This window comes from Protopterus annectens, chromosome 4.part1 (genome assembly GCF_019279795.1).
Source record: "Protopterus annectens isolate FY-2018-M chromosome 4.part1, PAN1.0, whole genome shotgun sequence".
Classification (NCBI taxonomy): Eukaryota; Metazoa; Chordata; order Ceratodontiformes; family Protopteridae; genus Protopterus; species Protopterus annectens.
In genome coordinates, this window is record NC_056734.1 from 613,135,226 (window position 1) to 613,207,314 (window position 72,089).

Genomic DNA, 72,089 nt, shown 5'->3' on the forward strand with positions numbered 1-72,089 from the left:
TCTACACTAAATTGAAGGCAAGAGGCAACATGTTCATTGAATATTTCCAGACTGGTTAATGAATCCTTTCTACTTATCTTCTCTACAATTATTTGTACACATATAGGCTTCTGTTCTATAAATAACATATTCCACTTCTCATTTAGTAGTTTTATATCTTATTAGCATTTTTTCTAATGGTAAAATGTCTCACTTATTTGTTGTTCACATTTTGTATATGTGTTTTCATCCCATCTGAAATGCAGCCTTCTTAGAAATGTCATCATTGATTTAGCAGTGGTTTGTGTGTGTGTGTGTGTGTGTGTGTGTGTGTGTGTGTGTGTGTGTGTGTGTGTGTGTGTGTGTGTGTGAGAGAGATTAAATACACCCAGAGGTAATTGTCTCCCTTACACTTTATTGACTTTATACAGGGCTTCATTACTTTTGCAATTTTCTCACTTCCTTTTCCATCCATTTTATCTGTGCTTCAATAGCTATCTGCAAATGTGAAATATTTCACTCTTTTGTTTCACAAATATCTTAAATTAACCTGATTTGAACTGTGGGCAATTACCACTGATGATATGTTAGCAAGGTATTTCTTGCAAAAAGTTATCACTTACTCCAACAAGATCACTATTGGTGATTTTGAGCAAATAACCGTCAAGATTAGATGCACTGAGTCTGAAAATTCATCATAAAGCGAAAAAAAGGTAAGTTTGGCAGTGTGCAGATGGTCATTGTAAATACTGAAAGGTTACTAGCAGAAGTTCAATCTTGGCAATTTGACCCTCACTGTGGCCTTAAGCTAGGATTTCAGTTTTTTTTTTTTTTTTATTATCAGTCCATCATAGAAAATTCTGACCAAAGAACTTTACTTTTGCTGTGGCCATATGTCTTTCATATATCACATCTAGCACTTTGAAATGTAACTTGACATGGATTTCTATTTTGAAGTTATGAAACAAGACTTGTTTATCCATATGCAGGCACTTTCTTAGAAAGACACCAGGCCATCCATGTCTAAATATTTTATACATGTGTGACAGTACTGCATGATTCCTGTTTTTTGCGTAGTAAGATTTGTCAGTGATAGTTGCACAGTAGTCATGATGTATTATTGTTACCAAACAGACACTGTTAAAAGTTGTATGGCAATGTTTTACATAGAGGATTATAATTGGGTCACCAATCGTAACCTGTTGGGTTTACTTTAGAAGCTCAAAATGCTGAAATATCGAATTTCAGAATTTAGAGCCCATAAAGTGGAAACCTAAAAAGCACGAAAACAAAGAAGCGTGAAATTCAAAATCTCACATAGCGGAGATGTTGAATTAGCGCTTCTGGTGTTTCACTGTGGTTATGGATTCAGGTAACTGTTTATGTTTTAGGGGTTTTGGGTAGGGACTATAGTGTGTGTTAGTGTGTTTTGTTACTGTGATGTGTGTGCATGAGGAGAATGTAGCTTGTATGGTGTTGTTTTGTGTTTTTGTATGTAGTGCAACCTTGGAGTTAGAATATGTAAGTAGAGGGGTGTGGGGGGCACAGCCCCCCACATGGGGGTGCAGGGGCATCTTCTCACCTGCTTTTATGTAGGACAGAGGTTGCGTTTATGTGTGGGGAGGAAGGAGTGTGTTTGTGTATAGCAGAAGCCGATATGTGAGATTTTGAATTTCGCGCTTCTGAGTTTTCATGCTTTTCAGGCTTCAACTTTATGGTTTTGAAATTCTGAAATTCGATATTTCAGCATTTTGAGCTTCTAAAGTGAATCCAACCTGTTTATTATGTGTTCAACACATGGATGCCAATAAATTCACCTTGACAGTGAAACTTGAGAGGTGAATCTTGGCATCCATTTCAAAAACACATAATTTAAGGGTATGATTGATGACATGATAATTCTTTGTTGTGCATGGAGCTTTATCTTCTCCATGTACTTCTAGTTACAGGAAAAAAATCTTTATGCCTTTTCCTGGCTTTCAAATCCATAAAACACTGAGTGAGCACTGTCAGTGAGGTAGTGTAATGCAGGTCATTACATTTGCAGTTACCTTTCATACTTCCTGACTGTCTAGATTTTTGCTGGACATTCAGATTATTGCTTCATATTTTTGGTCTGCTTCTCATAAAATATATGTTTTCAGACCAACCACAGAAGACTGAAGTCAATAAATAATGGCATTTGAGTTTCATAGACTGTATCCTTCAAAAAAAATGGATGCTAACACACATCCTGTTATTGTAAACTAAGTTTTGTTGGAGGAAGTTGGGGACACATTTCCAGTAAGGATGGTGGGCAGAAACAAATCTTTTGTTCTGTCACTGTCATTCGTTGGACATTACTGTCAGACTTTATTGCTTGCTACTAGACTTGACCTTAATGACATTAGCAGGGGGTGCTTAACAATTGTTAACATCAAGTAATGTGCCACTCTGGAGCTTAACTGGTTTGTCTTTTTTCTGAATATCGGAGCATAATCACAGTGCTCCATGCAGTACAATATTATCACAAAAGAATAAATCATTACTCATAATATGAACCAAATAACTATTTACGGCATTGATAAAGAGCTAATAATGTCAAACATAATAATAAATATAAGAGTAAACCTAATGAATTAAATTAATACACAAGATAAGCAAACAGCATAATGTGTCGATCTGCCTTTTCTGTATTACCTTCATCAGTATATCAGATACAATGTTACAAATAGCAGATGCAATGTTACAAAAACTTTGTAATAAAACATGTCTGTGCAAATATTCAGGAGATATGGAGCTCTTGTAGACATTAAAAAAAAAAAAACCTGCTAAAATTGCAGATCTGCTGAGCTGCTTGAGAGAAAGGCTTCTGTGCCAATATGAAAATGTAGCTTAGCATTGCAAATTGAAGAATTTAATGTTTTGGCATTATGTATGTTAAACACAGATAGATGGACTAATTGATGTATTTATATTGAACCCAAATGAACTAATTCATGTATTTCTCATTTACATCTCGGTGACTTCTCCATTTAAAGAATGGCTATTTATCATTTGCTTTGTAACATGAATAATGAAATGAGTAATTTGTTTTAAAGAAACCTGAAGCACTACCCAGGCTGCAGTAGAAAGCTTTAGGGAGTAACAAAACATGTTTATTTCTAAAAGATTGAAATTACTTTTTATGTTCTTGAGTCATTTGTTTTGTTCATTGACAGCATAGTCTGACTACAGCTTACAGCCATTACTTTTTGGCTCCATTAAAAATATCTGTCTCTGTTATATTACATTTGAGATCAGACTTACAATGCAGTAGGAATGCCTGCACAGTGGTCTAGTATATCAGAAAATATATTCATTTTCTGTAATTATGCGGCTATGTTTTTAAAACTAAAATTTAGTACCATGCAGAAAAATAAAAGAATGTGCACAAATCAAACAGAGTTCATATTGTTCAAGTTTACTTCCTACTAAAGGTTTAACTGGAAAGTGCAATAAGGAATTTTTTTTGGGGGGGAGTGGGACTCTTCATAACATACATCTTAACCTTCAAATATTTATTTATGCAATATGATTTGGCATTTCATTAGTTATAATAAATTCACCGATGATTATTTTGTAGACAGTAGTCACTAGCAGTCAATAAACATGTTCATTAAATATGTTTATAAATGTGTTTTATTTAGAGTTGGTTTGGGGTTCTGAGCCACAATAAGCTTGTTTTAGTCATGACCCAGACATAAGGCAAAATCAAAACTACAAGCACGTATTGTGCTTTCATTTGATAACCTAACATTCCTCACTATTGTGATAAGTGAATATTTGTATGCCAGTATGCCATGCCACAGGTATAGTCGCACCATTACTTAAGCATATGATTATCACTAGTCGCACCATTACTTAAGCATGTGATTACCACTAGTCACACCATTACTTAAGCATGTGATTATCACTAGTCACACCATTACTTAAGCATGTGATTATCACTAGTCGCACCATTACTTAAGCATGTGATTATCACTAGTCACACTATTACTTAAGCATGTGATTATCACTAGTCACACCATTACTTAAGTATGTGATTATCACTAGAGCATGTGATTATCACTAGTCGCACCATTACTTAAGCATGTGATTATCACTAGTTGCACCATTACTTAAGCATGTGATTATCACTAGTCACACCATTACTTAAGCATGTGATTATCACTAGTCACACCATTACTTAAGCATGTGATTATCACTAGTCGCACCATTACTTAAGCATATGATTATCACTAGTCGCACCATTACTTAAGTATGTGATTATCACTAGTCGCACCATTACTTAAGATTATGACTATTATACCACTTCCAAATGTTCATTTTCCTTTTCACTTTAAAGACTGTAATATATGCCCCATTAAAAAAATCTTTGAAAATCTAATATGTAATCTCTGCCCCATTTAAAAAAAAATATTTGAAAAGCTAATCAATAGATGATTAAATACACACATAGCTATTTTCTGCTATGACACACACAGCATGGCTTTAGAAACTCATTCAGTGATCAGATTGCATTGTTATCAACAACAGACTCCATTTATTGTAACATTAGTGGTGAACTTATTGCTGAATTTGGTTTTGTAGAAATGACACATGCCTTTGAGAAAGTAAACCACTATAGGTTCATAGGTTCATAGGTAGGTACTAGGCTATCTGCTCGAGGACATTTATAAGCCTAGCCAGAGTGTGTCGGCTTTCGCCGCCCCATTGATTAATTAACTGAGCCTCTGTCAAGAAGAGCCAATGAAGTGATCCCAGGGGTGTACTTTCTGTTACCCATCCACTCTTCAAGGCTTCTCTTGAAGAGTGTTAGTGAGGGGCTCTGCCTAATGTAGTTAGGAATTTTGTTCCAAAGCATGTGAAGTCTCTGTGACAGGAATCTCTCCCTCCAGCATGTTCTATTTATTGTTGTGACGAGGTTTAGCTCACTAGAATGAGTGGCTCGCAGTGACTTGGATTTCTTTAGGTGGAGCATGTCTGTCAATTCTGAGTTAGACATGGCTTTGTAAGTCAGGCAGAGATCACCTCTGAGTAAGTGATATGCCACTGAGTACAACTGGAGTTTTTTCAGTCGGGCTGCATAGGACATATGTTTGAGGCCAGTAATCCTCTTGGTGAGGTGCTTTTTTGGTCTTTCAAGCTGTTGGAAATGTCTTTTGAGGTACATCCCTAATGGGGCATTGTACTCTATGATGGGTCTGATGAGTGATGAGTAGAGGGGCACTATAACCTCTTTATTTCTAGATGCAAACCCCTTAATAATTAGATGGGCCTCATAGAAGGATTTCCTAACTACTTTGGCAATATGATTCTCAAAGGAGAGATTACTATCTACCAGGTTCCCTGGATCTCTTATTACCTCTTCTGTATTAAGGGAGCTGCTGCCTATGTAGTAATTCGTGGGTGTTTTGTTTTTCCCAAACGGGATGACTATGCATTTTTTGGCATTTAGCTTGAGGCCATGACTTTGACACCAGGTGTCTGTCTCAGTAAGGCCTTTTTGGAGGATGTCTGTGTCAGCCAGAGAGTCAATTATGGCTCCCAGTTTGCAGTCATCAGCGAACTTGGTTAGCCATAGTCCTCCTGTGTTTGCCTGTACTTCTGAGAAATATATGCCGAACAGTAGGGGTCCCAGAACTGAGCCTTGCGGGACACCACTTGTGACTGGTTTAGAGTCAGACCTGGAGCCCACTATTCTTACCGTGTGAGTTCTGCCTGTAAGCCAGTTGGCAACCCATCTTGTGATGTAGGGGTTTATGTTCAGGCTGGTGAGTTTTTCTATAATACCCGAGTGAGGAATGGTGTCAAACGCCTTGGCAAGATCAAGGTAGGCTGTGTGAACCACCTTTCCCTCGTCTATGGCCTTGGTAACTGTCTCGAAGAAGTCAACCAGGTTTAGTAGGCATGATCTGCCCATAACAAAGCCAAATTGGGTCAGGTCAAATGTTTGGAGGTTCCCAATGTCTTTGTTAATGAGTTCCATGATGATGCGCTCCATAGCCTTGCAGACCAGGCTAGTCAGGCTTATGGGGCGATAGGTACCAGGGTCAGTTGTGACTCCTCCTTTGTGGAGCGGAATAACCATTGCTGTGCGCCATTCTATGGGCACGTAGCCTATGGAGAGGCTGAGGTTGAACAGCGTGTTTAGGTGGGGGGTTAGTTCGTTCTGTAGTTCATGCAAGACGCAGCCTGGGACACTATCTGGCCCCACTGATGCTGTGTTTTTGGCTTTTGAAAGGGCTGTTTTCATCTGTGCTTCTGTGATTTCTGGGACACTGCACTTTTCCGGTATTGTTGTGGGCCCTTTTGAAGTTGAGAGGGAGGTGAAGTTTGCACTGAATCGATCTGCCAGTATGTTAGCAATATCACTAGGTTCAGTATATTTTGTGCTATTTTGCACTATCTCAGAGCATATCTGTGAGTTGCCACTTAGATTTTTGACATAGCTAAAGAAGGCTTTGTGGTTATCTTTCGAGTCCTTGGCTATTTTTCTTTCGAAGTTAGCCTTGGATGATTTTATGAGGGACCTTAGTTTCTTACTGATACTGATCAGGTATGTCTTTCCTTCTTGGGATTTGATTTTTTTCTGAACTAGTTTCCTCCTTTTGTTGTATAACCTGTTTATGGCAGGGGTCCACCAGACTGGTTTCCTTCTCTTAGGGGAGTGAGTCTTGGTTTTGCTAGAGACGGCACGATCCATGCAGCCTTGTAGGTCCTCATAGAGTGCAAATCTGTAATATGTAGTGGAGGATGCTTCTTTCTTTGCTGTGAAGAGAAGCACAATATTTGTTTTGGTACTATTAATTTGTTGCTTAACAAGCTTCAAAAACTGAATTTTGGAAAAAATGTCTTGCACTCATTAAAAAACTACTTGCATGAGAAATCATTTCAAAAACAACTAAGTATCAGATACAAGTACACTGAACATAAGAGGTCCTCAAGGCTCACTGCTTAGTCATCTACATTCTGAATAGTTCTAAATGACATCTGCCATGATTAAATTAATTATGTTTGCTGATGATAGCATTTTCCTGTATAAAGCTCACAAGACCTATTAAATTCTATGAAAAAAACAACATAGTTTCACTTTACCAACCTTTGCAACTGGTTACACAATAACAAGCAACAAATTAATAGTACCAAAACAAATATTGTGCTTTTCTTCACAGCAAAGAAAGAAGCATCCTCCACTACATATTACAGATTTAAAAGAAAATATTATCCCAAACGTCAAGCAGTAAAAATATCCTGGGGTAACTCTGGATTCTTTACTGAACTTCACCTTGTGCAAAAACAACATTACCACTATAGTATTAATTAAAACAATGTCAGTGTTTCTCTCACCTTCTATCTCCAAGTGCAAGGATGCCTATAACCAAAAACATTCTAATGACAATGCTTGAATATTACCTTTCCGTAGTTACAATTCAGTCTGTTAAAAACACCTAAACATTTCAAGTTGGAAAAATAAAATGCTTCAATTTGCTATGCTGGAAAATTCAAACTAACATCACTTTATCGTCTATGAAAAGGCAAATTGGCTATCAATACCTAAAAGAGCCTCTGTTCTCTTCAGTTTGATCTGCTGTGTTGGAAAATTCAAACCAACATCACTTAATCTTATACGGACTTGCAGACTAGTTATCAATATGGCAGAGCCACTGTTAAAGTCACACATGTTCGAAGTTTTACATCTTTGATACTGCCCACCGTCCAAAATGTACTCTAAATCAGAGAGCAAAGGTATTCCCTTAGAAGCAGCCAATAAAGTACAATCACACTGGTCAGAGCTCCATTCAAACTAGTCACAGGAGAAAAAGCCTCATCCTGAATGGGTCCAGCCTAATAGAACTGTTACCCTCTGATATAAAAATACATAAACATGTCCAGCATTCAAAGAAGAAAAAAAAAAAAGACTCAGCAGTAGTAAGATAAATCTAAGTACAACTACTTCCATGACACTGGCAAGTCCTGCAGCTCACAATGGCAGGTATGCAAATATGCAGTAATGCTTCTGTTCATAAAAATAAACTATTCTAAATAAGTCTGCTCTCCAAATGTGCTACTTGTAGCTGCATGTGGAACATAAACTGTAAGTTTTCTACTGTAGTAAAAATTTTACTTTAACTGTTGTTTCTGTACTCCTGTATCTGGGTCATGGGTGAAAAGGATCTGCAGCCCACCTAGTGCGTCATCAAATTACATATAAACAGGTAAAACATATGGAAGCATATTAAATTGTAGCTGCATTAGTAAAAATATGTAACATGTTACATTATGTTCATTGTACAGTGCATTCTGTGTAGTAGGAATAAGCCAAAAGTTTCAACAAATTCAGGAACATGTGTTTGATATTACATGAAAAGAGTTGAGTTGGGAGTGTATGTTTTACTAGATTTTTTTTTTTAATTACTTTTTTAAATTTATTTACAGCTCGGGCAATGCAGTTAATTCTTTGGTTAAAGTATAGTACACTTGTCAGGCTTAGTATTTTCTTGCTAGGTTAATTAGGTTGTTAATTACATTTGTTGGAGTCTAGATATTATTATATTTCTTTCTTTATTTATGGTTATTCAATGGTTACTTGTACATCTTTTTTTGCAAAATTCATACTTTTTTTAATTTCATTCACTTTTATTATAGAATGTCATAATTATTTTGTCTATGTTTTGTTTAGTCCTGTTCATCAGTTCTTATGCATTTTGCAATGTTGCTTTATTCATCTTTTATTTTTTGAATTATTTTCCTTAAATCTTTTTGTTCAGATGAGAGTACTATTTTTTATTCATTTTTATTTTCTCTATTCTCCCTGAAGTTGATAACGACATACTTTATCATTAAATAATAATGTTGTCCTGGAAGATTGTGTACATCTTTTTTCACAATATTAGTGTACAAAACTTACTGTCCCATTTCTGGTCAGGAATCTCTATAAGATATCTCAGAATAACAAAACCAAAGAGAAACGCACCAAAAGGAACGTGGAATACTTCATTTAATATAATAAAAACCAGTGTAGAGTACAAAATTCATAATGTTGAGCGCTTTGATCAAAAATTTGACTTCATCAGAACAACCAGACCATTTTCATTAAACATTTAAATACTCTCTATCTAAACAAGCACTTAATCAACACATCAATAAAACAATTAACTCAAATCCTGTTTAAAAAGACAGAAATAATTCAAAACACAGTTAAAAAAGCTTTTACAAAATATTATACATTTAAAATTCATATATTGTTTGTTAATATACCACCATCCTACCATTAAACATTTCATCTGAATCAAAGTTTTACTTTTTCATTACGGACCATTTGGCATTAAAAAATATATATATATATATATATATATATATATATATATATATATATATATATATGGATAGATATAGATATAGATATATGTGCGCGTGTGTGTGTGTGTGTGTGTGTGTGTGTGTGTGTGTGTGTGTGTGTGTGTGTGTGTGTGTGTGTTTCTATATAAAATGAAATTTCCTGCTAAGAAATGCTATCTTGCAAATCATGTTCTGGTATTACAGGAAGCTACCTTTTCATACTACTCACATAAATAGTCTCACTTGTAGCATGTTGCTTATTTTAGTTGGCTGCCCTGTAGTGTAAGCAGCTAAATGTTCTAATGCTCTATTACAGAACCATTGCTGTTTTGTAAACCTAGGTGATAGTTATTGTATTCACTGAAGTACCTCACCTGTGGAAACACAGATATGCCATTGGTTCAGATGTGTGGCCTATGTGTCTGTTAGGAAACACTTTATAATCTGGAAATACTGAAATATCAAATTTCAGTATCTCAAGACTATAAAGTCGAACAGACGGAAATCGTGAACCCAGAAATATCAAATCTGAAATGTCGAACCCATGGTACAGATAGCGCGCTAGGTAAGTGTTGGGTTTTTTAGGGTTTTGGGGAGGGTTTGTGTGTTTTTGAGTGTGTTGGGGAGTTTTAGGTGTGGGTTAGGGTAGGTAGGTAAGAATGTGAGTGTGTTAGTGTTGGGAGTGGTGGTGTTTGTATGTATGTGATGTGTGTTTGTGCAGGGGGTGTGGGAATGTGTGGTGCTGGGTTGTCTGTGTTATGGAGTGTAGTGCGACTGTGGAGTTAGAATATATTAGTGGGGGGTGTGTGGTGCAGAGGTGCTTGCCCCCCTGCATATAGTAAGAGCAGGTGTGTGTGTTTGTTTAGTTGCGTGTGTATGTGTGTGTTGTGTTGATTTTTTTAGAGTGTCAGGAGGTATGGGTGTTTGTGTATGTGTGTGTTGTATAGTGTGTGCTGTGTTTTCTCGGTTTTGTGTTTCGCAGTTTTGTGGTTTCCGTGATAGGGATTTTCAGCTTCATGGTCTCGAGATACTGAAATTCGATATTTCAGTATTTTGAGATTATGAAGTGAATCTGTCTGTTAAATGAATGCCTGAAGATGTATATAGTTGACACCACATTTTGAGTTTGTCACTGCTACTGTTTCAGCCAAGGCAACTAACATTACACAAAAGCATATTCTAAAATAGCATGATGCCATATTTTTCCACTGCTATTGTATAAATAGTCATTGGTGGTAGACCACAGTTCCAAATATAGTTATGGTACAAAGATTCAGTTAATAGCATTTATTATTGTACAAACATATATTACCAGCCTTGTAAGACATGAAGAGAATCACTATAATAGTTACCATACCTAAAGATGTAGTACAGTAAAGTAAGGGATTGTCTCACTTGGTGCATGATAATCAGTCTATGCACCTTTAGGCAAATACTACAGAGTCATTTAGACTAATATTTATTGTGAAGATAGGTGAAGGCTATCAGCCTAGCTATATCGAATTTTGTAGATATTCTGTCATTTGTAAATATTAATGTAAGCCAAAGGCCTGTTCTCTTAAATGTGAAAAGACTGTATTGGATGTTGAACTGAAAAAAAATGTAAAAGCAGTGCACTCTGTTGTAAGAAAGCTGATAAGTCAAGCATTGTGAAATTCTTTGATCTAAAACTCGGAGCCGAGCTGTCTAGATGGAGGCATGCTGCCTATAGTTTTGAGGCCAGAGTTAATAGCTAGAAGTTGCATGTATAATTTCTTTTATAGCTCTGGCTTCCTGACCAGCTGCAAGATCAAAAGGGCTATTAAGCTTTGAGTTTCTGTTAGCCTGGGAACTAGAAAGAAATGATATAATCTGAAATGAATCAGTGGTATTGTGTTATCAATTTAAGGACAGAAAGAATGAGGACATTTAGCATTTGTCTTGAGAACATCCAACTCACCAGCACTGTTTTGCTTCATACGTAAGTTTATTTTAGAACTGTGTTTTCTCTTAGATATAGCTAGGAACTAGGAAGATTTGATTAGTCTTTTTTCTATTTTGATGTCAGAACTTTTCTACTGTATTATTTTAAGTATTTCTCTGTGATCTCTGAATAGCACTGTATAGTAAGAAGTATTGTCTTGTGTTTTTATTATTTATTATTAAATATTTTTAAACCTTTCAACTGTGGCTGTTTTGTGTAGAGATAATTTAAGCTGTAAGAGTACATTGCATGTATTTAGTGATACTGGCCAAGCCATTCCAATAAGCCTTGACTGTTCAGTTGCACTTACCATTTGGATAATAATATTACACAATAATAATCGGACACCCTTTGTTAAAGGCCTTTTTAGTAGCTGATAAATATTAGTGGGTGGTGACAAGCGGTACTACCGTATAGTCTGGGTAAAAGGGGCACAGCTGGAGAACCTGTGCCAGCCTTCCCTAGGAGTGTCTGTCCCTTTTACCCAGGCTATACGGTAGTACCGCTTGTCACCACCCACTAATATTTATCAGCTACTAAAAAGGCCCTTAACAAAGGGTGCCCAATTATTATTGTGTAATAGTATTATCTCCCCATTTAGAACTCATCATTGTCTAAATCCCAAACATCTAGGATGGCTAGAACTGCAAAACCAGCTAGAATTTCAACAACTCACCATCCCCCATAAGATTCTGTACCATCCTAGTAATACTCCTATTCTCAGTAGCCTCATCTCCCTACATAAATCTTACTACTCTTCGCTCAGCAAATAAATTACTGGTCACCATCCAGAAATCCCACAACAAAGCAGGTGATTGTCTTTTCTCAAATTCTGTGGGTAAGATTTGGAACAGGCTTCCCAGCAAACTTGCATCTCTGTCATCATTACCACTCTTCAAAAAGCAACTAAAAATTTTCCTAAAAACACAATGGCTATGCCCAGGTACTAACCCTGACTAACACTCCCCAGTACAACATTACTGTATACCTCTCACCCAAAAACCATAGTGTGGGATTAGTAATCATTCCCTTACTCCCTTTTAAGTCTCCTACTCCCAGGGAAATATCACTGAGTTTTTTCTTTGTACATTCATTCTGCTGTGAGCAAAAGTCTTCCATCTGTATATAGACCAACTATCTTTTTACTATGAGTGTAACATTTGTTTAAGTGTATATATACAAACTCTCTTGTTTTTTAGAGTTATATTTTAAGACAACCTGAATACTTCATTTCAATCTATACCTTCTTTCCTAACATACTTTATGTTGAATGTCATACCCTTTACCATGTAAATAGTACTGTATTGCTGTATTAAACTCTGTATTCACTAATTTCATACCCTTTACTGTGTAAATAGTCCTGTATTGCTGTGTTAAACTCTGTACTCACTTTTCTGTAAAATTAAGTTCTTTGTTGAAAATCTTCATGAATAATGTATTTAAATATTTTTTGAGTTTTTGCTGTCCTGTATTATTAGCTTAATGTGGAGCGTATCTCCCCAGGGCTCTACTGAAAATGGACATGTATCCAGTTGGACTAGCCCAGTCAACAAATGTAAAATAAATGTAAAATAAATAAATAAATAAAATAAATATAACTCTTATCTCAAAGTGTGTGTCAGCTACTTGGGCAGGGACACAAAGCACTGGTTGGACAGAGAAGGTGCTGGATGTTTAAGCTTGCCCACTAAGCTGAGATCTAGACCCTATAGCTGTGCCAGTGGGGAGTCTTATAGGGGACCTGGAGAGAAGGGGAGAAACCACCCCCAGACTGACTGTGATCTCTGTGGGCTCTTAAGGGAAATTGTACTTTACTGTGTTTGTATTAATTATCCTTTCCCAATATGGACTCCCCTCACTGCTGTTAGTGTTGAGGATTGAGGCTCCTTGATTGCTGGGCCAGTGCACAGGCGTCACATATTAATTGCTTGGCAGTGGTGGGATATCCGCACCACATAATAATTGGTTGGCAAATACTAATTGGCTTGTAGTGGTGTGGGTAGTGTGAATTACTGTAGCTTGTGTATAGTGATCACTGAAGGTGTTTGTGTACTCTAAATCAGCCATGCAGAGAATGCTCAGAGTTCAGATCATAACTGTTTTATTTATTTTGTTAGCTTAGTTAGTTAGGGAGAGCAGGCAAGCATGTCAGCAGAGGGGTAAGGAAAGTTGACAAGGAGCCAGCTGGCTGAGATGTGCCAGGCTAGGGTCTGGTGCATGGAAACCTGACTAAGGCAGACATGATTGTAGTTTTGGTCACAGCTGCATCAGAAAACAGCAACCAGGAGGATGATTAGATGTACCACACTCAAAGAATGGACAGCTCAACCTTTCTGCAGAGGACTTAAAAATCCATCTGGAGCTAAAGAAACTTGAGTCGGGGGCCATGCATTTGGAAATAGAAGCAGCTGAGAGACTGAGGCATCTAGAGAGTGAGGACAATGAGAAACTACGACATTTGCAGGCTGAGGAGAATGAGAAACTGCTACACCTGAAAGCTGAGGAAAAGGAGAGGCAGAGGCAGCATGAGAAGGAGATGCTGACTCTTCACCAGAGTCATGGAGGTAATGGGGAAGGGAGTAGCCGGACCCCAGAAGCACAAAAGGTCAGTACATTTCTTCCACAATTTACAGAGGGGGATAATTTTGATAGTTTCTTTCATATGTTTGAGAGGGTATGTAAACAGTATGATGTTGACCAAAGGCTTGGTACAGTTCCTGATCCCCTTACTCCATGTTAAAGCTGTAACTGTGTTGTCTAAACTTGCTGATTGTGAATATTTTGATTATACTGCTGTTAATAACTGTTTGTTAGAATTTTTTAAGCTAACACCTGAAACTTATAGGAAAACGTTTTGTGAGCATAGATGCAAGGCAGATGAGAGTGTGTGTGAATATGCTGCTGAATTTAGCACTTATTTTCATAGGTGGGTGAGTGGATGTCAGGTCACCACTTTTGAAGGCTGGAAGAACTTTTGGTGAGGGAAAAAGCGCTTAGTACTTTGCCTGAGGAAATGAGGATCTGGTTAGCTGATAGACAATGTGCTACTTCAGATGAGTTGGGGAAGAAGGGACACCTATACCTAGCAAGCAGGGCATCCCTGCACAGGAAAGGGACCCCCATTACTGCTCATGGGTCTAAAGGAATCCATGGTAGGCAGTACAGACTGCCCCAACAGAATCTGTCAGTAGCAGGGGAAGCCACTAGTCCAGGTATACATCCAGGACCTAGGGCTAAATGTTTTGAATGCAACCAGTGGGGCCATGTGGCATATAGATGTCCACGGAGGCAAGGTAGGGAACAAAAGGTGAGGGAGCCAGTAAGTGGGGAAGACAAAATGCCAATAGTAGGTTTTCTTGAGACAACAGGGGTACCAAACTCCCATCCTGCAGATGTCCTGATAGGGAAGGATTTGGATGAGACAGTAATCATACTTGCAGCCAGGACTGGTGAGATGGTAGAGTGACTGCAAAGGTAGATGTGAGTTGTAGTGCCCAGGCTGACAGTGAGGCACCACTGTCAGAGAATGCCAGATTTCCTGTGGAATAGGAGCTGGGAAGGGTTACAAAGATAGAGTTGAGACAGGCTCATCTCTCAGACCCTGCAAGGCCTGAAGCAGGTAGCTAGTGAGGCACCTAATTCTCAAGGGAAGGGGGATTCTGCATACTGGGTCAAAGGGTTACTGTGTAGAGAGTGGACCCCCGAGAGAGGGCTAGAAGGTGAGAGAGTACAGCAGTTGGTAGTGCCTAGAGCCTACCATCTGGCACTTCTAGCCATAGTACATGATATTCTCTTTGCAGGTCATATGGGCATAAAACATACAAAGAGATGTATTATGCAGAAATTCTGTTGACCTGGAATTTCCAGAGATGTAAGAGGGTACTACAGGACCTGTGAGCAGTGCCAAAAGATAGGCAAGGCAGGAGACAACGTGAAAGCTCTTTTGATGCCTTTGCCTGTGATTGAGGAGCCATTTCAGAGGGTAGCTATGGATATTGTAGGGCCTCTGAGTACCCCAAGTTCCACAGGGAAAAAGTATATCCTAGTGGTAGTGGATGCTACACGATACCCTGAGGCAGTGGCTCTGTCCTCCCTTGAGGTAGAAAAGGTGGCAAATGCTTTGTTGGAGATTTTCAGCAGGGTAGGTTTCCCAAAAGAAATATTGACTGACAGAGGTGCCATTTTTCATGTCAGGCCTGCTGGCTTGTCTGTGGAAGTACTGTGGGGTGAAGCACATGAAGACCACCCCCTACCATCCCCAGACTTATGGTCTTGTTGAGAGGTTAAACTCTACACTCAAGTCCATGATACAGGCATTTGCTGACCAGTTTAAGAGGGAGTGGGACAAATATTTGCCCCATCTGTTGTTGGCTTACAGAGAGGTTCCCCAGGAATCCACAGGGTTTTCACCCTTTGAGTTGTTGTATGGGCATAGGGTGAGGGGGCCTCTAGATTTAATTTGTGATGAGTGGGAAGGTGAGTGTAAATCTTACAAGGAGTCTGTTGTGGCATATGTCCTAAACCTCAGGACAAGACTCAAGGAACTCATGGGCTTGGCCCAGGAAAACCTGACAGAAGCCCAGCAGCAGAAAAAGGTCTGGTATGACAGGAATGGTCACGCTGAAGAGTATGCTGTAGGGCAGTAGGTAATTGTTTTCATTCCTGTCAGACACAACAAGCTACAAGCAGCTTGGGAGGGACCCTACAAGGTGGTAAGAAAGGTAAATGATGTTAACTACATGGTGGAACTGCTAGTCAGGAGGCAGGGGCACAAATTGTACCATGTTAACATGATGAAACCTTACCAAGATAAGGAGGCCCTTGTGCTGAGCATTTGCAGTGGATTGCAGGAGGAGTCTGAGGGAGATCTGGTGACCGATCTCCTCAGTGAGGCTCGGACTGACACCTCAGTGGAAGGGGTAGCAATGTCCCAACAGCTATCTCCTACCTAGGTTTGAGAAATCCAAGCAGTGTTACAGGCGTTTGGGAACATGTTCACTGGGAAACCATGGTGCACCCACCTGGTGCAGCACCAGGTGGATACAGGACCCCAAAGGCCTATTAGGCAGGCCCCTTATAGGGTGCTTGACAGAGTCAAATAGACTCTGAGGGAGGAGATATAGGAGATGTTGGAACTAGGGTAATTCGAGAGTCCAACAGTCCCTGGGCTTCCCCAGTGGTGCTGGTGCCAAAGAAGGATGGCAGCACCAGGTTCTGTGTGGACCACAGGAAATTAAATAGTCACACAGAGACAGATGCTTACCCCATGCCTAGGACAGATGAGACCCTAGAGCAGCTGGGTGGGGCTAAGTATCTTACAACCACTGATCTTACCAAGGGTTACTGGCAGGTGCCCTTGACTCCCAGTGCTAGAGAGAGAAGTCAGTCTTTGTAACTCCTTTTGGCCTGTATGAGTTCACAAAGATGCCCTTCCTGATGAAAAATGACCCAGCAGCGTTCCAGAGGCTGGTAGATCATATCCTAGCAGGAGCAGGAGGGTTTGCCCTTGCTTATCTAGATGATATTGCCATCTACAGCCATTCCTGGCAAGAGCATCTTCAATGTGTTAGGGAGGTGCTAGGCAGACTACAGAGGGTAGAGTTGACCATTAAGCCCAGCAAATGTCAGGTAGGTATGGCAGAGGTCTCCTAATTGGCACATAGAGTGGGGAGTGGTATGATCAGGCCAGAACCTGCCAAAGTGGAAGCCATTCTAGCATGGCCTGCACCTGTTACCAAAAAGCAGGTGAGGACATTCTTAGGGACAGCAGGGTACTACAGAAAGTTCATCCCCAGTTATAATACCATAGCTGCTCCCCTCACAGACCTGACAAGGAAGAACAGGCTGGATAAGGTAGTGTGGACCCCAGCATGTGAGCAAGCATTCCTGGAGCTTAAAGAAGCTTTGGGAGGATCAGGATTGTATTGCTCAGGCTGTGGATTGCATTGCATTACTGAAACTAAGTGGAAATTTCTTACGATTTCAAGAGCAGGATAAGTTATTTCTTACACTTATTTCACTGAACTGCACTTCTGAAATGCTTATAATTGTGCTATACAGTTGATCTACGACATTTTGCACTGTTTTAAAGCTTTTTTATTGTTTCACTGCATTTATGTACTGTTTTATACAGTTTTAACTTTATTTTTCATTGCTAGATACTGTTGCATTATTCTAATTGTATGTTTACTGATTTACTTAACTGTAAACTGCTTTTTCATACTGAGAGTTGTATTTTCTGTTTGTGAGTGCTCTATCTGAGCTTTTCTGTGCATTTTTGATTTTTTGAGGTTTCAGTGTTCTACAGCTAGGAACTGTAATAGTGTGCATTACTATAATTGTCTGTTTACAGTTAAAAGCATTCTCTAGAGTCTGCTTTTGCTCCTTGATCTGTTTAAAACGTTCATTTAGTGGCTAAAGCTAGGAACTGTAATTTTTCCACCCACCCTCCCTAGTGTTGTGGTGTTCTTATACTTGGTGGCTTTGCAGTTGCCAACCCATACTGTATATTTGATCTGTGACACTCCTCCCAGTCTAGTGTCATTAGTTCATTCAATCTAATAGAGAACATTTGTGAAGGCCAACCCACTCAGATTCCTAACGTTGAATTAACTTCTGTTCCAGCTTTCTCCATTTCCACTTTTATTGAAAAAAAAAATATTCTAAGCTTGCTTCCCCCCTTTCCTGTGGCAGATCTTGTCCAGATACGGATTTGCTGTGTTCAGGACTGTTTGTGAGCTCCTGAGCCCACCCTCCCACTTAACTAGGGTTAAATTATTCCTGGCGCCATAAAGTCTGTTCTTCAAATTTTCCCTTGCAACTAGCTAGCTTTTAAATTTTAGCACTCAAATCTGTTTGTTTGAGCTCAGCACTTGTTCAGAACTCATTGTAAACACTAAATAAGTTACAAATTCCTACAACACTCAACTTTCCTCACTTGTCTAGAGGAAAACAGTTTTTAGTACTTAATAAATAAGCACCTATTCAGGCATGTCTAAAGGTCAACTCCTGGTGTTTTCTCCTGTCTACCTGATGAATCTGGGCATCTTGGGACAATGCAGCAATTGCCTCAAGTACACAGACAACCCTCTTCTCCTACTACCCAACACTATGACCTGTGAGAGATGCACTTATATAGCCAAACTGGAAGCAAAGCTCTCTTCACCGAAGACTGGACTAGACAGTCAAGAGGAGAAGGTAAACACTTGCACCGCACCACACTCATCACATAGTCCCTCAAAACTTACACCACCAAAACACACACACAGAAGCACAAAACACACACCTACATTCGGGGAGGCTCTCAGTAATAACCTGCCCAAACAACAGAGACCTCCAAAGCAGAAATGCAAGCAATCTCCACTCCCCAACACAACCCAAATGACACATAGCCCACATACTCAGTGTGCCCCTCAACTACAGCTCATAAGGCATAATGTACCCAACACTCTAGTCATAGGTGACTCTATAGTCAGGCACATTGATGTTCCACCCACCAGGCAAAACAAGGAAAAAGTTACTGTCAGCTGCCTGTCAGGTGCCAGGATCCACCACATAACGCACGCACTCAGGTCACTCTGCAACAAGTACAAATATGACTCTGTCATTGTCCATGTTGGTGTGAATGACCTGAGACGTACCTCCCTGGACTACATGAAAAGAGACATGGAGGAGCTCTCCGATCTTGTAGCCCAGGTAGGTATGACCCTAGCCCTGAGTAGCATCCTGCCATCACCCAGAATGATACCACAGTACAAGGACAAAATGATTGACTTTAATAATTGGCTAAGCTTCTGGTGTCATTCTAAGGGAATCCACTATCTGTCTGCCTGGGATGACATGATCGACAGACCATGCTGTTTTGCCAGAGATTGCCTGCACCTGTCGCCCTAGGGATTCTGGATACTGGCAAAGGCTCTTGTACCCCTATAGTGCCTTTTTTAGGAAAGGTTCAAATGACAAATTCACCACCAGAACAGGTACAAGCAAGCAAAATCTGAGGGTAATTCTACTCAATGCTAGAAGTCTAAACCTCAAAATGCACTCACTCGAGGCACTCCTTAAAATGGAGAACATTGACATCTGTGCAGTGACAGAGACCTGGTTCAAAGCTGCAGAGAGCACCCCTGCATTACCAGGCTATAATTCATACCACACCTTTCAGCCACTAAACCCGGACCGAAGCACTAAAGGTGGAGGCATGTTCATATTCATTAAGGATATCCACACCTCCAAGCTAGTTGCTCAGCATAATGCATCCGAGATTATCCAAGTTCAACTAACTCTGGACAAAACCGCAATCCAGATTATAGCTTGCTACAGACCCCCCACCATGCCTGAGGATTCCCACTCCTCTTTTCTTGATACACTGGAAAATATTAAGGTACAACCCAACACTTTAATAATGGGTGATTTCAACTACCCTACCATTAACTGGGAAAACTACTCATGTACCAACTCTTTTGCTCAACGTTTTCTGGAAATCATCAATTCCAATGCATTGGATCAACTTATCCACACCCCCACCAGGGGCAGCAATATCCTAGACCTGGTCATCACCAACATGGGTGACCGGTGTTCCACACCAGAGGTCAGCTCCTTGTTGGTCAGATCTGAGCACAAGCTAATCACCCTAGACATCCACATCCCGCTCCCACCCCCCATTAGGTAAACAACTGTAAAAAATTTCTCTAAAGCCAACTTCACGCTTTTTAAGACAGAAGTGGCAAACTTCATGACACCCATGCAGATGGACAATAGAGGTACGACTGCTGAATCCTACACAAATGCACTTTATAAGCACTTACACAAGTGCATGGATCATGCTATCCGTAACAGAACCAAGATGCTATCCTCCAAAAAAAAGGTAGCCAATCTGGTGGTCTTCTGCCATAAACAAACTCTATAACTGAAGAAAGAAACTGTTTCAAAAAAGAGTAAAATCCCACGATTGGAGGAACTCCCTGGTCAGCCTCAGTAAGAAGCTGAGATCCCTCATAAAATCCTCCAAAGCTAGTTATGAAAACAAAATCGCCACTGATTCTAAAGACAACCACAAAGCATTCTATAGCTATGTCAAGAATCTCAATGGCAACACTCAGATCTGCTCTACGTTGCAGCACAATGACACTAAATATACAGAACCAACTCATATTGCCAACATCCTGGCAGATAGGTTCAGTGCTAACTTTACCCCCCTCTCACCCCCTAAAGGGCCCATATTTATACAGGAAGAATGCAAACTTCCTGTAATCATGGCTGCACAGGTAAAAACCTCACTCTCCAAAGTCAAGAACACAGCAGCCATGGGACCTGACAACATCCCAGGCTGCCTTCTACACGAACTACAGAATGAACTGGCACCCCACCTAAGTACCATGTTCAATCATAGCCTCACCTCAGGCTTTGTGCCCATTGAATGGCGCACCGCAATGGTTAGCCCACTCCACAAAGGGGGGGCCACAACAGACCCTGGGAACTACCCCCCCATTAGCCTGACGAGCCTGGTCTGCAAGGCCATGGAACATACCATCATGGAACTCATAAACAAAGACATTGGAGATCTCCAAACTCTGGACCCCACACAGTTTGGGTTTGTAAAAGGCAGATCATGTCTCCTAAACCTGATAGACTTCTTTGAAGTAGTCACCAAAGCCATAGATGAGGTAAGGTAGTTCACACAGCCTATCTAGATCTCACCAAGGCATTCAACACCATTCCCCACTCTGGAATTAAAGATAAACTCACTAAACTAGGTATAAATCCCTATGTCACAAGATGGGTTGCCAACTGGATTACTGACAGAACCCACACTGTGAAAGTAGCAGACTCCAAATCAGACTTCAGACCAGTGACAAGTGGAGTATCACAGGGTTCAGTCCTGGGTCCTCTCCTGTTTGGTATCTACTTCTCTGAAGTACAGGCTAACACAGAAGGTCTTTGGCTAACTAAATTTGCAGATGACTGCAAACTAGGAGCCATAATTGAAACTCCTAATGATGTGGACATCCTACAAAAGGGCCACACTGAGACAGATGCCTGGTGTCAAAACCATGGTCCCAAGCTCAATGCCAAAAAGTGCATTGTCATCCCCTTTGGTAAAAACTCTGTACCCATGAACTACTACATAGGTGGTAGTCTACTTAACACCAAAGTGTGATAAGAGACCTTGGGACACAAGTGGACAGTAGTCTCTCCTTTGATAATCACATCACCACAGTGGTCAGGAAATCCTTCTATGTGGCACACCTCATCACAAAAGGTTTCTCATCCAGAAAAAAAGAGGTCATTGCTCCCCTCTACTCATCACTCATTAGACCCATTATAGAGTACAACGCCCCTTTTGGTATGTACCTCACAAGACATCTACAACAAATGGAAAGGCCGCAAAAATACTTCACAAAGAGGATTACTGGCCTCAAACAGATGCCTTACGCAGACCATCTCAAAAAACTCCAGCTTTACTCTGTCGCATATCGCCTACTCAGAGGCAATCTCTGCCTAACATACAAAGCTATGTCAAACCCAGATCTGTTGAACATGCTCCACTTAAAGAAATCCCAATCCCTCCGAGCTACACGCTCTAGGGACCTAAACCTTGTCACCACAATAAACAGAACATGCTGGAGGGATAGATTTCTGTCCCAGAGACTTCCCATATTCTGGAACAGACTACCTATCTATGACAAACAGAGCTCCTCATTAGCACTCTTCAAGAAAAATCTTGATGATTGGATGGGTAATAGGATATTTGCCACGGGATCACTTCTGTGGTTCTGCTTGACAGTGGCACAGGAAAAATAATTTCTTGGGTGGCGAAAGCCAGGGTACCTTTTTGGCTAGGCTTGTATAGGCCCTAGGGCCAATAGCCTAGAACCTACCTATGAACCTATGAACCCTGTGTTAGCCAGTCCACATTACAGAAAATAATTTGTTGTGCAGGTAGATGCTTCAAACCATGAGGTGCAGGCTGTACTTAAACAGGTTTCTTCAGAGGGAGAATAGCACCCAGTGGTTTATCTCAGTTGTAGGCTCCAACCCATGGAGGAATGCTATGCAGTTGTAGAAAAGGAATGTCTAGCCATAGTGTGGGCACTGCAGAAACTTCAGCCTTATCTGTATGGAAGAAAATTCACTGTAGGTACAGACCACAATCCCTTAACAAGGTTACACAGAGCTAGCCAGCAAAATGCCAAGTTGTTAAGATGGAGCCTAAGGTTGCAAGCATATGCTATGTCAGTGCAGTAACACAGTGGAATTAGCAAGGCCAACACAGATGGGCTCTCAGGACAGGTAATGGGGTAAAGTATATTCAGATAAACCTAACCCTCTCAAGCAATGTTTCACAAAGGTCACTTGAAAAACTAGCTTGAGATCTCTGGTGGGGGTGGGTGGGGGGTGAAGATAGGTGAAGGCTGCCAGCCTAGCTAGATAGAATTTTGTAGATAATTCTGTCATTTGTAAATATTAATGTAAGCCACAGGCTTGTTCTCTTAAATGTGTAAAGACTGTATTGGATGTTGAACTGAAAATAAATGTAACAATAGTGCACTCTGCTGTAAGAAAGCTGATAAGTCAAGCACTGTGAAATTCTTTGATCTAAAACTCGGAGCTGAGATGTCTAGAGGGAGGCATTCTGCCTATTGAGGCCAGAGTTAATTGCTAGAAGTTGCATGTATAATTTCATTTATTGCTGTGGTTTCCTGACCAGCTGCAAGATCAAAAGGGCTATTAACCTCTGAATTCCTGTTAACCTGTGAACCAGAAAGAAATGATGTAATCTGAAATGAATCAGTTGTACTGTGTTATCAATTTAAGGACAGAAAGAATGAGGGCATTTAGCATTTGTCTTGAGAACATCCAACTCACCAGCACTGTCTTGCTCTATATTTAAGTTTATTTTAGAACTATGTTTTCTCTTAGACATAGCCAGGAACTAGGAAGATTATATTAGTCTTTTTTCTGTACTGATGTCAGAACTTTTCTACTGTGTTATTTTAAGTATTTCTCTATAGTCTCTGAACTCTTTACTAGCACTTTGCAGTAAAAAGTATTGTCTTGTATTTTTATTATTTATTATTAAATATTTTTAAACCTTTCAACTGTGGCTGTTTTGTGTACAGCTAATTTAAGCTCTAAGAGTACATTACATGTATTTAGTGATACTGGCCAAGCCACTCCAATAAGCCTTGACTGCTCAGTTGCACTTACCATTTGGATAATAATATTGCACAGTAATAATTGGACACCCTTTGTTAAGGGCCTTCTAAGTAGCTGATAAATATTAGTGGGTGGTGGCAAGTGGTACTACCTTATAGTCTGGGTGAAAGGGGAACAGCTGGAGAACCTGTGCCAGTCTTCCCCAGGAGTGTCTGTGTGGTTGTATATAACTCTTATCTCAAAGTGTGTGTGTGTGTGTGTGTGTGTGTGTGTGTGTGTGTGTGTGTGTGTGTGTGTGTGTGTGTGTGTGTGTGTGTGTGTGTGTGTGTGTCAGCTACTTGGGCAGGGACATGAAGCACTGGTTGGACAGGAGGGTGCTGGAGGTTTTAGCTTGCCCACTAGGCTGAGATCTAGACTCTATAGCTGTGCCAGTGGGGAGTCTTATTGGCGACCTGGAGAGAAAGGGAGAAACCAGTCCCAGAGTGAGTTTGTACTGTGTGCTCTTAAGGCAAATTGTACTTTACTGTGTGTGTATTGATTATCCTTTCCTTATATGGACGCCACTCACTGGTGTTAGTGGTGAGGATTGAGACTCCTTGATTGCTGGGCCAGTGCATGGGTGTCACATTTACATTAAACCCCATTCAGCATTATATACACCTTATTGTTTTGTTTTATTCATGTGCCCCAACACTATTTGGACAATACTAATTTCTCAGAAAACTTCTAGAGTAAGTTTAACATCTCCAAATAAATCAGCAGTGTAACATATATAGTGTGCCTGCTACTCTCAGCTTTATGTGCCTGGCAGACATTGTAGGAGATGTATATTATGCAAGTAGTTTTCTGTGCCTGGCAGACATTATAGGAGATATATATTATGCAAGTAGCTTAAAATTTTAATTTAGATTGCCTGGCACAATAGTTTTGTTTTCTCTTGGCCCCTACATTGAAACACAATGACATCTAAACTCTACAAATTTGTATTTAATGCCGTAATGTAATTTTTGCTTTAATTATGCATGAAGTAGCTGTCTTCCAGAAACAAAGTGGGTATGCAAAGTAGAGCAAGAAAGTCATGACCAGAAAAAAAAAGGACAGAATAAAAATGAAAATGTTTTCTAGTCGCACATGAAAATACATTATATCATGTATATCCCAAAGATCCAATTCCTGCCTCTCCAGATTTGTCTCAGTAGCTTGTCTCAGTTGCATAACAGTTATAAAACAGTGAAGGAAAGAGCTTATATCTCAATGCATCATGCAGTGCAAGGCGAAACATGAGTGACTCTAATTGTTACTCCTGTCCTCCCAATATGAAGTTCCTACTGCAGTATACATGCTTCAGTAAGTACTGGGAGGGTGGGACTAACAATTAGAGTTACCAATGTTTCTACTTGCACTAAGCTCCTACTTCAGTATGCATGCATCAGTAAGCACTGGAAGGGCGGATTTCATATTCTTCCAGTACTTACTGCCTGCTTTTCACATGTCTGTTAATAAATCACCCTTCTGTATATACTGGTCATATTCTATGTGTGTGGAAGTGATACGTGTTGAAATATGTTGTAAACTAAACCTTCGCTGGGGTTGGACATAGATAGCAGACAATGGGACTTAGCACATCTGAGCTTCTTTCTGATGGGTTTGTTACTTTGGCCTACCTTATTATTCCCCCATTCCCTCTATAGCAGTTTTTGTCCAGTCCAGGAGAATGTGTGATCCATGGCATTTTGCTCAGCCTCTGTAGTAGATCAGCCAAGCCCACTGCCCCCCCCCCCCTCCACTGACCATGCTACCTCTGGCGATGTCTCCAGTAGGGATGGTCTTCTGGACATGCCCGCATACCACAATCCCTCCCTGTCATTCCATCAGTCACCCAGGATGCTAATCTGACCGGGGTTGCCTGTGTTATAGTCAGGCCTTTTATACCTCTACACCACTGGAGTGGCCCTAGTCTTCACCTTTATTAATGTTTACCACATTATTTGGAATGGAGAAGTTCATTCATTCTTTTATCAGTGGATCACAGGAAGTTACTAGGCTATTGGTCCTGAGGTCCTTATTAGCCTAGCCAAGAGTTTAGCCCTTGTTTAGACAAGTCAGCACCCAAAGCCCCTGTCAAGCAGGGACATAGGTGGAATCCCAGGAGTGTATTTTCAGTTTCCCATCCAGTTTCCAGGTTGCACTTAAAAATGGATAATGAGGTATTCTGCTTGACATGGAGAGGAAGTCTGTTCCACAGATAGGGGGAGTCTCTGGGACAGAAATCTGTCCCAAAAGTCCTATTGATGTCACAGACCAGATTGATGTTGCTCATGCAGGTTACTTGAGTGGAGCTTGACTTGCGGATATCCAGCAGTCCCATCAAGGTGGGGTCTGAGATTGCTTTGAAAGCCAGAGGTCACCTCTGAGGAGTCTGTATGAAACTGAGTAGAGGGACAGGGCTTTTAGCCTATCTGTGTAGGGTAGATGTTTGAGGCCATGGATTCTCCTGGTGAAGAATCTCTGTGGTCTCTCTAGCTGCTGCATGTGCTTTGTGAGGTACATGCCGAAGGGGCATTGTACTCAATAATTGGCCTTATAAGGGAAGAATACAGGGATGTTATGACCTCCTTGGCCCTGGATGAGATACCCTTACTTATGAGGAGGGCCATGTAGAAAGCTTTCCGTACAAAGGAAGCAACATGGTGGTCAAAAGTTAGGTTGCTATCAACCTGGGTGCCCAAATCCCTCACAACTGATTGCGTGCTTAGAACTTTATATTTAATGTGATAATATGTAGGGATGTCAGTCTCCCCAAAGGGCATGATGATGCATTCTTTGGCATTCAGCTTGAGGCCATGTTTCTGGTACCAGTAATTTGTTTGGGTGAGACTCTCTTGGACGACGTCCAAGTCACTTAGGGAATTGAGGATCGTGCCCAGCTTGCTGTCATCTGCAAACTTGGTCAGCCATAACCCACTGGTTTTGGCCTGCACCTCAGGGAAGTATATCCTGAATAACAGAGGCCCAAAGACAGATCCCTGGGGTAAGCCACTCATTTCACGTCTACTGCTTGAGGTGGCTTCCCATATTTTGATTAGGTGGGTTGTAGCAGTGAGCCTGTTTACTACCCATCTGGTAACATATGGATTGATGCCTATTTGAGAGAGTTTATCTATTATGCTTAAGTGGGGAATACTGTCGAAGACTTTGGCCAGGTCAAGGTAGGCTGTGTGTACTGTCTTCCCTTCGTCCATGGCTTTGGTGACTGTCTCAAAGAAGTCAACCAGATTTAACAGACATAACCTCCTCTTGACAAAGCCAAACTGTGTGGAGTCAAGTTTTTGGAGGTTGCCAATGTCCATGTTAATGAGCTCCATGACAAATCATTTCATGACCTTGCAGATCAGGTTACTTAGGCTGATGGGTCTATAATTTCCCAGATCAGTGGACACTCCACCTTTGTGTAAAGAGAATAACAGTGGCTGTCCTCCACTTGGCTGGGACCAAGCCAGTATTCAGGCTTTGGTTGAATAGGGTACCTAATGGTTCTTCAAGTTCATACCTGAGTTCATGTAGGATGCAGCCTGGGATGTTATAGGGTCCCATGGAGGCTGTATTTTTTTACTTTGAGAGGGCATTGATGACCTGTTCCCTAGAGTTAAGGGGTGGGGGCAGGTACTGGGGATATCCTGATTTATGGATGGGGGGACAGTGGGGTGAAGTTTTTGGTGAATCTGTCAGGCAGTAGGTTGTCTATATGTACAGCATTTGTGTATGCGGTGTCTTTGACCACCAATTCTGAACAGATCTGGGTGCTTCCTTTGAGATTGCGGACATATGTGAAGAAGGCCTATCCACAACTCGTTCACACTTCTGTGATTTCCCATCTTTCATCTCTTTCTATTTAAAATACATAGCAGCCAAAGTACAAAGGTTAATGCACTTCAGTAACAACTGGATTTCCTACTCCTCCATGTCTAGTCAAAACAGCAATTCATTTTCCTCTATACTTTGGCCTAGAACAAACACTGACATTTGCCTAACCATCTTCTTATAGGGGATAACCAAATCAGTTGTGTTGCATAGGAAATATTTGAACAATACCATGGAATACTTTGTTAAAATGACAGCAGAGGGAAACTATGCATACCTTGTCATGTGACACTCAGATACTTCATACGTTCTGCAGTGAGATCGAGGATCGTGACCTACATTGTCAAAAACTTGCACAACAGATACTATAAACAAACAATGCACAAGAAAAAACTGGTAAGCAAAGAAAAAGGGGAGGAAAATCCAGACCCGCAAATTTAACTCCAAAGCTGAATAATGCAGCGATACCCGCCCCAAAATGTAAAAAAGCACTTATTAACAGCTAAAAGGTAAAAAACTTTAATCTACATAAGCACAGCTTAAAAACCCTAAACACTAAGTGCATTCGTTCCTGACACATAAATGTTGGGACTTCCTTGTGCATCAGTGATGGACCATACACTGAGGTTATTAACTACAATCATATGGGATGGGGAGTCTGTTCCACAGCGGGAGTATCGTCTCTGAGATATAGTTATCCCTTCACTGTATTCTACTGATGTTACAGAAGAGGTTTAGATCCCTAGACTGAGTATTTTTATGCCATTTGACTTGCTGATGTGCAGTAAATCCATATGTATTGGGTCAGTGAATTCCTTATATGCTAGATACAGGTCACTTCTTAGAAGTCTGTAGGATATTTAGTATAGTGACAGGGATTTGAGTCAGTAAATATAGGACATATTGCTTAAGTCTTGTATGATTTTAGAAAGGCAACTGGGAGTTCCAGTTGTTGCATGTGACTGGACAGATACATGCCAAAGGAGGCATTATACTCAAAGATTGGCCTAATGAGGGCTGAGAAAAGGGGGCAATGACATCCCTAGATCTCAACACAATCCCTTTATTTTTAAGCTGTATAATATAGAAGGAATTTCTTATGACAATGAACATGTGTTGGTCAAGTGGTAGGTCACTGTCCACATAAGTTCCCAAAAAACAAACAACTGGGTCAACTGTTAGAGTATATTGTCAATGTGGCAGCTTCCCAGGGTAAATGACTTCCCGAAGAATACGATAATGCATTTTTTTTTGGTATTTAGTTTCAGCCCATGATTTTGGCACCAATTATTGATTTGGGACAAACCTTTCTGCAGGATAGTTTATTCATTTGGATATTCAATGGCTACTCCTAACTTGCAGCCATCTGTAAACTTTGTCAGCCAGTGCTCTTTGGTGTTGGCTTTTATTTCAGAAAAGCAAATGCCAAATAGGAGAAGTTCCAGCACAGAGCCCTGGGGGACTCCACTGATGACTGGTCACTTTGTCGAGGTAACTTCCTCTATTTTGATTTCCTGTGAGCCAGGTGACAATCCAGTGGGTGACATAGGGGCTTATTTCCAGTTTATTTAGCTTTTCTACTATGCGTGAGTGGAGGATTGTCTCAAAAGCATTGTCACGTTGAGATATATGCTGTGTACTGTTTTGCCTTCATCCATTGCTTTAGTGACCTTTTCAAAAAACAGTCCACCAGGCTGAATAAGCATGACCTTGGTGAATCAAAAATGAGATGGGTCAGTGTTTGGAGGTCCCCTATGTCCCTAATGATTAATTCCATGATAAGTCTTTCCATAGCTTTGCATATGAGGCTGGTCAGACCTGTGGGTTTGTAATTGCCCGGGCCTGTGGAAGGTCCTTCCTTATGCAGGTAAATGGCTGTAGGTATTCTTCATTCACTAGGTACAAAACCTCTGTGGAGGCTAATGTTGAATGATGTTGCTAGGGGTGTAGCAAAATCATGCTTCATGCTAAGTGTGTCTGATTGTGCAGATACGATGCCTCGGGCACTGCTACTGCTACAGTGTTGAGAAGATATGCTATGGTACATAGCTAAGTTTGCTGATCAGATAGTCTGAAATCTTTGATTCAGCTTTAGATAAGGTGATATTATTTGGCTCTTGTGCTGCCCAGATTCTCAAACAGCATGATTAAAGAAGGAAATTAATTCATGGAGTTTCAGAGACATTTCATGTACTGAAATACAAACTTATAGGCCTAGGTGTCTTTCCAGAAACAGGGATATACCAACAGTACAGGATGATTATGACAGCATTCTTTATGCCATTCCCTCTTTCCGGCCATTACCTTTACAATTCTGTCCCAAAACTGGCCTTCAACATTCCCCTTTGGCAGAGGATTGTTTCAGACTCCTGGATTTTCAGTGTTGCAGAAGGGCTACGGATGTTACTGGAAATGGACATCTTCTTCCAGGGGATCACCCTCCAACTCTCCACACCAGACAGAATTGTTCCCACAGGTTCTTCAGTCTTTGCATACCCAGGGAGTCATAGGACCAGATCCATTAACTCAACAAAGGCTTCTATTCCACAGTGTTTCTGGTACCAAAGAAAATGATGTCTAAGGGATCAGAACTAGATATTTCATTTCTAAATCACTACTTAAAAGTTCCAAAGTTCAAAATGTTTACCTTACAGAACCCATTACCTCTCACTTCTCACATGTGCTACTTGGTAACTCTTGATCTAAAAGATGTTTACTTCCATATTCCAACAGCCATAGGCTTCAGGAAATTTCTAAGGTTCTCTGTTTCTGTGTCACATTATCAGTTTTATGCATCACCCTTTGGTTTGCCTACAGCTCCAGGGATATTTCTCATATTCACAAAATGTCTATCTGCAGTGATAGCCTGTTGCAGACTGAATGGCATTCACATCTTTTTTACTTAGTTTTTCTTTGCAGAGTCTTTATTCAGATGTCAAGAGGAATTAACATGGGTTATGTCTTTTTTGACTAATCTGGATTTCCAGATGAATATTGCAAAATACTCCTTGACTCCATCTTACAGGATTGTGTTTCAGGGATGTTTTATAGATTATCCTCTTCAAAAGGCCTTTTTAACAAAAGACAAAGAAGATCTTTATTGGAATTTTCCTCCAAACTTCTCCAATAAGTATCACACTTCTGCAAGAGAATTTTTCATTATCCTAGGATCCATGGCTTCTATGATTCTCATGATACTTCTTGCCAAATTACATGTGAAAGATGCAGTAGGTGCTTAAAGAAAAATAAACACACAGACCAAGCATTTGCATTGTATGCAGTATCAAATTCCAGTTTGAGGTTTATAAAAAGGGTAGTGCTTTAGTAGAGATAACAGATTCAGCTTAACCCAGGTTTCTCCTTCTCTCCTCAGACCCTAATCCAATCTGTTCTCACAGAAGCATAAGCTTTTGTTTGGGGAGCAGTTTCCATAGCAGTAGAAGTACAACACCTGTGGAATCCTTCAGACAGACCAAAGAACATCACCTTAAAAGAGATGTTGGCTGTAACCCATGCATCAAGCTCTCTACATCAACTTTGATCCCCAGAATCACTCTAAGTGATTACAGACAATATCATTCCATGTGGTACAGAAACGAGCAGGGAGGTACAAAACTGAATCCCAAATGCAAGCTGCCAGTGATAGCTGAGGAATTAGCATTCAGTATTCTCTAACCCTCCAAGCATCTTATATTCAATCAGAGCAAAACATAGTGGCAGACAAGCTGAGGAGGACCAGGACTGATTCCCATGAATGCAAATTGAATGAGGGGGACTTCCAGGAATGGATCCAGTTGTGGGGAACATACATCTGTTCACCTGAAGAGAACTAAATAAAATTTGAACCAGACCTCCTTGCATGCAAGCCTGGAAAATAGATGCATTTCCACAGCCTTGGAAGGGAATGTTCTTTTATACATTTTTCACCCTTTCCACTGATTTCCAGGATAATTTTGAAGATTCAAAAGGATACCCCAAAAAATAAAAGTGGTGACCATTTTGGCCATGAATGAGAGATTCTTTTCTCTTAAAGGTAATTCCCATGGATAATCAGATAGAGTTCAGAGTTTACTTCAAATTAAACCATTAATATTCCAATTGTCTGCCCAGAACAGAATAACTGGGGAGAACTGATTCTGCATACTCTGGATGTGCATAGGCTGCTCAGGTGCTACACGGACAGAGCTAAGCTCTTTAGAAAAGCTGCTCAACCATTTACTTTTTATCATAGGGAAAAAGGGACACCCTTAGCCGAAACAGACAATTTCCAGATGGCTGTCCTCAGCTATATTATTTTGTTGTTCCCAGCATAACAAATCCACTCCAGGTAGTATGAAGGCCCATTCCACTAGAACCTGTTCTTCTTTGAAGGCAAACTGGAAGGTGATGAACCCCAGAAGCATGTTAGATGCAGACACATGGCCCTTTGTACATTCTTTTACAAAGCATTACAAACTAGATTCCTTTTCTAGACCAATGTCAAACTTTGCTAGGACTATTGTCCAGGGCTCCTGGATGCATATTCGTCATTCTCCACAGATGGATATAGATTTTACTATTCGACCCATAGAGCCTAAGGACTTCTGCAGTAATGGGAATGTTCAGCATAGTACAGCTGTGTAAGCTGCACTTAACCAGTAACAGGAGATGTTTGAGGTCCTTGCTGTTGCAGTGGCCACACTCACACTCAACCCCTCTACTCTCATATATAGTTGTAGAGAGGATATAAACTAGGGTTGCACTTCTTTCTACTTTATATGTTTTATTGTAACTATTAATGCATTATTTTAGAAGTGTTAGGCTCTTCTGCCATCATATGTACAAGAAAGTTCTAACGAAAGCTTCACTCTGCCTTCTGATTTGCCAGTCAGAATGAAGGAGTGGGGGGAGCCAGAACTTTTTGAAGCTGGACGGTCATTGTTTCCTGGGCAGGAAACAACCCATAAACTCTAAGGGTTACTGCAGCAGTGAATAATTCAAACATCTACAGTTATGGGTAAGTTCAGCTTATACAACAGAAATTTATCATGCAAGTAAGTGAACTGGACCGCTGGGGCCCATTTTTAATCACGCCCACCTTACAAAATAAAGGAGTAACAATAACAAAGCTACAGCAACAATAGAACTGTATTTCACACATGTAAACTTTTTATACAAATAAATATGATACAAAATTATATGTAGAATAGGTCGTGAGTAATTACAATACTAGATCTAAATACGTGAGTGACCAGATATGATGTCTTTGTCTGAAGAACTACAAGCTGTTCTGTTCTTTCGGGTATTTTGAATGATTAGTTTATTAATAAATGTTTACTTTAATATTTTATGTTTATCGCTGCTCTACATACTTTCTAATTACTTTAATGTTTCTTAGTTTTTTTTTACTTCTTTCTTTAGAACTTCATATCAGGGTTATTTTTTGAACTCGATTGTATTTGTTTAAACTTATGGTTTAGTTTCTTCGGGCTATGTGTTTTGTTTTGTTTTCTCCTTTATTATTCTTTGTTGTTGATGCTTTCTTTTTCTAATAAGTTTCCTTTTCTTTTTGCTGTACTTCTTTTCTCATTTAATATATTTGTGTGTGTGTGTGTGTGTGTGTGTGTGTGTGTGTGTGTGTGTGTGTGTGTGTGTGTGTGTGTGTGTGTGCATCTGTGTGCATGCGTGCGTGCACGAGACAAAGAGATTCTGTCCTCCTGCATATAGTTCACCTTTTGTGGTATTTTTATTGTTTTTTTTTTTTTTTTTTTTTTTGATGTCTCTTACATGTACTGCATGGTTGTTGTCTTTAATTTGTGTACACCTTACATACAGTTTTTTCCTTTATAATTGTTTTTGACCACTGAGCTGGGTCAGTAACTACACAGTATTAGCTTTGTGACCCTTTATTAACAATACTACTGACAACCATTAAGGATGCCAAAGTAAATACACATATAGCATATTAACCATAACCATTAACTCTTGAGCTGGTTGTCATGACTAATCCTGTTCTGCCTAATCTCTACATAACTGGGTGTTTGACCCAAACTACTTAGGACCTGGTGGAAACCCTTTAATTCTACATTTCTAAACTAAATACCCCTAGATATGGCCACTGGTCAAACTGAGGCCAAATGAAAGCGAGTCATGGCTACTGGGAGGGGTGAAGCTATAAGGCCACCGCCAAACTGGCAATGACCTATGCCATCCCCTCCCCAGCCTTGAGACCAGATACCCAAGGTCATCAAAGGAAAGCAAATGTTAAATATTGAAGTATTCATCAATGACAATAACAATGTCTAAATTAAACAAATCAAAATCAAGGTTGTTCAAGTGTACATTGTCTCTATCATAAAAATCAAAGTCCAGTCTGTCAAGATCTTTGTGGTAAATTATCTGAAATATTATTTGCTGAGCTACCCATGTACCTCTGTGGTTAATTAACTGCCTAGACATCCCAATTGCACTGGACCTCCTAGCTCCTTCACAGTGGAATCTCAGTATGATGGATGACCAAAACAAAACCAAATCTGGATATAGCTTGTGTAGACTGTGTAAATAAGCAAGTATTCTGACTTGGAGAATTATTTGGCCAGGTCATTACTCCTGAGGTGGATTACCAAAACTATGGCTATGGTTTCCTTTGCTGTGAGTTGACATTAGATCTCCCAAAATTGAAACCATAGGAGACCATGAAAGCCAAATAAACAAATTAACAACTTGTTAAGGTCAAAGCAACCCAAGTGTCCTGCTAGGTGGACCAAAGCTTCGGCTGTGGCTGTCTTTATGAAGTAATGCCCCAAAATCCAGATAAACTCCTTTCCTGAAGCATAAATAAAGGTTAATGCTTGATGTATGACAAAAAGGCGTCAGGCACCAACCTTCCTTTTTGTGTATGACCTTAACAGAATGTCCCTCCATGGTCAAGTTGGAATAGGGCCCTGTTCTAAAGAATGAGATGAAGACCTTTGCAGATGTATACCTTGCCCCAAGATGGCTTTCCTCAGTAACAGGTTAGCCTCTGCCAAATTAAGTGGACTGCCACCCTCTCATGTGAAAACTGGGCCTGACCTACAACCTATGGGAGTGATCCTGTGCAGTAATATGAACCAGTGAACTGGACAATTGACTAACCCCTTCACCTTGTCTAGCCAGACCTGGTGCTCTTTACCCGATTGGTCCGTCTTAGATTTCTTCACCCATATCATAATAAATTCCTTGAGGATAAGATTTCCTCACAACAAAAAGAGTTTAGTAATTCACTAGCATGGAAGGCACCCACGTATAATGATGTGAACAAAGCAGCTGATGTAGCAAAGGTGTGGACATCAGGTGCTGTGTAAAACAAGCCTCAAAAAATGATGGCAAGTCATTGTCACCCTATTGGCTTCTTGGAATCATGGAAAGCCCCAGGAATATTCTCCCAACCTTTGATCAACTTGCTGGTCATCCAGTGGCTGTATACTTAACCCTAAAAACATTCCAGCCATCCTAAAACTGCTAGGTGAATCCATAGCATTTTAGGGAAATCTCCTAATGAAGATGACCACTATTAAGTGAAGGATCAATGACAAAACCCAACTTCTGTGACAGGAGGGCAATGACCTGTAAAAAAAAAGTGACAAAGAATAGGCCTTTCTAATATGTTGGCCCATGACCTGGCCAGCAGTGATGCTGCTGTTACTCCTCTCCAATTAACCAAACTTGTCCAGGAATTGTTGTGCCCATTGGTTCTGCATGTTTGGCCAGCTGACGAAACCTGGTAAATTGAAAATGGGAATGACTTTCAGCTATAGGTTTGTTGGCCATGTGCATGCAAAACAGAGAAAGACAGATTCATCTTTAAACTAAAAAAAAAACTAATAGTTTGATTACAGAGTAAACCCATTTGGACTTGAAAGACCATATGTTGATGGCATGGACAACTGTAGCATTGTCCTAATAAAAAAACTACTTTAATGTTGCATAATCTGTCCTTCTACACCAAAGCAGCAGATATGAAAGATTTCCAGGAGAGTAAATATCCCTCCTCCTCTCTTCTGGCCAAGAGTCGGGCCATTTTTCAGTGAACCAGCTACCTTGGAAGTATCATCCCATACCAGACCCCCCTGGAACCATCCATAAAAAGGTTAAGGTCACTGGAAGAAGTCCATGGGGACTGCCAAAATGACACTCCTTTGAAATGGTTCCGGAATATGAACTAGACCCTTCTGGTCAGACGGGTGTAGTAATGTTTGGGCTTGTTTCCTTTCAACAAGTCAGAAATAGACTGGAGAAAAGCCCTGCCTGGGGAGACTACAATGCATGCAAAGTTCAGTACCCCAGGAAGCTGAATAATTTTCTCTGTGTGAGCTTTGTTAACTGCCTAATATCTCCAAAGTAATTGCTGGACTTGCTGTAATTTATTCAGTGGAAGTTAGAATGAATTATTGATGGTATCAGCTTCTAGCCCCAAAAAGGTCAAGGCCCATCTCAGCTCTTCTGACTTGTCATTGGCTAAAGGTACTCCTAAATTAGTGCAGAGCTCTTTAAAGGCCTACATGTTCTGCAATGACCCTTCCTGTCCCTCCCCTACTATCAAGAAATCATCCAGATAGTGGACCACTGATTGAAGAGGTGCTCTTTTTTGCCACCACCGATGCATGGCTGTGTTGAACAGTTCAAAGGTTGCACAAGCCACAGAGTACCTGACGGACATGTTAGTGTCAAGAAAAGAATTTCCCTACAAACTGAAATCCCAGGTAAGGCCAGTCCTCCTATCATTCAGGAAGAAGCTGGAAAGCAAACTGAATGTCTAATTTGCAAAGTCAAGGGTCAGAATAACCCAAAATGACCACTGCTGTCTGATCCAGGGAGGAGTGGCATACCTAGGACTGATCTTTGTCAGTTAAATCCTTAACTGATGCACCCATAGGGTGCAATAGATGGCGAATCAACATGAATTCACTGTCTTGTTTCTTAGGACTGAGAACGATGGGGGAAACATTAAAAGCAGGTTGGAGGGCCAGTTAGTCTACTGGATACTCGCTCCTTCTTGATTAACTTAGCAACAGTTTCTTCATGCCCTTAATGGATGAAAGATTTCTAACTAGCTTGGAATCTAAAGGTGCTGAGGAGCCAATCTTAAACCCTTTGGAGAAACTTTAGAGAAGAGCAGCTGCTGCCTTTTGGTCAGGATAATCAGTCATGAGCTGGGTCAATTTATCTAGTCAGATTGGAGAGTACGACTGATGCAGATCACTCAAAACCCATGCTATGTACCCCTCTGTGGCCACAAAAAGCTGCTTAGTTCTAAGAGAGTTATTCCACCCCCCAAGCCTTTGCTCTAAGAGGGCCGAGGAAAGGCCGGGACTGGCCTTACCTAATATCCCCAAGCATCTGGAAGCAGGGTGACCCTTCCCACATCATGAATACAAGTGGATGAACTTGCAGGCTGGCCAAAGGCACTTCCTGTGATTAAAAGCCTAGGAAAACTGCTGTCACTGTCAGGGGTAGTCGGCTAATCTAACATGGCACTCAACTAAACGTTGGGGTGCCTTAAGTCTCACCTGTTGGACTTGTCTGTAACTTTTAGTTTCCTGAAATGTTGGTCATAATTTGCCCAGCCTGTACCCTCTTTAATGAGATGCACTTCCTTGTTAGCCACAAAGTATGCTAGTAAGGGCAGAGCCTGGCTAGAATCCTTTTTTGTAGTCACCCCATGAACACCATGAAACCTAGTGACCAAGTGTCCCAGTTTTTAACTGCTGCACTGGCTGATGCCTTTTCCCCAATGACTGCCAAGGTTGCCATTAACTCCTTGTTGGAAGAATTGTCAGAGTTCAAAATGTGCTTACTTCCCTCTGTATCTGCTAGGTTAAATATCTCAATGAATTCCCCTTTGAGAATCTTCTCTTTAACTCTGGTGGGACGTGTGCTGTAATGTGAGACCCATGGAAGTTGGAAACCAAAAGGTTCAATGCACACTTGGAAGACAAAAATTTGGGAATGCAATCATCCAGATGAGGTGAGACATCACTCCTCAAAGCAGTAATGCTCTTGTACCACCTCTGAAAGCTGGGTAAGTGTGGAGGTGCATCCTGCCTTAAATCTGACCCTCCTAACTCACCAGAAGCAAGGGCTGTTGTGGCACCAAAATTCATTTCTAAGGCTAGATCAGACAGTTTAACCTTCCGCTCTTTTGGCAATGAATTGATAAACTCATCCAAATATTCCTCAGGGGACTGTCCTTTGTCACTAAACCCTATCCCTGTTAACCTCCCTCCTCCACCAAGTCATTACCTTTCATTTCCGTTGGTGCTTCAGGCAGGAGTGGAGGATTGCCCTTTGGACCTAAGGTATCTCTTTATTTTTTTTTTTTCTTCTAGCCTTCTTGCTAGTAGCGAGTCCATCTGCTGACTCTTCTTCAGAATTTGTCTCTGGTCTCCTTCTGGAGTTCTGCCCTTGTTCTACTGACTGTGCAGCTTCTAAGTTAGAAAGCAAACCTTGTGCCTTTTTGATACACAAAATCACCTATCCTTAAAAGTCTGGAACAGGGAGGAACATAACAAGTAGAAAGAGTTAGTAACACTGAAAAAAAATGCTTTACAGCTGTTGAAAATCCAGAACCCCACAAAGTGCCACTGCCCTGTATCCTGGATGCCCTGCTGCTGTGGAGTTTTAGAATGTAAATCCTTGACATGCTGAAACCTTAAGTAGATTCATGCCTGACCTCACTAAAATAATCCACTGCAAAGAATGAAATGCTGCAGCAGGGGTTCTGGAATTTTTAAACCTTTCTCACATTATGACTCATCTCAGGAACAAGATCCATTGAACCAAACATTTTCATTCGCCAGCTAACAGAGAAAATCACAACTACAGAACCACCTGTAAGACAGATTGGCCACAAAACTAGACCCGATTAAAAATCTTCTAGATGCCATCTACAGAAGTAATTACCTTCCCGCACTCCCCATTTCCCCACACCTGCGACCATTTCCTCACATTTGCAACCTTCAGCCATAAACAACATGTAAAAGTAACATACACCCATTTCTGTTACCTAAAACCAGTGCATAGGTAAGCAACTGAAAATCATTGTAAAGCAAAATAACTTCCCAAAGGTTCATTATTGAAATAGATGTACCTGCTCATATTCCAATAGCAATGACTGCCATGGAACACAGTTAACGTTAAAATGCAAATTGTCACAAAAGCATCCTGCCATCCAACTATCCCAGGAGAAGCATTCCTGCTGCCTAAGTGTACAAAAGTTGTGGTATGCTGTACATCCAAAATAGAGTCGCCCTTGACACTACTATGGGAACAATCCCCGAGTTTCAAAAATTAAATATATATTAATAAGATATATTACATAAAACCATCATTTTGCATCTGAAACATCTATTGCAATGGGGAATACCATGAGAAATTAAGATTGCACAAGGAGATGAGCATCCCTTAAAACAAAATATCTGGCTCCTTCCCTGTAATGCTCCGGTATGAGCCTGTATTAACATTTATGCCCTCATTAGTCATATATGAAATCAATTAAAATGCACTTCATAATCTATGCTTATTCTGTAAAAGTGTGTAACTGGTATTTGTAAAATACCTATGTTGAGTACCATTGTTGCCAATACACAGTAATTCAAACCTGTAACAAATTCAATTGCTTTAGTTAGAGAATATCAAAGAGGAAGCTTTAGATAGTGAGACATAAGCTAATTTATGATAACATACTACACTGATCTCTAAGATTATTGTCCCACTTAATGTTAAAAAAGCATGTTTTACATACTTTCAGTAGTACTACAAAATTTATCCAGTGCCCAATACCAAATTTCATACACCTTGATAGATAATGAATGCAAGAAAACATATACAAAGCCCAAAATAAGGACACTTGTAACATTGCTCAAAGCTTAAAATAATAGGCTTGTTGTGGCATACCTGTGCAAATAAAAGGCTGATACTACATAATTCCCCACCCAGTACTTCAACCCCAGCAATCTGCCAGTGATCCAGACCTTAAATGAACAGCCTACAGATATGAGGAAAAAAATAGGTGGCCTCTGAAAATTTTCCGAGGCATGCAGCTACCCCTTTGCTATCAAGCCCTGCAAACCACCTTGTGTTAAAAGGTTTTTGTTTTTTGTTTTTTTGTTTTTTTGTTTTTTATTTCTTTTATAAATTAACACACAAACTGGCATGAGAACTACCGGGTTCCAAAACAAGGAACCCCCCGCCTTGACCACAGTGAGGCCCTGAAGGTATACTCACCCAAGTAGTCGCTGCAGTCACCTCCATCATAGACTGATTCTCCTCCAAAATGCTGACAAATCTGCCAAGAGGGGCCACTCTGCTGATTTAAATAAAATCCCCCCTGACTTATGCTTTTGGACAATATGACTTACTGGTAAGTCGCCCTTGTTGCCATTGCTGCTTTTATTTAGTTACTTCTTGTTTTTCTCTTAATATCTGCATATTGTATTGGTTTATAGTTTTTTTTCCAGTTGTTTTTCTCATATATATATATATATATATATATATATATATATATATATATATATATATATATATATATATATATATATATATATATATATGTCTTTTCTTTTGTTCCTATTTATCTCCTTGTGGATTCATAATTGTTACTTTGTATCCCGTGTCACATTCTATGAATTCTCCATCATCATCTATAGTGTAAAGTAGTTGACAGAGTGGAAGTTGAAGTCTACATTTGTGTTATTATTTTTATTTTCCTTTTTTCTGATGTGTTATTTTATTCTATATAGATTCTATATATCGACTTTAACTTTTCTATTTTTTATGCATTCCTCATTCCTTTTTTTAATGGTTTTGCCTATGTTTCTTAGATGCTACTTAGGTGTCTCTTCTCTCTTTAAGTGTGGCTGTCTCCCTGTATCTTAAATTCTTGGTGAAAGGGCAGTTTTTATTTACATGTTTTCTGTTTTTAAGGTAAGTTTTTGTCATGCTTTTGTATTTTGCTGTATACTTAGTTGAGGTTTATACATGAGCAGCTGTGGTTTATATGTAGTTTGAGTGTCTATATCACTTCCACAAAAGCACAACTACTTGAACACCTATCCATCAACCCCAATACAGCAAATGGTCTTTTCATCGAACTATACATCAACAAAACTTTTCCCAGGAGAAAAAGCTGTCCAACATGCCAAGCAATATACACACTGCAGCATATCAACTCAGCAAAGTGGGGGGACTATGCTCCCCACACCCCCTTACTTAAATATATCAACTCTGAGATCGCACTACAGTGGGGAAAAAAGGGCAATTTCTGGATGTTGGATAGTTAACTCTTTGCCTGGGAAAAACATTCTCAGATGTGAACGCTCGATAAACAGCTGTTTACTGTATTGGGGTCGATGAAGAGTACTTGTGTTTTCGTGGGAGTGATATACACCTACAGTTTGTAGTAGTTATTAGTTTTTCTATCATTTCTTGTTGATGATTTCCCTGTTTTCTGATTAACCAGTTTCTGCTTTTTATTATTTTTTCTTTGATTTTATTATCATATTTGTGTTTTCTGCTCTCCATGAGGATTTTTTTAAGTATTCATGTTAATATTTTAGCTTATTGTGACATGTAGTTTGACCTTTTTTCCCTTTGAAATGACTGGAAATGTATTTTTTTTCCTGTATATTAATGTGATTTTTTTTTTTGGGTTGGATTAGAAAATCAGTTTGTTCTATATTTGGGCTGACTTTTGTTCCTGAACTTTTTTTTCATTGCAGTGTTCTGGCTCTATGTTTAAATGTTGAGTATGTTAGTAGTCAATACTCGGATGTTTGATTAATGTCTGCCCGAATGACAGTGAAACAATGAGTATAAAAACAGTTTCATAGTGGTCATATCCCACCCCATGCTCTTTGCTACTGAAATATATTGTCTCCAAGAATGCTTTATACCAGAGAAAAAACAATTCCCTGAGATACTATGATCTCAGTCTTTCAACAGAAAAGGAAACCAGTGATATATTATGTGACCACACTGAAGTGTGCTGCTCACAAATGCCTCAGAGTCAAGCATGACATCTGAGAATTTGGTTCTATGGTTCCACTTTGGTTTGCTTACTTTTCTTAAGATGATTATAATTGCCATGTACATACTTTTAATATTTATAATTTCTACTAGATGCAAGTTAATATTTTACCTTCTTTCATTGGTCCAATAAATATATCTTGCTGGCTTTCTACCTGTCTGCCATCTATCTGTCTATGTACAGCGACAAGATAGATGACTCCAGGCTCAAGGAAAGGCACACAGAGTTTCATGCAGTAATAAACAAGAAGTCGATACACTTCTATTGAACAAGAAAGATAAAAAGTAAACACTGTTTAAACGCAAGGAAAATGTGACTCATAAAATATATTATTCAGCCTATTCATAAAGTTATACTTTTAATGTAACTGTAAGAAACAAAATTCAAAAAACAATCATTCTTATGTCAAATTCCATTCAATTGCTGAGAAAAAAAAAAGTTTATGTGCTGGTTAGTAAATAGCTCTGTTGGTAAGTCCCAATAACACAAAATAGAAAGGGTTACACACTACTCTGATTTGCAATGTGCTAAAAATAATTGTTTTATACGCTAAATTCTCTTACATACCTTAAGAGAGTTCACTCCATTTACAGATAAAGTACCACCCTTTCTGTATGCAGAAGGTGCAGCTGTCACCAAGGTGGCATCAACCCTTTTACCTTGCAGTCACACTTTCTAATCTTAAGAGAGTGAGAGTAATCCAAGATGCATCTCGGGTTAGTGCTGAGTCTTATTCTTTTTAATATCAAATTCACTAAGGCCAATTTGCAGTCTTTCTACTGCAAGTTTTAATAGACAGGCAGACCATCAACTATCCTTAGTAAGAAAGGGCAGATACTTCTTATACAGGCATACCATCTACTATGCTTAGTAAGGAAGGTGCAGATACTCCTTATACAGGCAGACCATCTACTATGCTTAGTAAGGAAGGTGCAGATACTCCTTATACAGGCAGACCATCTACTATCCTTAGTAAAGGAGGTGCAGATACTCCTTATACAGGCAGACCATCTACTATCCTTAGTAAGGAAGGTGCAGATACTCCTTATACAGGCAGACCATCTACTATCCTTAGTAAGGAAAGTGCAGATACTCCTTATACAGGCAGACCATCTACTATCCTTAGTAAGGAAGGTGCAGATACTCCTTATACAGGCAGACCATCTACTATCCTTAGTAAGGGAGGTGCAGATACTCTTATACAGGCAGACCATCTACTATCCTTAGTAAGGGAGGTGCAGATACTCTTATACAGGCAGACCATCTACTATCCTTAGTAAGGAAGGTGCAAATACTCCTTATACAAACAGATTATCCTCTATCCTTAGTAAGGAAGGTGCAGATACTCCTTATACAGGCAGACCGTCTACTATCCTTAGTAAAGGAGGTGCAGATACTCCTTATACAGGCAGACCATCTACCATCCTTAGTAAGGGAGGTGCAGATACTCCTCATACAGGCAGACCATCTACTATCCTTAGTAAGGAAGGTGCAGATACTCCTTATACAAACAGATTATTTTCTATCCTTAGTAAGGAAGGTGCAGATACTCCTTACACAGGCAGACCATCTGCCATCCTTAGTAAGGGAGGTGCAGATACTCCTTATACAAACAGATTATCCTCTATCCATAGTAAGGAAGGTGCAGATACTCCTTATACAGGCAGACCGTCTACTATCCTTAGTAAAGGAGGTGCAATTACTCCTTATACAGGCAGACCATCTACCATCCTTAGTAAGGGAGGTGCAGATACTCCTCATACAGGCAGACCATCTACTATCCTTAGTAAGGGAGGTGCAGATACTCTTTATGCACGGCCATCTTTCCCTGGTCTAGTCAAAGTTTCATTAAGCCAAAAAATCAATGCATTCCTTCATCTTTCCTTTGCTTAATTCATTCACTGAGTTCTGAAATCCAGAACTGCTCTCTGAACTAATCTCAACTAAAACACATTTCCATTGAACACATATACCTAGTCTGGATAATTGTTTTAAGACGCTCTGATAGAACATGCTTTTCATGCTTAAACCTTTCAGAGTAACTTAAAAATCAGCTCATCAGTGTGTGTGTTTGTGTGTGTGTGTGTGTGTGTGTGTGTGTGTGTGTGTGTGTGTGTGTGTGTATATATATATATATATATATATATATATATATATATATATATATATATATATATATATATATATATATATATATATATATATATATATATATATGTATATATGTACACACACATGCACGTGTGTGCACTTGTGTGTAATGCAGTAAAATTATTACATTAGAAGTCTTTAATTGAAATGCTAATAATATAGCCATGATATGTTACTCTGGATACATATTTTAGCTGACCATTTATAGTACTTCCGTATAATTTGTGTTTCAGGCTAAAGCATCTGGTAACCTTGTACTATGTAAAATGTTGCTGCCTTAAATATTAAATCATCTAACAAAGTTTATGTGGTGTATACCTGTCTCCACATGATGTCAAAAGTAAATGTTTTGTTATTCTCTATCTCGCTTCCTCAGTCCATCTTGTGAGTCAATCATAAGGCCATTTTTATGAATAACCTCATGTCCATGTGACATCATGTTTCTCAGAGTGTATTATGAGAAGAAATTCAGAGGTGTGTGTCTGTAAGTACTCAGGCTTTGATATAGTCAAAACTTTTTTGTATTGAGATTATAATTGCCAACTCCAACCTGGAGGAAACAGTGCCATGGTTCTCTAAGAGTTTAATAATATAACTCACTGGTTTGTAATAAAATAATGTCATCAGTACACTTCAGTAACATGCTTTCTATATGAGCAAGGCAAAGGCTTGAGTGGAAAGGTGGACCAGTAAGCAAATTCTTACCATTACCGTATCTTTTTTAAACAGATTTAGAATGGAAGGTATTATCTAACAGGAAGGGGTTATACGCTTGTCAAAATGGCAAATATGTTTATGAATGAGCAAATAGATTATTTTCTTAATTTTTGTACTCAGGTAAAATCACACCTTGGATGTTGTTAATACAGCTAGTCAGGTAAAATCACACCTTGGATGCTGATAATACAGATACAGTCAGGTAAAATCACACCTTTGATGTAGATGATACAGACACAGTCAGGTAAAAATCCTACCTTGGATGTTGATAATACAGATACAGTCAGGTAAAAATCCCACTTTGGATGTTGATAATACAGTATAACATGTAGAATGCTACTTATATTAGTCAGCCTTAAAACTTCCAGAAGATAAAGAAATACATATTCCATTACATCTAGATTATTAACAGATCAGTTTTAACAGTCAAGGGGCATTTTATTTTATTTTATTTCCTTATTTTATGTTGACCAGGTTACTGTTGCTAGGATTTTGGTCTGTTCTCAGGGAATACCTGAGGTTCTATTAATGCTGATGAGGGAAACTTTGTCCAGCATATGAGGGAAGCTTCCTAATTCTTTGTTGGGTTGATGAAGGAATTTGATTTTTCATCATCATAGTGGAGGCCAATACATTGGATAAGAATGTTGATCACTCATTAATCTGTAAGTTTGATGAAAGAGTAAAGTTACCAACTGTCATTGTTATCATTTTTGAAGATGGAGAAGGTCTAGCTAACACAATACTGATCCATATGTCCAAGTAGAAAGAACTGAAAAAAAATGTTTGTGCTGTTATGAAAAGCTGTAGTATAGCGGAGTGGCACCTTGGATGAAGACAGCCATAGAGATATTCTGATTGATAAAGAAGTTTCCTTGTTTATAACCTGCAGATGTGTGTGGAGAAAGTAAGAGGATTGTGTAATAAATGAGAGAGGGAAAAGTGAAGACATGTGACAGGTTAGTAATGACACAGATAAGAACTGTATAGTTATTGTTATGTTGCCATTTTTGCACAAGGTATGAAAGTGAAGTAATGTGAACATAAAATAGATAACACTTGTGGGTATATGACAGGATGTTATAGCAAACACAGGAGTTGGTTTAAATTAGATGTCCAACATTTGACTACTACTGCAGTAGCCTTCAGTATATAGGGTTATATCCTACATAAGTTATAACAGTCGCCCAGGTTCCACAGCTTAAGGCCACCTTCCATGTACTTAGGCAGTTAAGAGCTTGAGCAGAGCTGCATATAATCAGGGTTCTGATTGCCAAGCCCTTCAGAATTTTCATGCCACCTAAGAACACTCCTCTTACAGATTTTCAGGATCAATGGTCAGATAGCATTTCTCTATTGCTATGCAGCTAAGTTCCCTTCAGGGGAAAAAAGCTTCCACAATTTATTTTATGACAAAAATAGCACTTTTTGTGTAAAACTGCTTGTTTTATGATAGGGCTTTATTTTTTGCTGCACTTTCATGCAATGTTTCTGTCAGTTGGAAGACTATGGTTTTTACATTACTTTTAGTGGAAATATTATTTTAACTTTTACTTAACATTTTTTGAGAAAACACTTATAAATTGAGTTTGGGGCAGGGTAAGTGTCTGTGGTGTTTGTGACAGTGTTTGTGAACTGAATGGACTACTATTTTGACGCTTATCTCTGAATGGACTACTATTTTGATGCTTATCTCTGAATGGACTACTATTTTGACGCTTATCTCTGAATGGACTACTATTTTGACGCTTATCTCTGAATGGACTACTATTTTGATGCTTATCTCTGAATGGACTACTATTTTGATGCTTATCTTTTCACTGACTGCTGCTATCAGTTTTTCCCAGACTTCAGGCTTTCTTCTCAATTTTATCATGGAATAACTTACTGGTTCCTCAGTACTTCCTTCCAACAGTCACAAAATGAACAGCATTTTCAAAAAGCCTTTGCCCTTTCAGCAGGCTACTACTGCCTCAGCTGCAGATCTGCAATGACCATTGCAGGTTCCAAAGACCACTAATATTCTTCCTTGGTTTCCTCTGGTGAATTCCCTTTAGCCACTATGGACTAGGGTTAGACACATCCTCTGTGACTGCTATATAGCAGAACCACTCTTGTCAATCTTGGAGGAAGAAGCATGGAATGCCTCTCTTTCTAGCCAGACTAGGATGCCTGTTCCACAGAGTGATGGCACTCAGGAGTCTGTCTGTTTCTAAGAAGATAAATGTTTAACCTTCTGTTTTCTTTTAACATGAATCTCTAGTTTGTGTTACTTTAGAAAAGGATGATTATTGGGCTTAGATCAGGATTCAGCTCAGGCTCTTAACCTTTCTCATTTTGGGTTTACTGTTATAAGAAAATGGAATTCTTCATTTTTTAAAGATTCCCAGTGTGATAAAAAGACAAAATGACTCAGGGAATAACTTTTGATGTCCTTCCATATCACTGTTGCATTATTCATCACCTCTGGGATCTCCTGCCAAGGATAACCCGATGCCCAGCCAGTATGCCTAAGTGTTTATTACCTAGGAGAGATGTACATCATATGTATGCTCCCTGCATAGGGGTGAGGCATAAAGATGATGTTATGAATGTTCCCAACCCAGAGCCTTGTTGCCATGAGTCCAAACATCTGTCTAAATACCATTCACTGTGTTGGTTATGCCAAGCCTTTTCCTTCACATAAGTGCCCCATTGGGGTTACTTTTTCTTCTATTTTATAGTAGGTTACATGTCATCCAAGAAAGGGAACTGTCAGTATGAAGGTAGATTCACCCTAAGGACCACCATGATAGGTGCCTGTTATGCTTAGATAGCTCTCACAACTACACTTACTGTTCCATCTGTCAGGTGTTTGCACCAAAGGCTTTGTGTAGCCATCTTTCTTCCCTTTTTATTTATCTTGAGAGCCAGTGACTCAAGTTGTTGCCTCACGGAACCTACTAGAATCTTCTAGTCCTGAGATACAGGTGCCACTTAAAAGATACCCAAGAAATCTAGGCCTGAGCAATCCTCTCGGAGGCTGGCATGGAACTAGCTACTCACACATTCTTGAAGGCATTGTAAATGTCTGCAGAAGACATTGAAGAGGAACCTCAGCTGATAATCTCCAAGGGGCCTAAATGGATTCCTCAGATCCTTTTTAGGAAGAGGTGCTAGATACCTTGATCAAATCCAGACAGGGGTCTGAGCCATCATGCTTTGTTAAAGCATACATCCCACAGGGGTCTGAGCCATCATGCTTTGTTAAACCATACATCCCTCTACGGAAAAGGCAGAAGACTAAGCATGTGGTGCCAGTTACCAGAGATACACAAAGAGAATGTCAGGGCTTCACACAAGACTTGTCCAATTACTTGATGGCTATAAAACCTCCTCAAGGGATTTCTGTTCCTGCACTACCTTGGTCCTCTAACCCCTAAAAGGGTAAGTAGCCCTGAGTCCTCAGATGAGTATTCTGACTCTGCTGATTCCTTAGCTTACCCCTCTCAGTTGACTATGGGTCAAAGGTGGAGGAATCTGTTAGTCCCAATTCTCCTTTGGAGGAACCATCCTTTGAAAACAGACTCCTGTGCATGATGGAGCATTTTTAAATGGGATTGCTCTCAAGTATAAGACATCCAGAAAAGGTATTATGAGTTGTTACAAATGGACTCTCTTAAACCTTCTCTTGTGGCTCCTTTATTCAGCTTCTCTGCTACTTCGTTGGCCTCAGACTTCCAACCTCCAGCTCCTAAGAAGCCTGGCAGGTTCCGCAAGGTGCTAGATGCCTACAAATTCTTATATACATGCCCTTCTTCTGATCCAGCTGTGATTTCTGTCTCGACAGATAAGTCCTCTAGACTGTTGCCCTCTTCTAAGCTCCTTCCCTTTGACAAGGACAGTAGAGCTATGAAGAGAATTGGGAAGAAAGGATACCTTTCTGCTCCTTTAGCCTTTAGGACTAGACATTACCAGACCCACATGACAAGCTATACTTTATCTCTTCATTCCCAGATTGTGAAAATTGTATATGTTATTCCTGATTCAGATGATAAGGCCTCAGCTTTCTCCTTGTTGGGTTCCACTTCTCAAGTTGGCCATCACACTATAAACTTCAGCTATGAAGTGACTGATGCCTCTTCTAGAACTTCTGCTTCTATCTCTGTAACGAGCGACTATTCCTCTGTGTAGAGTGTCTAGATAGTCTTCAAAGGGTAAGAAAGCTCTTAGGTGTATTTTTTCTGATAAGCCTACTCAAACTCCAAGGTCCCAAAAAACATCCTTGCCCGATAAGTCTGCAGCTATCAGATTTTCTGCCCAGTCTTCCACTTGGAAGGTTCCCCTATCCCCATGCTTTTATTGTCTCTCCCAGATTGGAAAAAAAATTCACTATAGACTCTTGGGTTCTGTTCATTAGCAGGCAAGGTTATTGTATGGCCTGGAAAACCCTTCCTCCCTTCTTTGATATCCCTCAACCTCCTACGGAACAGCTTTCCCATTTTCCAGGGTTGTTGCAGGGTCTGTTGGACCAGGGTACCATTTAACTGGTTCCAAAGAATGAAAGGGGTTCTGGGTTTTACTCCAGGATATTTCTTATCCCCAGGAAAGAAGAGTCTTAGAGACCTGTCCTGGATATTTTGCTTCCAAACAATTTTCTCACAGTGCCATCCTTCAGAATGCTTTCTTTTTCAAAGTCTGTTTCCTCTGTTGCCCCCTCCCAGGCTTTTCTAGTTTTCAAGGATTTAAAGGACTCCTACCTTCGTATACCTATGCACTCTCTGTTCAGGAAATTTTTGCATTTCTCTGTTACTTCCTCTCATTTTCAGTTCTTTGCTTTGCCCTTTGCACTTTCAACAGCCTCAGGGGTATTCACAAAATGCAAAACTTCAGTAGCCACATTTTGCAAGCTTCAGCGCATTCAGAAATTTCCCTATCTGGATGACCTCTTGCTTTAGGCTCTATTCCACGCTAAGCTATTGCAGGATCTTCATTTTACCCAGCTTGTATTACACAGCCAGGGGTTCACTGTCAACCCTCAGAAGTCAATGTTGGCTCTCTCTCAGAATTGCATTTTTCTAGGTTGCGGGATCCATACTGTTCCCCTGCTTGCCTCTCTTCCTGCTTCCAAGGTTTTGTCTCTCATGAATTATTTTCTTTCCCTCCTACCTCTGTCCTGTCTTTCAGCCATGGATTTCTTCCGGGCTCTGGTGTTCATGGCCTCTACCATCCCCATGCTTTCCTGGGCCAGGCTTCATATGAGGAAGCTTCAACAGTGCCTAAGATCATTGGGCTTCAGCACTGCCACTCACTAGAATATCTAGTTCCTCTACTCTCTAGTCTCAAACTGAAATTTCACTGGTGGATTCAACAGTTATCTTCAGTCCACATGTTCCTTTCCAATGTCCTCAGCCATCCCAGAGCTCTTTACAGACACATCAGAACTGACAGGGAGCTGCTTCAGGCCCCGCAAAAAGTGCAGGGCCTTTAGTCCCCTTAGTGGAGGGCAAATCACATCAGCATCAAGGGAAGGCTGACTCTCATTTTGGCTCATCAAGCTTTCCACTAACTCTGAGTGCCAGGTCCCTTAAAGGTTTATACAGACAACACCACAGTCATGTGGTACATGAACAAACAAGGGGGAGTGGTGTCTTACCTTCTTTGCAGGCTACCCCGTAAAGCATGGAAAATATCCATCAAACTGAAGATGACTCTACTGGCAGTATACATACCTTCAGAGTGCAATCTTGTGTCTGATTTACTCAGTTCTTTTCCAGAGTCCAACATCCTTTTGCTTGAAAAGGGGATGCCATGTCTTTTTCTTGAAAGGGAATGTTCCTTTATGCCTTTCCTCCCCTTCCTCTTCTTCCCATGTTCCTTAAAAAGATTGAGAAGGACACTTCAAAAATCTTGTTGACTTCCTTTTGGCCCAGACAGCACTGGATCCACCTCTTATTCCATCTGGCCAGGGGCAATCATCACAAGTTACCTCACTGCATGGACATTATCACACAGGACAAAGGAACTCTCCTTCACCCTCACCTGTCCACTCTTCAACTGACACATTGGGTGATAGGATTTTGATTCCTTTCTAACACAAATTTTCTGAGTTTATGCTTAAGGTCTTGCAGAAGGCCAGGAAACCCAAAAAACAGAAAATCATTCATGTACAAGTTGGAGAGATTTTCTGTCTATTGTCTTAAACATCACTAAGATCCCTTTATAGTAGCTTCTCCCTTGGCTCTTTCCTACTTATGTGAACTGCTACATGCTGACTTGCATATTCTCCAGCGAAAGGCCACTTGTCAGCAGTCTCTGCCTGTCTGCCACTGAATCCTCCTCTGACTTCTAGATTTCAGGTGATGCAATTTATAAAAGGTATTCTTTATATCAGTCCCCAAAAAATCCCATTCCCCCCTTCTTGGGACCTTAATTTCATCCTTGAAAAGCTGACTCAGTTTCCATTAGAACCTACTGCTATCACCAGTTTGGTTGTTGTAACCTCCTTCAGAATGCTGTCTGAATTCCAGGCCTTGATGGCAGTCCCTCCTTTTTTGGTTTCTCATAGAGACAGGCTGTTTCTCCATCCAAATCCTTTATTTTATGTCCAAGGTGGTTAAACTGTCTATCCAGCTTCCTTCCTTTTCCCTTCTCTGCAGTTGGCTAGTGAGAAGGTTATTAATACCTTGAACTTGCATAGACAGGTCAGATATTATTTAGAAAAGACAAAGGCCATTTGTAAATCTGACCAAAATTTTGTTTCTTTTCATACAAGGGAATTGGAACTGGCAGTTTCTAAGCAAACCATCTCCTCCTAGATTTTGAAGGACATTTCTGTTTGCTATTCTTTTCATGTCAAACAGTTGTCTTCTTTTGTTAGGGCTAATTCTACAAGGGCAGTGGCTTCCTTGGGGAGATTTCTTCAAGGGTCTAAACACCAGCTCCATTCCTGAAGCTGCTTCTTGATTTTCAGTTCACACCTTCACTAAACATCACAAATTAGATGTCATTTCCAGTGCCAGGGCAGGTTTTGCCAAGGCTATCCTCCTTCCCTGTTGCAGTATTCACTCCCTCCCTCCTACAGTTTGTTTTTTTCCTCCTTTTTCTGGCTGGTATTTTCTTTCTGGCTTAGAGGTTTTTCTCTATCCCTTCCTTCCTTTTTCTGTATGTATATGTTCTCCTCTCCACTGGGTGTCCTGGTTCTCCTACACCAGTTCAGTTCAGGGTTGGGCGCATTCCTACATAACCTTTATGCCCTACTCCTGTGTAGAGAACATGCATATGACATACGACATTCCTAGGTAATAAAGACTTTGGTATACTGGCTGGATGTTAGGCTGTCCTTGACAGCAGATCCCAGAGGAGATGAATACTGCAACAGTGACAATGACATCTACTGTTATGGTAAGATAAAACACAACTGTACCTTATTTCTCTTTCGGTATCTGATTCTGAGGAGTGTATTTCTTCTGACTCTACTTTGGAAGATTTTTTTTCCTAAAACCATGAGCAAGTTGTTTAATTGGAAATGTAATAAAAAAAGATATCATGATTTATTCCATTTGGCATTTCCTCAGCCTATTCCTTTTCCTTCTTTCTTCCTGCTTTACAGGATGTTTTTATTAATGCCTGAAAAATGCCTGACAGCCTGCAGCCCCTTAGAAGGCAGATAGATTGTATAACATTCTTCCCCCATACCAATGTTTTGTCTTCTAATCCTGGATCTGACTGCAGTGATTTCTTTGGCAAATCCTTCTGCAGCTAAACACTTAGTAGATGCTAATTCCTTCTCCTCCTCTTCCTATGGTAAGCATTGGAAAGCCTGTGATAAATCTGGGAAAATAGTCCATCTTTCTGCTATACTTATTTTTTTAGGATTCTTAACAGTCAAACTCACATGCTAAAGCTATTGCTTGTTTCATTTGACAATATGAAGGACATTATTGCCAATTTTTCTTCTTCTGAGGAAAAATCTTCACTGAACAGACTGTTTTTGTCTCTCAAATAAACAAACATTCTTTGATGCGTGCTTATTGCACAGATGATATATCTTCCAGAGCAGCAGATACTGGATCTTCTGCATGGTTACATTCTCAAAATTTACCTGAGAATGTTATAGCTGAAAGTTTGAATTCTCCCATTGATAAGGAGGCTGTTTTTAATGTTGCTAAGGTCCTGAAAAAGAATGATATGAGAGGGAAACTGATTCAGGGGTGACTCAGATTATTCAGCCTTCCTTCGACAAATTTTTTAAAGATTTCATCCCTTGCTCTTTTACAAAAAGCAAAACAAACAGTCAGCAAACCTCTGGCAAACAGATGTTCTAAAACAATGTCAAGGAGGCTCTGAAAAGAGGGGCTGCCTCACAGAAACCACGAGAGTCTGACAAGTCTGAAGCAATAGCTTCCAATAGAACCTCCCTTCCCCTTTGGTTAGCCTTTAAATCTCTTCTGAAATTTGGCTTTCCATTTCTGTCTTTGGTTACAGACAACCTCAGACAAATGATTGATAAGTGTGATCCATCAGGGCTAGAATTTGCTGTGGAAGTTCTGTCCTCCTCTTCAGAGGATTCCTCTTCACCAGATTAAACTTTTTCCCTTCTCCTGTCTTTCAACATTTGCTGACTCAAGGGTCATACAACTTGCTCCTATTTCATATGAGAATTGAACTGTAGTGTTGTAAGTATATGAGAGGTGGGGGTGCTACACATGAGCATTGCACTTTATTACAATCACATGGGAGGTTGGGGGCTACATATGATCACTGTATTGTATTATTACAGGCGAATTGTAACTGAGGAAGTGTTTATCCTTCACATGTGTAGGACGGTATATTATTATATGATAGTGAAAAGCTGTATTGTAGGTTAATCTAGTCATGAGTACTAGAATGTATTATTTGTCTGATACAAGTAGTCTGTTGAATCTATACAAAAGTAACACATTGTGCTTTTACTATGGGCCATAACCTGGGTGGGTGAGAATGAAAGTCGTTATTGTAATGTATAGTACAGTATGTCTTTAGTGGTATGTATAAGGCCAAAGATGCATATAGAATGTTACTTGGACTGCTCGTATAGCAAAGCATCTCAATATTCATATGCTGTTTCCTGGTTAAGTGGATCAAACCATTAGTAAAACTTAACCCAGTGATACTACTTGGTGGGAAGAAGGACCATGGTATTTACTACAAAAATTCATTGTTTACCTTTTTTTTTAGTTTATTGGTCAAGACTGTAAACTTTGTGTATATTCACTTTGTCTCCTTGGTATCCGTATCTGGACATTAGGCAGACAGTGCTACAATGTTAAATCAAAACCAACAATATAACAGATATGAGCAATGCACTGTGATATTATAAAAAGATGAAGTCAAGAGATGGCTAGCCGTAAAATTAAACATGCTAGTTAACTGCTAATAACATGGGGAAAGGTGAAAGTACCCCAGACATTAGCATTCTGGTTTACTTTACAATAAAAGACTATTTGTATAGTAGTGTGTTGAAGGATGCCTTCTTGTACGCTGTAAAGTCCCTTTTAGGACACAAAGCAGAGGTTATCTCTTTGCCACATGGCATGGCACTAAGCATTACTTATTCACGACAGCTGCAGTTTGCATAATATATTTAGCTGCATGACAAATATGGATCCACCATGTATCCAAAGCTATGACATTTGTATCTCTCTCAAGAATATAATCCAGGGTATGTCCACACTACAAGACTGCTAAATATTGTTTAATCGCTATGTAATTAAACTGTTTTTATATTCATTGACTTCAGAAAATATTCAAACATGGCTCACTTTCTATCTACCACTATAAGAAAGTAACAGAAGAAAAACATTTAGTATTAAATAGAAATGTGTATGCATCTCTGTGTATATTTTCTATGAAAGGAAAGATAGACCCAGCTGACTACTTCATCATGTATTGTTGGAAGAATGTCTAGGATCTTGTACATCTAAGAAGTTCTTGATTATGTTAATTGATATGAATGTTTTATTGTTGTGAGATTAGCAGAAAGTGTGCCCAAAGATGGTTTGTTAGTTTTATTGTCTTAGACATCATCTTTTCAAGTGGCTTTGAATATTTTGAGCATTACAAAAACATTACTAACTAATGACGCAGCTCAAAAGGATTGATTGGAAATAAAACTGTCCATTTGATGAAATTACAGCTTCCAGAAAATAAAATTCACTGAAGTATAAATTCATTGCTTTTGTAACAGATATTAATGAATCACAAGTGATGAGTAACAGACTTACGAGGTATTTTTTGCACACACTGAAGTAAATTAATTGCAAAATAAAATAGCTTCTGCACATTTATAGCCTCTATAATGTATCTTGATTATAATTTCTGTCCTGGAAGTAGAAAACACTGTGATTTTGCTTTAAGTAAATTTCTGCTGTAAGCCTTCAAATGGCAGAATGTATTCTAGTATACATGTCCTAAAGGCTGAGATATGCTTGTCATTTATGGATCTATAATGTAGAATATATTTAGAATAATACCACAGTGTCTTGCAATATAAATTGAATTATGAATACTTTTTTTGAACATCGTTCCCTAGGTAATGACTGCCTATATATTAATCGATATTTGGATGAGGTCTTTTCTGAGTTATCGATAAACCAGTGAAAGCATTAATACATGATACAAGTCTGTATATAAAATCATCTTCAGGTTTATAATTTTGTTATTTCATGACATCACATGTCATTGTCTAAATACTGATATTTCTTTTTTTAGTCTTACCAAGTTAAAGTTATAATTTGCATTTTGTTTGAGGGTAATATTTGAGAAGAGAACTGATGGACAGGAAACTAGGACTGAATGCTGTTCAGATGTCATATCACAGCATAAAGTTGCACTGCACACTGTGGCTTAGATCGGCTAGGGATTGGCAGTGACAGATTCAGGCATAAAAGAGCAAGGAATAGTAAAATGGGAGTTAATAAAACTCATCTGTGTACCATGAAAATGTTACATACCAGTGTCAAAAAAGTTATGTACAGTTACACACAACATGAAATACTAAATACAAATACATAACACAATATCTGAAAAATATTATCATTGTAGTTTAAACATTTCAGAATGAAAGGTTCCTACTGAAAATTGTGTTGCATTTTGAAGTAAAATGTGTGTACGTGTGTGCGTGTGCGTGTGCGTGTGTGTGCGTGTGTGCGTGTGTGCGTGTGTGCGTGTGTGTGTGTGTGTGTGTGTTTTATTGCAATGTGAAATTTCTCCAGTAACAGGGGAATACATTTCCATTCCTTAGTTTGCTTTTTAAAACATAGCAAACCTTAATGCCTTTAGTCTCATTGGATTACATTATATATTTCTACCATGGTATGAAGAAAAAAAACAGAAAAAAAAATGTGACAGTGTTGACCAAAGGCTTGGTTTGTCATGAGTGATGGGTTACATTAAGATGTGCAAAGTATTGCAGCAACTTGGAATCCATGGGGGAAAGAAATACAATCAAATCAGTTTAAGCAAATGTGCTTCAGCTGAAAACTGCCATACTGTTGTAAATGCCTTCTGCATCTGTTAGATTCAAGAATAGCTACCTACTTATTTCTCCTACCTTAAGTACTTTTGTATGCAAATGTTCTGCTCCCTTATCCATAGAGCGGTGACACAAATATGAGGAAAATGCAGATTTTATTACTACCATGTTTCAGTGGCTATTCCACCAGCAATATCTGGCTTTTAAAGTTTATCTTCTACCTCATTTGTGGTGAAAAGTTTTATTAGGTATTCATTAATTAGTGTGAAAAAGAAACTGTTTTGTACATAGCATAACATTTAATATAAGAATTGCAACATTCTCTTGCTGACAAATTAAAGAAGACATGGTGTGTTCATAGTGACAGGACTCCAGAGACAGAATAATTTTTGAAACAGTTTCCTTAAGTAGCACTTTTATTTCTATAAATGAATGTCATTCGCATCTCTAGGGGTATGACTGCAATCACCATAAACTACAAACTATCTCAGTATCATGCAGAATTGAATTACAATGCTTTGTTCTTATTCGCTTGTTTGCCTTCCCTCAGTTCCCACCACAAATGCAAAATATGTGGCAAAATATTGGTTCCTCAATATTCCAAAGAGAATGAAATGCATTCATGTTTCTTTAAAAAATGCAAATAGCCCATGGTCTGCATTAAAATAATTTTTACAAAATGTATATAAAATATTTTGAATTTAGATACATTGCTGAGATTAAATGAGACATGATTAAATAAAAAAGCCATATTGTAACTATAAAACCTTTTTACAGCATCCTTCATAATTATCAACTTTCTTAAACAAACTAAACATGATTTGGAAAGGACATCAGGGCAGCTTAGCATTTTAAAATACCTTATAACCTCAGTATACATAAAAACATGTTGTTAAATAAATGCACACTCATGGTTTAGTTTATTGAATATATATTGAAGTATGCTGATTGTCATTTTAACACTGTAAAGTATACATTCAGTATCCATATGTATATAATACTTAAAGGATAGAAAGGTATACTTTGAGAAGCTTTTCGACAATTCAAATGTTCTATAAAACACATATACATAAGATGCTATAATGTTTATATTGTGTAGATTTTAAGTTAATATAAATAAAATCATTACTTGTTGAACATCCTTCTCCTTTTCAGTTTGTTTGGATAATGTACTTAGCATGATATGTTCTGCCACACTATCAGCTATGACATATTCTATTATAACATTTTTATTTTTGCATTAATATCACAGGAATGAATACATTTTCCACAAATATTTATCAAACCTGCAAGTATACCACAGAAAAATAATGAATAATGCATACTTACATTCTGTGACCCTCTTTTATCCATCATGGTGATAATACCCTGCTTCTGTGTACAATCTAGTTGATAGGATATTGTCACATGGTAACAGAAGCATTATGAATGTTGGGTGAAAGCAAATATATACTTTATATAAGTTTTTGGAGGCAAATGAATACCCTTTCAGATAAAAATAAAGCAGGAAGATTTCTCTCTCATCTGAAGCATAATCTGTGCCATACAAAAATATATATAGTGTGTAAGAATTTGAATATGTGATTTTTGTTTTTCAGAGCCTTCCCCTCACATTTATTGCCAGCCCAGATTGCAATAAAGAACAGAAATACCTTTCTGTTTTTGGGTTTAAATTTCATGTTGTCTTCCCCACCCCACATTTAAAAGTGTACACATTTGTCCAAAATGTTTGCCCCCTACACTCAGGACTTCAATTATGATAAGATGTCAACTCCTACAATAATAAAAAGGGCTGTTTTGGAAATAGTCCTACCTCTAAGCATGTTGTCTACAAATGTAAGTTATAGATTTTACTTTAGACAGTCCAGTTCAAAGTGCTCTCTGCTTTTTGAAACATAATATTTCTGGAAGATGCTAAAACTGAACTTCATAAAGTACACTGAGCATGCCTGGCTATGCCACTGTTATAATATGCAAGTTCTCACATAAACTTCTTAAATCACTGTCTGCTGCAGAGGTAAGAAGAAGGCTTTGCACTGGTGTGTGTGTGTGTGTGTGTGTGTGTGTGTGTGTGTGTGTGTGTGTGTGTGTGTGTGTGTGTTTGTGTGTGTGTGTGTGTGTGTGTGTGTGAGAAAGAGAGTGAGAGAGAGGGAAGGAGGGAGACTATTTGGGGGCTTCTTTCTCTGCAAAGATAGTTTGTACTGTTGGATGGTCCTCGGTAACAAGCAGTACAATTATTGCTTTGAAAGACTCTGAAAGGTATATTTGTCACATTAGGGACTTTTTGTGGAATAGCTATTTGCAAAAAAAGTTATATTTACTTAACCCTTCTAGGAAATGTATGTTGGAAGATAATATGTAGATATTATTTCCTTCTCAGTTAATTCAACTATAACTACCCCCTATGTGGCTTTGTTCTGTATTTTATATAGGCAGGACATCCAGATAGTTTAATAGGAGAATGTGTGAGCATTTAAGAGCTGTAGATGATAACGACATAAGTAATGGTTTAGCTAAGCATGTTATAGAAAAACATAATGTAGATAGTAATGTTCACTTTAAGTTCTCCATAACAGATCAAGTATTTAACTACAGTGTGAGGTTAGAATGGAAGGAATGCTGTTGGCAGATAAGGTTGAATGCACATTGTTTCCCAGGATTGAATGAAAGGGAAAATTACAAAGTGATTTTGAAAAAGAAAGGGTTAAAGCACTGATTTTTTTTATGTGACCTTTTGTAAAATCATGTGATTTTATGAGAATGTATTTAATGTTTTTTAATATGGATGTAACTTGGTCTGAAGAAGTTCCATAAGTGTGACAAAAGCACTTAACAGTTACTTAAGTTATTTTTTATCATTTATTAAAGTAGCTTATTCAAGTAGTGTATGTATTGCTTGTTTTGTTTTTACACCATTGGTGTGTTTTATTTGATTTCTAGTATGGAGTAGTTCATTTTTGGTTTTGAGGCTTTTATATAGATGATTCTAAAGTTTCCAAATATGCATGTGTAGAATTTCTATAGACTGATGATTATTTCAGAATTACTTGCAGCACTAAAACGCTTCATGGCAGTGTGTGATGTTAAAAGAGAACAATTTAATTTCATAAAATAAATGAAATGACAGAGGTCAGTGCCATAACTTGAGAAAGGACTGTGTCTTCATTGGTTTGTGAACCCACAGGTACAGCTTCTAGACTTGGTTCCTGCTGTCACTGTGAAGAAAGGTGATAACTGCCAGCAAAGCTATCTGGAATTTTGTAAATAATTATATGTCATTTTTGAATATCAACATGACTGAATAAAGATGCTTGTGTTACAAATGTATTAAAACAGTATGTCGTGTGTAGCAAACTGGTCTGTATAGACATGTGTATTTAAAAATTGTATTTTGAAAAGTAATGAGCTTAAAGATGTATCCACAGTGTGCCCTGTTGGAAGAGAACAGAAATGTACATACACCATTGTAACTGTTTAAATGTATATATTTTAACAGTGGAAACTGAAATACAGGAGGCTAACTTCATAAAGATAGCTGAAATTAAATTATTTTACGGCAGCTACAGACACAATGTCTGTGCTGAGAAGCTTTCTATATTGTCTTTGAAGTGAACTAATTACTACAAGTGTTTTATGACTTCCAGCATCTGACAAGGATCTGTGGTCTATGTATTTTTACAGGTAGATGCTAAATACTGCCAGATTCCAGCAGTGGGGGTTTCACCTAAGATAGTCAGATGACAAGAAATGTTGTCATTCTTCAAGCTATCCTAGCAGGAATATTTGAGATATTAATTTGAGAGGTTTCTTGGAGAAACACAGCATTCTGTATTTTATCTTGGACATGACATGAACCATTCACTACACACCTGCCTTGCTCTTAAGTTAACTAGGGTATAGTAATTCTTGGGTTCCTATTAGATGACCGAATATGCATTCTATCAAATGAGTCTTGGTCGAACTTAAAACAACAAAAAGGCAAAATAGCAACGTGACTTTTAAGCGAATTCTTTCCTAGGGAAAGAATTCGCTTGGCCACTTCCATTACTTTGCCATTTTTGGCACTGTAGTGCAATCTCAGTGTTGGTATATTTAAGTAGGAGGGTGTGGAGGGCATAGCCACCCCACTTTATGTATTCTTTCAATTTTTTTTTTTTTTTTTTGGAACAGCAATTTTTTTTTCCCTTGGGGGAAAAAATCGCTGCTTTGAGCTTTCGAGATTATAAGCTTTTGCTTACATGGGGTCGATTATTCATCATTTGTTTTTTAAGCATTCAGTGATATAATATAGACCCTAATTCTCTTAGATTCAGTTAGGAATACAGTGAAGTATAGTTTAGATGGTTTTCTTGATTTATTTGAGACTGTCCTGCAATGTTGTTTTAAATATTTCCTGTGGTTTTGAACTCTGATGTCACTGTGATTATATACTGAGTATTTTCTTGTTCTTTTATTATTTATTATTAAATATATTTAAACCTTTCATTGTGGCTGATCTTTGTGAGACATATTTAAGTTCGGGGAGTACTTGCATATTTATTTGGTGACACTGTGTAGGCCACTCCTAATAGCCTTGCTCTTGGTCAAACTACCATTTGTATTAACAGTAACACTACACAGTAAGATTGGACACCCTTTGTTAAGTAATCAAAGAGCCTTTAAAGTTGCTGATGAGAAGTTGGCTGATGGCAGTGATAACTACCTTATAGTCTGTGAAAAAGGGGGCATAGCTAGTAAACCTGTGCTAGCCTTTCCCAGGTGTGTGTAAATCAAACCTCAAAGAGTGTATGTCAGCTACTTGGGTGGGGACACGAAGCACTGGTTGGACAGAGAGGGTGATGGAGGTTTTGGCTTGGCCAGTCAGCTGAGATATCAACTCTATAGCTGTGCCAGTGGGGCATCTTACTGGGGATAAGGAGAAAGAGGGAGAAACCAGCCCTGGACTGACTGTTGCCTCTGTGTGCTCTAAAGGGAAATTGCACTTGATGTAGAGAGCTGCATCTGGAAATACTGTGGATTGTCATCCTCTCAGTGTACATCCCCCAGTGGTGAGGATTGAGGCTCTTTGATTACTGGTCCAGTAGTGGGTCATAATATTTATTGGTAAGCAGTGGTGGCATATCAACATAGTGAGATTCAGTGGTATGGATATTGAATTCCTGTAGCCTGTAAAGAGTGGTCACTAAAGAAAGTGTTTGCACTCTCAAGCAGCCACACAGTGAAAATTCAGGGTTTCATATCAAAATAATTTTATTTATTTTTTGTTAGCTTCAGGGGACCCGCGGTGGTGGTGCTGCGGTAGTGTTGTCGCCTCACAGTAAGACACTGTCCGGTTCGATTCTCAGCTAGAGCATCTTCTGCATGGAGATATGCGTGAATGGCTGTACCTTCGTTGTAGGTTGTGTCAGGGCTAGTAACTCAACATGTAAAAATCAACTACCAATCATTAGCAGACCGGAGTTCCGCTGTGGCGACCCCTACCCGGGAAAAGCCGAAAGATGCAAGAGCTTAGTTAGTCAGGGAAAGCAGGCAAGAATGACATCAGAGGAGTATGGCAATCTGACAAGGAGCTAGTTGGCTGAGATGTGCCAAGTCAAAGGACTGGTGCATGCCAACCTGGCTAATGCAGAAATGATTGCAACCTTAGCCACAGCTGCATCACAGACCAGCAACCAGGAGGACAACCAGACTGGCCTTGGGATGCACAACTCTCAGAAAATGGACAGTTCAACCTTGCCTCAGAGGGCTTAAAAATCCATATGGAGTTAAAGAGACTTGATCTGGAGGTCAAACATTTGGAAATAAATTCAGCAGAGATGCTGCTGCATTTGTAGGCTGAAGAAAAGGAGAAACAAACAAATGGAATTAGAATCAGCAGAGAGACTGAGATGTATGGAGGCTGAAGAAAATGAGAGGCAGAGGCAACATGAAAAGAAGATGCTGGTTCTTTGACAGGGTCATGGAGGTAATGGGAAAGGGAATGACCGAACCCCAGAAGCAACAAAGGTCAGTAAATTTACAGAGGGTGATGATTTTGATAGTTTTATTCATATGTTTGAAAAGGTATGTATACAGTATAATGTTGACCAAAGGCCCTGGGTATAGTTCCTGACCCCCTTACTCCATGGTAAAACTGCAACTGCTGTTTCTAAATTGTCTGATACAGATTGCTTAAATTATAACATTGTTAAAATTTGTTTATTAGAGTGTTTCAAGTTAACACCTGAAGCTTATAGAAAAAAGTTTTGTGAGCATAGACGCAAGACAGATGAAAGTGTGTGTGAATATATTGCTGAGTTAAGCACTTATTTTCATAGATAGGTGGGTGTCAGATCACCACTTTTGAAGGGCTGGCAGACCTTTCTGTGAAGGAACAAGTCATTAGCACTTTGCCTGAAGACATGAGAATCTGATTAGCAGATAGAGAATGTAATACCACAGATGAGTTGGGGAAAAAGAAAGACCTATACCTAGCAATCAGGGTATCACTGCACAGGAAAGGGATACCCAGTGCTGCACATGGGTCTAAGGGAACCCATTGTGGGCAGCATAAACCACCCTAGCAGAGTCCACCAGTAGCAGGGGAAGCCACTAGTTCAGGTCCATGGCCAGGATCAAGGATTAAATGTTTAAATGTAACTAGTGAGGTCATGTAGCATATAGCTGTCCATGGAGGCAAGGTGGGGAACTAATGGTGGGAGAGCCAGTAAGTAGGAATGACAAAATGCCAGCATTAAATTGTCTGGAGACAATAAGGGTACCAAACTACCATAAGAGGTCATAGCCTAGCTTAGTAGATGGGAAACAGACCACTATAAGAGAGAGAGAGACAGCCTCTTACCCACCTATTGTAAAGCCTGCAATGGTCAAAGAGGAGCACTACTTGCTTGGACAGTCTACTCCAATCAGAACTTTAGGAGGAATCCCATTCCAAATACCTTTGGCTAGGGTTCACCTTGACTGGGAGGGTAGAAAAGGAAGCAGGTAGGTGTGTTTGAGCATATCCCTGCAGATGCCTTGATAGGGAATGATTTTGATAATACAGTACAGTGTGAATGCAGTTACATGCAGTCAGGCTTGGTGACAAGCATGTGGATCTGGTAGCCTAGCGGGGACCCAGACAGACTGCATACTTGGAGCCAGGACTGGTGAGGTGGCTAATTCAGGGAGGGAGCTACCCTGTAGCACTGAGACTGAAGATGAGCCACAGTTGCTTGTGGGTACTGATGTTTCCTTGGACAGAGTGACTGCAAGGGCAGAGGTGAGTAGCAGTACCCAGGCTGACAGTGAAGCACTGCTGTCAGAGAATACCAGAACTGAGAAGGGTTACAAAGAGAGAATTGAGACAGGATCTGCTCTCAGACCCCACATTACGAGACTTGAGGGAAGTAGCCAGGGAGGCACTTGATTCTCAAGGAAAAGGGGAATCCATATACTGGGACAAAGGGTTATTGTACAGAGAGTGGACCCCTGAGGGAGGGCTAGAGGGTGAGAGACTGCAGCAATTGGTAGTGCCCAGAGTCTACCATCTGGTACTTCTAGCCATAGCCCATGACATTCCCTTTGCAGGTCATATGGGCATAAAGCATACAAAGAGAGATATTGTGCAGTACTTCTATTGGCCTAGGATTAGGCAGGACATTTGAGTAGTGCCAAAAGGTAATAAGACAGGAGACAAGGTCAAAACTCCTCTGGTGTCTTTGCCTGTGATTTAGGAGCTATTTCAGAGGGTAGCTATAGATATTGTGGGGCCTCTGAGTACCCCAAGTTCCACAGGGAAGAAGTATATCCTAGTTGTAATAGATTATGCTGCCAGATACCCTGAGGCGGTGGATCTGTCCTCTATTAAAGCAGAAAAGGTGTACAATGCTTTGTTTGAGATTTTCAGCATGGTATGGTTCCCAAAAGAAATACTGACAGATAAAGGTTCCAATTTCATGTCAGACCTGCTGGCTTATCTGTGGAAGCAGTGTGGAGGTGAAGCACCTAAAGACCACCCCCCCCACCACTCCCAGATGAATGGCCTGGTGGAGAGGGCAAATTCTACACTAAAGACCATGCTACAGGCATTTGCAGACCAGTTCAAGAGGTTGTGGGACAAATATTTGCCCCATTTTTTTGTTTGCTTACAGAGAGGTGCCCCAGAAATTCACAGGTTTTCACCCTTAGAGTTGCTGTATGGGCATAGGGTGAGGGGACCTCTAGATTTGATTTGCGATGAGTGGGAGGGTGAGTGTGAATCTCACAAGGAGTCTGTTGTGGCATATGTCCTATACCTCAGGAAAAGGCTCAGAGAACGCATGGGTTTGGCCCAGGAGAAACTGGCATAAGCCCAACAGCAGAAACAAGTTTGGTATGACAGGAATGCTCAAGCTAGAGATTATATTGTAGGGCAGTAGGTTATGGTTCTTATTCCTGTCAGATACAAGAAGCTGCAGGCAGCTTGGGAGGGGCCCTTCAAAGTGGTAAGGAAGGTCAATGATATAAACTACATGGTAGAACTGCTAGGCAGGAGGCAGTGGCACAAACTGAATGATGTTAACATGATGATACATTACCATGATATAGAGGCCCTTGTGTTAAGTATTTGCAGTAGAAGGCAGGAGGAATCTTAGAAGGATCTATGGCTACAGCCAGCAAAATCCCAAATTACTATGGTGTAGCTTAGGATTGCAGGCATATGATATGACAGTGCAGCACTCTACTGGGGTCAGCATTGCAAAGGCAGCTGAAATCTCAAGACAGGTTATTGGGTAATGTATTCCCTGATAGGCTCATCCCTCTAAAGCAATGTTTCTCAAGAGTCACTTGAAAAACTAGCTTGTGTCTTAGAGGGGGAAAGAAGTGTGATAAAGGGAGATACTGCCTGCACAGCTATCTGGAATTTTGTAAATAATTATATGTAATTTGTGAATATCAACATGATTGATATAAGATGTTTGTGTTACAAATGTATTAAAACTGTGTGTCAAGTGTATACCAAACTGGTCTGTACACATGTGTGTTAAAAGAAGGTATTTTGTAAAGTACTGAGCTTAAAGATGTATCCACAGTGTGCCCTGCCGGAAGAGAACAGAATGTATATACACTATTGTAACTGTTTAAATGTAATTATTTTAATAGTGGAAACTGGATTTACAAAAGATTTACTTCAGAAAAATAGCTGAAAGTAAATTACTTTATGGCAGCTACAGCTACAACGTCTGTGCTGAGAAGCTGTCTGTATTGTCTTTGGAGTGAACTAATTACTACAACTGTTTTATGACTTCCAGCATCTGCCAAAGATCTGAGGTCTATGTATTTTCACAGGTAGATGCTAAATACTGCCAGATTCCATCAGTGGGTGTTTCACCTGGGATAGAGTCAGATTACAAGAAATTATGCCATTCTACAAGCTATCCCAGCAGTAATATTGGAAATATTAATTTGAGAGGTCTCTTAGAGTCAGCATTCTGTACTCTGTCTTGGACCTGACATTAGCCATTCACCATTCATCTACCTTGCTCCTAAGTAAGTTAACTAAGGTATAGTAATTCTCTTATGGTCAGTCGGGAATATAGTAAAGCACAGTTTGGATGTTTTTCTTTATTTGAGACTGTCCTGCAATATTGTTTAAATATTTCCTGTGGTTTTCAACTCTGGTGTCACTGTGAATATATACTGCGTATTTTCTTGTTCTTTTATTATTAAATGTATTTAAACCTTTCCTTGTGGCTGATCTTTGTGAGATATATTTAAGTTCTGAGCTTACTTTCATGTTTATTTGGTGACACTGTGTAGACCACTCCTAATAGCCTTGCTCTTGGTCAAACTACCATTTGTATAAATAGTAATATTACACAGTAAGATTGGACACCCTATGTTAAGGGCCTTAAAGTAGCTGATGAGGAGTTGGCTGGTGGCAGTGATACCTTATAGTCTGGGCAAAAGGGGGCATAGCTAGTAAACCTGTGCCATCCTTTCCCATATGTGTGTGTGTAAATCAAACCTCAAAGAGTGTGTGTGTCAGCTACTTGGGCAGGGACATGAAGCACTTGTTGGACAGAGCTAGTGGTGAAGAACTTGGCTTGACCACTGAGCTGAGATCTCAACTCTATAGCTGTTCCAGTGGGGAGTCTTCCTGGGGATCTGTAGAAAGAAAGAGAAACCAGCCCTGGACTGACTGTGGTCTCCGTGTGCTCTTACAGGAAATTACACGTGATGCAGAGAGCTGCATCCGGTAATACTGTGTGTGTACCTTGCCATCCTCCCAGTGTATGTCCCCCACTGTGCCAGTGGTGAAGATTGAGGCTCCTAAATTAGTTGTCCAGTGGTGGGTCATCATAGTCATAAAGAGCTGTCTCGTGTAATGAGAAATCTTTCATTTGTTTTACTGTTTTTTTTTTATTAAATAAAATCATTCCTTCATAAATATAACATTATTTTGCACACCAATAGAAATGACAACAGTAAAGTGGTTTCAAAGAGACACCTTTTGTTTGGTTTGTTAGGCACAAAGTTGTAGAACTTGTGCTGACCTTTAGGAAGGATAATGTTATGAACTTTGTTCATGAGAAAGAGAAAGTGCCATGTTTACATTGTCAACAAAGGAAGCGTATGGGATCATGCAAACAAGCTAGAAGTAGTGATGTGGTTATGAATCATCAAATAGCTCTCTTCTTTTACAATAAAGTTGACAAAAAAGATGTCATTGCTTTCTTATCTTTTATGTCTGACTTTGCGTAGTTTAATTTTTACAACAGTGTAATGTTTTTACAAGATGTCTAAAGTCCAAAGGCTTGGCTGCAGGAGTAAGTAATGGAATGTTTATATGTTTGAGGTAGGGCAAACCTTGTAATTGTGCAACATGATTAGAAGTACAGAGCCATCACTGGTAGCCACATGCATCAGAAGGAGCTGCTTTGGCTCCCTTATCCTGATTAAAACTTATTAAAATGCGTTTGTCCAAGGAATGAAAACAAAAGTTCATTTAAAGGAACGAGTCATGCAGTGGAGTGTTTGGATAAACAGGAAAAGCTTCTGCTGTTTTTCTTTTTGTTATTTAAAGTTATCTTAATAGAGTGTTTCCAAGCTAGTTTCAGTAATCAGGTAAGGTCTTATTGTTGAGGAACCAAGTTTAGAAATGGTGTCAGTGGCTGAGTAGGTAGTCCACTTGCCTTTGACGGTAAGAAGAGCAGATATATTACAATGAAAACTGGATTAATTTTTCAATGTTGACACTGTAGTGTAACATGGAGGTGTACTGATTTACTAAGGTGGTGTTCCTTGGATTCTATGTTAAACTGGTGTTTTTCTTTAGTTGCTGATAGACCAAATGGATATAACTGTTCTCTTATTGTTAAGATTATGGATTGTTTCATGAAAATAAAATGACATAAACATATTTTACAGTACTTAACAAGAACAAAGAGGAAATCACAGTAAAGACATCAGATAAATAACATGAATAAACTAGTATGTTACTGTTTTATTATATACTTATTTCTTTAGTCGTGCATATCTCTATACAGGAAGTTTCATTTAAGCTCTCTTTTTTTTAAGCAAAATGGTTTTAAACATACTATTATGCACCCCAACGTCTTTTATAAAATACTTCAAAACATCTAAAAAAATAAATATATCATATACTTGTATTGTAGTCAGACCAGCATTTTCATAACCATGACAAATATTGTTTTATTCAGATTGTTAACCTCACTACATTTAAAGTAACACCTCACACATTTGCCTAACCCATTAGTTATACTGAAATCTGAAAATATACGCATAACAGTTTCTTTTGCTTCACATCCTTGGTATAGTTTTGATGAGTGCTCTGCCATGGATAACATAAATAAATAAATTCTGCCTTTCTAAGTTAATGCACTTTCAACACCGAGTGGAGTGGAATTTTCTCATGAGTTTATGTCAAAAATGAATACCAGGTATGTTGTTTCTTGTACACTCTTACTTCCAGTTCTTTAGTGGAATTCTGCCTTTGAACCATGTCATGCATTCATGAGGTTTGTTGACTATGGTGTCCTTTTTTCAATGTATCTGTCATCATAGGTTCATAGGTTAGTACTACGCAAATTGCCCTTATGGGTCATTTTAAGCCTAGCCAATTACCCCATGTCAGAATCAAACCCTGCACCTTGTGTTTCTAAGGTAAGCACCTTAACTATTATGCCAACCTCCCACCCCAAAAATGCATTGAAGCTTCCCTGACCAGGGATCAAACCTGGGCAGCAGAGGTGAGAGCACTGAATCCTAACCGCTTGACCACCAAGGACTCCTCTAGTCAACCCTCTAAGCATTTGACACTTTTTAATAGATTTTTTTTAAAGAACGTGTCACAAGTTTCTTTTTTTTTCCTGACAAGCTTGACAATAAGTTTTTTTAATTATTTGTTTTTGCCTCCAGATATGGTATAAAATAGGAAGTTTGCCTTGGAATAATTCCTGAAAGATTCAGGGTTGCCTGATGTCTCAGTATTTGCTTTTATTTGAAAGGAATCAGCTTTATGGTCCAGACTGACCAATGAGAACCTTGTACTTGGTGGTGGTAGGGGAATGCCAATTTCACCTATGTTGGATGTTAGCTAGTGGGTGTACAGACTAGCTGGTCCTAAGCATTCATGTTGACAAAGTCCAGGAATCTCTGTGGCTGCAAATTTGAGCTTGTTTATGATTCCCAGTTTATAGTGGGGTTATTGAAGTCACCCATGAGTATGGTGTTGAGTCGAATCAGAAGTGACTCACATTTATTTAAGCAAGTAGTATGGGCTTCCTGGGTCATAGAAGATGACCTATAGCTTGCAAAGATATGGAGTGGGACTTTGCTTAGGGTGAGTAGATCATATTGCTTGACCAAGACCTGAGGTGTGTTTGTTTTTGATGTAAATTGAGACATTTCCACTTTTTTCAATTTTCTGTACAGTACATGGTCAAAATGTATGGAAGGCATTATAGCCATGCCATGCTAGGGTCATCTCTATGGTTTTAAATCATGTCTTATTAACTACACAGACATCTACATTCTCCACTGTGAGGAGAGCTTGCAGGGAAAAGTGTTTTTGTTCAGACTCCTGGCATTGAGCAATATCACATTTAGATTATTCTGTGATGGGTAAGTTATGTTGAATGGTTTATCTGGTTGGTAATGCCTAAAAAAGGAACTATGGGGTGGACAACCTTTTAGCTAATATTCAAAAGCCTAGAGGAGACAGGCACAAACCATCACTGGCAAAGCATCTTAGTCTGTCAACCATATTCTTCCAGGCTGACAAATATAGTACCTCCTTCAAATGACTCCAAAAACAATGCCAATTATTAAAATCATTGTTTTTTTCATACTGTGGCATTACAACTGGAGAAGCTAGAATGCTCTCAGTGCTAGGCTTATTCTGGCCTGGGACAAATAGCTGAGAGTCCCATGATATTTCTCTTTATGTGGTCTAGGGAGGTGCTTCTCAGATCATTTACTTCCTTGTTGATTATGACTGAGTCATACTAGTACTTGTCTTCAGTGACTTGAGTGTGTAAGTAACCTGACAGATCCTGGACCATGACAGGCAACTGACCTTTGCCCTCTACTTGCTCACCCTGGTAAGTGGGATACTAGTCTGCCTTACAATGGTGTCTCCTATGACAAATATGTTGCACTATCTGGTGGTCTGCCTTATCAGCTTAGAGGTAGAGACACTGTGACTTGAGGCTGAATGTGCTGTGATGTATTTTGCTTGAGGTTGCTGAGGGTACTTATTGTAATTACTACTCCTGAGTGGCCTTTGACATTTTGGTTTGGGTAGAGTACTGTTAAGGGCCTAATCATATGTGGGTCTATGTGTTTGTCCTGTAGAGTGTGTGTGTGTGTGTGTGTGTGTGTGTGTGTGTGTGTGTGTGTGTGTGTGTGTGTGTGTGTGTGTGTGTGTGTGTGGCAGGTATTGTGTAAAGTTTTCTTTCTGTCAGTCTTTTTATTATTTTTAGTGTCTGTATGTAAAGAACCTTGCCTCCAGAGAGTGTGTATATGTACCTCTCTCACATACTGTATCAGAGTGTTTGAGAATTAGGTGGTTGTCAGAAAATGAGACAATTTCTACATTGTCTTAGGAAGCCAATTTCTACCTGGCTAAAGGGAAAGAAGGAAAGTACCTAGCGATGGTTTTAGGTGTGTGTGTGTGTAAATATATATATATATATATATATATATATATATATATATATATATATATATATATATATGTGTAGAGTGTGTTAGAGGGGGAGTGGTATTGAGGGATTTTCTGCTCCTCTTTGTGGAGCAACTGAGCAAAAACAGATTTGCTAGGATGCTAGTTGAGTAAGAAGTACAATCTTACTCTAGTCTTACAGAGCGATGCCTCTCTTCATGCAAACCTGGTGATCATAGAGCAACTGTGTGCTCAGGAACCCTTAGGGACAGTTTCATAGGAACATTTCAATTCTAAGTGCTGGGATCTGTGCAGAGCACTGAGGTCTGCCACTTGTCATGGAGCAGTTTGCATGATGACCTTTGACAGGCAGAGAAGAACAGTAAAGAAGCAAAACACGCCACTCGCCAATCAGAACAATTGCACTCTTAAGGTTTTCTCATTGATTTTCATCACAGAAGAGCCTAGGCTACAATTTTCTCTCACTAGAAGGCAGACCTAACTTTTCTAGCTTTACCACACTTTGATTTTCATTTTAGTGGTTTTAAATAACCAAGTTATACAGCAAACCAAACAGTGAACAATTAGAATCTGACATAAGTGCAGAAACCAAGCAGTTGATTACAGTGGCAAAAAAAAAAAGCATCTTAAACTAGATAAGAGAAGAATAATGCACAAATGTAAAATCAGCACTAGTCTATTTCAAGATAAAGATTAAAACAGAAATATAGAGTAATGTATCAGCTTCTTTACCAAAAAATAGTGGGCCAAAAGTCTGTGAAGAGAAGCCACATGAGTTCTAGTGGAATCAAGGGTAATGCATGATTTTATCACCCAATTAAACACAAACGTATGCATAGCATTAATATCTTAATTACAGGGACCTATCAGCAGTCTATAGTGGACACGTTAGGCATATGCCAGGTGTCTGCAGCATGTAGAGGATCATTCTAAGTTCCCCAGGACTGCAACGGTCACTTAACATTGCTTTATGGCACTGTTTTTACTTTGATGAAAATGGAGGCATAGACTGCATACATATTGCCATTAAGGCTCCACATGGTCTACACAGACTAAAATACATCAATAGGAAGGGCTTCAGTACATCATATATAATATGATCATGCACAATCCAGGCAATTCTCTTCTCATGATTCACAAATGTAACACTTGTGCAACCTATAGAAAAAGATAATTGCTCCCATAGCCATGTTATGCAGGGCAGTGTACTCACATCTACCATCCAACCAGGGAGCAGGCCACATATAATGGAGTGAGTGATGTATGTTGTGGACAGTGTTGCCTATGCTTTGGAGTGCAGTAAATGATGACCCACATCCACAATCCCCAGGCCACAGTAGAACTGGTGTACAAAGCCAATACAGAAACAGGTAATATTATGGACTGCGTGTTTGGACAACTGAACAACTGAAGTGATACTGCCCTGATACATCAGGCAGGGTGCTGCAATATGCACTAGAAAACTGCAGAAAAATATCTATGGCATGTGTCATGTTGCATAATATAGTAGTATGACAACAGCTACAACATTAGGGAAACAGCACAGCCATATTCAGCAAAGCAGGAAGAAGAGCAAAAAATGCAAGGGGCTGAGTCTAAAGGCAAAGTGGCAGCATTAGTAGTACCAAATGTGAGGATGAAGCATGTGCAGCACATTCTCACACTGGCAGAGCTGCCATCTGGTTCACATCTATAGGTGATGAGAAAGACAACACAGAATAAAATGATGCATGTATTACTCTATCCAGGCTATGCAAGGCAGTGTACCAACTAGTGATGCTGTGCATTAGACATAACAAAACCCATGCAATTTAGGGAGTGGGAAGGGCACAATCATCATTTGCACAGATGGTGGGAGAACTAAGTTAAAGCTTTGAGCAGCACTATAATATGGGGTAAGGTCATAAGATATCTGTTAAGTAGCCATCTACCCTGTTGAGTGCTGGTGGAGAGTCAGGAATGCTAAGGGACAGTGGGGTTGAACTAGTATGTTTTGACAATTGGAAATGTCCATTTTGGTGGCCTACAGCCTCAGACTTTTATGTCATCTTTAACATACGTTTTTGCCAAAGCAGCTAATAAGAGATCCCCCAATCCTCGCAAAGGATTTTGACACCATTCCCAATTCTAGTATTATAGACAAGCTCACCAGCTTGAACATAAACCCCTACATCATGAGATGGGT